At 54.9% G+C, this 69,908-nt stretch overlaps 8 protein-coding genes across 8 annotated transcripts in view; all 8 read right to left on the bottom strand.

Annotated features, from left to right (window-relative positions):
- LOC308177997 (protocadherin alpha-2-like) overlaps positions 1–678 on the bottom strand; it is an 8,430-nt gene extending 7,752 nt beyond the window's left edge. Inside the window, exon 1 of the mRNA XM_080555958.1 lies at positions 1–678. This exon is cut by the window's left edge and continues 7,752 nt beyond it. The gene's annotated coding sequence lies outside the window, so the exon portion shown is untranslated.
- Positions 679–975: 297 nt separating this feature from the next.
- On the bottom strand, positions 976–4,132 carry LOC308177983 (protocadherin alpha-2-like). The gene has a single exon (XM_080555940.1). The coding sequence runs from the start codon at positions 4,122–4,124 to the stop codon at positions 1,104–1,106; it is 3,021 nt and encodes a 1,006-aa protein (XP_080412066.1). The 5' UTR covers positions 4,125–4,132; the 3' UTR covers positions 976–1,103.
- Positions 4,133–4,200: 68 nt separating this feature from the next.
- LOC308177996 (protocadherin alpha-3-like) lies at positions 4,201–15,194 on the bottom strand. The gene has a single exon (XM_080555957.1). The coding sequence runs from the start codon at positions 12,461–12,463 to the stop codon at positions 9,959–9,961; it is 2,505 nt and encodes an 834-aa protein (XP_080412083.1). The 5' UTR covers positions 12,464–15,194; the 3' UTR covers positions 4,201–9,958.
- A 1,659-nt stretch (positions 15,195–16,853) lies between these two features.
- Positions 16,854–26,008, bottom strand: LOC308177991 (protocadherin alpha-2-like). The gene is given in 2 exon segments (XM_080555952.1): positions 16,854–17,780; positions 17,782–26,008. Coding segments are annotated over 2 exon segments (2,574 nt in total). The 5' UTR covers positions 20,277–26,008; the 3' UTR covers positions 16,854–17,701.
- Positions 26,009–26,064: 56 nt separating this feature from the next.
- LOC308177999 (protocadherin alpha-2-like) lies at positions 26,065–35,299 on the bottom strand. The gene has a single exon (XM_080555960.1). It carries the CDS (start codon positions 29,099–29,101, stop codon positions 26,603–26,605), a length of 2,499 nt encoding a protein of 832 aa, XP_080412086.1. The 5' UTR covers positions 29,102–35,299; the 3' UTR covers positions 26,065–26,602.
- Positions 35,300–35,454: 155 nt separating this feature from the next.
- On the bottom strand, positions 35,455–39,312 carry LOC308177995 (protocadherin alpha-2-like). Its single transcript, XM_080555956.1, has one exon. It carries the CDS (start codon positions 38,098–38,100, stop codon positions 35,593–35,595), a length of 2,508 nt encoding a protein of 835 aa, XP_080412082.1. The 5' UTR covers positions 38,101–39,312; the 3' UTR covers positions 35,455–35,592.
- Positions 39,313–44,214: 4,902 nt separating this feature from the next.
- LOC308178000 (protocadherin alpha-2-like) lies at positions 44,215–52,384 on the bottom strand. Its single transcript, XM_080555961.1, has one exon. The coding sequence runs from the start codon at positions 46,842–46,844 to the stop codon at positions 44,349–44,351; it is 2,496 nt and encodes an 831-aa protein (XP_080412087.1). The 5' UTR covers positions 46,845–52,384; the 3' UTR covers positions 44,215–44,348.
- A 676-nt stretch (positions 52,385–53,060) lies between these two features.
- LOC308177994 (protocadherin alpha-6-like) lies at positions 53,061–63,683 on the bottom strand. Its single transcript, XM_080555955.1, has 2 exons — positions 61,597–63,683; positions 53,061–60,466 (listed from the first exon to the last, which is right to left on the bottom strand). Exon 2 carries the CDS (start codon positions 55,595–55,597, stop codon positions 53,075–53,077), a length of 2,523 nt encoding a protein of 840 aa, XP_080412081.1. The 5' UTR covers positions 55,598–60,466; positions 61,597–63,683; the 3' UTR covers positions 53,061–53,074.
- Positions 63,684–69,908: the final 6,225 nt, after the last annotated feature.

Genomic DNA, 69,908 nt, shown 5'->3' with positions numbered 1-69,908 from the left:
TGGCCGCATTCACCTCCACCTGATTACATGTTTTCCCTTCCCACCCCATGGATCACATCAGATTTCACAGACCCTTCCCATCAATCACAGCTACAAAAATGCAAAATATTCCAATGATACCAAATGCACAATGTCTCGCAGGCTCTTTGTAATAACTTCTAAGCAGGGCTGTGTGTTACATGCCACTTCCCTAACAAGGAATACAAGTCCACAGTCAGAAAAGCCCAAAGACCCAAGTGTCACCTTCGTCATTGCTTCTTGACAGGACAGTAAAAACACACAAAGATAAAGTTCTCAACAAGAACAAAAACAATACACAAAAAATCGACACCAGCAGGCTCGGCATTCAGCTACTTAAATGGCTTTCAATAGTGCCTGCTGCACAGTCACCACCACATCGACTCTTCCTGGCCTGCAGTCCTTCAACAGTCTCAAGCAGAAATGCTTCAAACCAGTAACCAACAGGACTTGCAGAGACCATGTTGTGACAGATCTAATGAAAATAGGCACTGACTTCATTCTCTATGAGAAAAACTCAGATACTGAACAGCTAGCCTCAATAAGATGTTCGAAAGCAGGAGATGAGGAGATCTTGGAGACACAAATACAGAGATGCCAATGCCATCATCAGCTGATTACAGACAGTAGCACAATAATAGGACCAGGCATACATGGCCACAACTAGAACAAGTTGAACAGACACCAACGGTGCTCACCTGCACCATGTCCCTTTGTAACAGTGTGTGAGAAGAAATAAGACATCAATATTCAGGTACCATAGGTATCAGACATAACGCATGAAGAGATGACTTCACAGCTGACCCTGTACAGCACAAGTGGTTTCTAGAAGGGCCCTGTCCTGGCAGCAGGAGCGGGGCTCCGAGCACAACAGCCCTTGGCAGGACCCGCGCTGGGGCACAGACACAGGCCACAGCGCTGTCGGAACTCGCAGCTCGAGCACCTGACGAGCACCGAGCGGCCGCGGGCCGGGGGTTGCGCCCGGCTGCCACAACCCCCTCGAGGGGGCAGGCGGGAGCAGGAACGAGGAAGGAGCAGAAGAGAGCGAGGAAAAGATTTTAAAGGGCAAGGAAAAGGGAGAAAGATTAAAGGGCAAGAGGAGGGCGAGTGGCACTGACCGTGTCCAGGAGAGCGGGCGGCTCCTGCGGCGGCTCCTTCGGCGCGGGGCCGGGCGGCGGCGGGCAGTTGGGGCTGAAAACCATCAGGTCGCTCTTGCCCGCGCCGTCCGCCACGCACAGGCTCCGGCTCTGGCGCTGCGAGTACGACCAGCTGCCCACCTCGCTGGCGCACACCAGCGTCGCCGGCCCGGGCCCCGCCAGCACGGCCGCCCGCGGCGCCCAGCGCGACGCCCCGTACAGCACCACCGCCAGCAGGAACAGGCTCGACACCGCGCAGATGGCCACCACCAGCCACACGTTCGTCGCCGACGCCGCCGCCGCCGCCGCCGCGCCGCCCTCCGCGCCCGCCGCCGGCCGCAGCCCCGCCCCCGCCGACACCGCCCCCGCCGCCGCCAGCGCCGCCTCGGCGCCCTCCACCAGCGACACGCTCAGCGTGGCCGTGGCCGAGCGCGACGGCTCCCCGTGGTCCCGCACCACGATCAGCAGCCTCTGCCGCGGGCCGTCCGCCTCCTCCAGCGCCCGCGCCGTGCTCACCTCGCCGCTGTACAGCCCCACGCGGAACGGGCCCTTGCCCCGCGGCTCCCACAGCTCGTAGCGCAGCCACGCGTTGTAGCCCGAGTCCGCGTCCACCGCGCGGATCTTCGCCACCACCTGCCCCGCCGGCGCCCCCCACGCCGCCCACGCCCACAGCGACCCCGCCGCCGACGACGACGACGACGCCTCGCCCGCAGCCCAGGGCCCCGGCCCGCCGCCGGCAGGCGGGAGCAGCGCCGGCGCGTTGTCGTTCTCGTCCACCACGAAGAGCTGCACCGTGGCGTTGCCGCACAGCGGCGGCTCGCCCGCGTCCACCGCCCGCACCTCGAACTGCAGCACCTGCAGCTCCTCGTAGTCCAGGGGCTGCAGCGCCCACAGCCGCCCGCTCTCCGCGTCCACCGACACGTAGCTCGACGCCGGACGCCACCCCGGCCCCGACCCCGACCCCGCGCCCGCGCCCGCGCCGCCCTCCGCCACCGAGTAGCTCACGCGCCCGTTGCCCGCCTCGTCCGGGTCCCGCGCCCACAGCCGCGCCAGCTCCGCGCCCGCCGCGTTGTTCTCCCGCGCCAGCACCGTGTACACGGCCTGCGCGAACGCCGGCGCGTTGTCGTTCACGTCCGACACCGGCACCCGCAGCCCGCGGCTGGCGCGCAGCGGCGGCGCCCCGCCGTCCTCCGCCCGCACCTCCACCTCGTACTCCGACACCCGCTCCCGGTCCAGCGCCTCCCGCAGCACCAGCGAGTACGAGCCCGCGAACGTCGCCACCAGCCCGAACGGCGACGGCGGCCACACCGCGCACCGCACCCGCCCGTTCGCCCCCGAGTCCCGGTCCGACACGCTCAGCAGCGCCACCACCGTCCCCAACGACGCGTCCTCGGCCACCGGCACCGACAGCGACGTCACCCACACCTCGGGCGCGTTGTCGTTCACGTCCAACACCTCCAGCTCCACGCTGCAGTGTCCTGACAACGGGGGCGTCCCCTTGTCTCTCGCCTCAATGCGAAAGTCAAACACACTGACTTCTTCGAAGTCCAGGGGACCGACGAGTCGGATCTCGCCGGTGTGCGCATTAACGGAAATGAGATCTCTTCCACTCAGGGGAATAAAGTTGCTCGCGCTGTAAGTCACTTCACTGTTACTTCCCTCGTCCGGGTCCGTGGCACACACGCGCGCCAACAGTGTCCCCTCCTCTGCGTTCTCCAGCACCTGCACTTTATACACCGACTGGTTGAACTGGGGCGCGTTGTCGTTCGCATCCAGCACCGACACCACCAGCTCCACCGTGCCCGTCAGCGACGGCCTGCCCCCGTCTCTCGCCGTCAGCAACAGACGGTGCTCGGCCAACGACTCGCGGTCCAGAGATTTCTTTAATACAAGATAAGGAATGATATTCCGTTCATTCTCTTTTTGTAATTCCAGAGCGAAGTGCTCGCTGGGGCTGAGGGTATAGGAGAGCTGCGCGTTGGCTCCGATATCCGCATCCGACGCGCCCTCCAGAGGAAAGCGGGACCCCGGCAACGTCGTTAATTCCGCGATGCTGAGGTTTTTGGTGGCGGCGGGGAAGAGCGGGGCATTGTCGTTGATGTCGGTGACCTCCACCTCCACGTGGAAGACGCGCAGCGGCCGCTCCAGCAGCACCTCCAGGCGCAGGGCGCAGGGCGCGCTCTTCCCGCACAGCTCCTCCCGGTCCAGCCGCGAGCTCACCACCAGCGCCCCGCTCGCCCCGCTCACCTCCACGCTCGCCCGCCGGCCCTGCGCCACCAGCCGCAGCCGCCGCGCCTCCGCCTCGCCCGCCTCCAGGCCCAGGTCCTGCGCCAGCCGACCCACCACCGTGCCGCCCTTGGCTTCCTCCGGCACCGAGTAGCGCACCTGCCCGCCGCCCAGCGCCCAGGCCGCCTGCAGCACCAGCACCCGCACCACGGCCCGCACGCACACCGCCATGGCCGCCGCCGCCGCCCGCGCCCCGCACGGCTCCCGCCGCCGCCGCCGCCGCTCTCCTGCCCGCCCCGCGCCGCTCCCCCCGCGCGCACAGCCGCCCTTCCCGCCGCCCCGGGGCGGAGCCGCCCTCCCGCCGCTCCCGCGCCGTTCCTGAGCCTGCAGCGACACCGTGTGCTCCGCCGCCTCACTCGCGCCCGCCGCCGCCAGCACGGCAGCGACGCCGCCCCCGCCTCGCGGGACGCCCCCGGCACTCGCGGGACGCCCCCGGCACTCGCGGGACGCCCCCGGCACTCGCGGGACACACCACGCCGACGGCGCCGCCACCGAGCCCAGCACAGGCCGAGACAGCAGCGCTAACGAGGGGGCAACAGCCCCGCAGCGCTGCGCTCCAGACGACGCTCCCCGCACACCGACCGGCTCCCAGCCCTGCACGCACCACGCCGACGGACGCTCCTCCTTGCTTGCTTGCTTCCTTCCTTTCTTTCTCGTCTCTCTCCTCCTTTCCTTCTCCTCCATTCTCTGCCTTGCTTGCTTTCCAGCTTGCTTTCTTACTTGCCTACATTCTTCTGGACGTCTACTTTCATTCTTTCTCTTCTTTCACTTCTTTCCTCCTTCCATCTTTGCTTCTTTGCTTCCTGCCCTTCCATTTCCTAAATTTCCCTCTTTTCCTAAATTTCCTATATTTCCTAAATATTCCTAATTCTCCTAAATTTCCTTTTCCTAAATTTCCTTTTCACTTCTTTCATTCTCTCCTTTCCTTCCTTCCCTGGCACTTTTCTCCTTTGTTTCTCTTCCATTCTCTTTCTTGCTTGGTTCTTGCTTGCTTCTTCCTTACTTCTTGCTTGCTTGCATTCTTCTCGATGTCTTCCTTCCTTCCTTCTTTCTTTTTCTTTTTCTTTCTTTCCTTTCTTTCATTCACTCCTTCTATCCATCTGCTTCTCCTCCTCTCCTCTTTACTATTCCTTATCTTCTTCCTCCTATTCATTTTCTCCTCCTTTATCAAAATGCTTTCCAAATGCCTGCACCACTCTTCCAATCAAGCTCAGATATGCTCTGAGGCAAGACCTCTTCTTCCTCTTCATCACCGCCTTCCATTCTGCTCTGTACAGCATCGCACAGCACTCATGAGGACCATGTCCCCCCAGGAACTTCTCTGATGAGCCACTGCACACCACAAGACGTGGATGCCCACTACAAACAGTCTCCAAGACCTCCATACAGCTCAGGTGAGTCACTCACTTTCACAAACTGCAACCTTTCATGACTGTCCTGCTGCCTGCTCACACTGAGGTGGGAAGCAGCAGGAAAGGAACAAGATCAGGCAGCAGGGCTCTGCTGCTCCAAATCTACAGCCATTACACAGGATATGTTCCCTCCACCCAACAAGAACATATTACAGTTATTAGCAAAAATTGTGCATTGCTCTCTTGAACACATCTTATTTGGGCAGGAGCCACTTACCTGTAGGATCAGTGCTTGCTTGTTTAGAAAAAGAAGCATTTCCATGACAGGAGAATTGCTTATAAAGAACAACTTTAATGAAAGTTATCAGAGATTTCTGGGGAAGCTGGATGGAAAAATTTCCTTCAGATGTGGGACACCTCTGAAATCACTGGACACCACACACTGCTCCCATACACTCGTTCACTTTTGGAATGAGCCCTGCTAGAAGAAACCCACCATCTCCACCAACACCAACTATGCAACACCTCCCCACACTGGGGGAAGTCAAGTGCACAAAGATTACACCCACCACATCATGCCTCCTTAGAAATTTCCTCTATTCATTACTCCAGGCAGACACCAGGGGAAGGAACTGTTGCCACTGAGAGAAACTGTTCTGTTGATGTCCACATATTCACCGGAAGGCTCCAAACCTACAGGCATTCCCCAGGCAATGTTGAGTCCATCCAACATAAAGGAAACACAACTAAACACATCTGTCTCTGAAACACATAGTTTTTGCATAGGAACAGCTTACCAGCAGCATCAGTGGTTTCTTGCTCAGAAAAAGGAATAGATTCATGGATGGAGAACTGGTTTAAAAGGGAAAGTCTCATTTAAAGTCTTCAGTGATTTCTAGGGAAGCTGGACTGTACAGAAGACATCAAGCTCAGCAAAAGCTCCTCAGTCATGGGAGAGTGTGAGGTGCTCCATGACACACAGCTATCACACAGGAAGCCATCGTGCAGGAGAGAAGAAAACCAAAGGATCCCATTCCCACTTCAGCAAAACACGAGCTTTGCCAACATCATGAACACGGAGAGCACTTCTTCCTCTCCTCCCCACTTTTTGGTCAATGCCACACTCTGGATTCCACCCAGCATCACCTTTTCCCACACACAAGGCTCATCTCCTACTCAGTATCATCCTGCCCATTGCCAAATGCCCACCCATTCTCTGTGCCGCTCAAAAAATCACTACCACAACACCCGAACGTTGCTCAACCCCACCGACACAATCCAACTCCAAACCCACCTCTGAGCATCACCCTCTGCAGAGCCTCGCCTGCTCCCACCACTGCCAGGCTCTTCCCCCTGCACAAACGGCACTCGCAAGGTTTTGCACTGGCTCTGCAATCTCAGTGTTAAACAGAGAAAGCTGGACTGATGGAAAATGTTTACAGCAGTTCCTGGTGGAGCCACCACTCCTCATGCTCAGGAACACAGGAGTCAAAGGCCATCTGCCAGACTGCTGCAAATCCAGGCCTATGGTACAGAACAGTGAGATGAACGAAAACCAAGTGGGCAGACAAAAACAAAACTCTACACAGAACCTGGGGAGGCCCTGGAACACTGGGCCAGGGATTGACACAAATAGCCTTCCTTGGAGACAGACAGACCTTGACAGGATGAGGCCCTGACCAGCCTCATCTAAATGCAGTGTTCGTCCTGCTCTCAGCAAGGGAACCATGGATGTCCACGTGTCACCTTCAGCATGAGGTTCCTTAAGGTCCTCGGCACTCACTTCCACTGCAAAAAGGGAGGTCATCCCAGGAAAACATCAGCTTCCAGCAAGTTGCAAGCAAACACAAGGCAAAATCGCCCTGCTCAAGATCATCCTGGGAACATCCATAATGGCACAATCCTACTCAGTGCCACTGACATGTTCACCTCCACCAGATACCATACTTGCTCACCACAGCCCAAGGCTGACTCCAGCTTTTGCAGAACCTTCTCATCAATGAAAGCATCACAAAGAAAAATACAAACAGAATCACATAGACACTGTCTCCAGCACACCCTCTGCAGCTGACCCTTCCAGTTTTCAGTGCTTCAGCAATCTCAGATGCAAACATTACAGGTGGATTAGGAACACAATTTCTAAAGGTGATGGTGTGATAGCCCAAAAGGCAATGGGTGCTGATTTCAATTTGTTAACGAACACCCCAGATGTTGATGACACAAGTACTCTTACGGATGATGTCAACTTTATGCATGTATGTGTTACTTCTTCTTGCAATGAAGCATTCTGGGGCTTCTGAAGGGGGTGGCTGTGAATGCCAATGGATCACAGCAAGTTGGACACCGCATGTCAAAGCATTCCTCTAGGGGGAAAAATAAGGTCACAGCCAGGCAAAGAGGGAAGTACAATTGTTTCATGTGTCTCCGTGGAACACATTTCTTAGCAATTCAAAAACAACACAAGTGCATATGAATGACTTCCCAGTTGTCCAGTGGTTGTCTGTCAAGAATAAAAAATAGATTCATGGATGCAGAATTGGTTTAAAAGGGACATTCTCATTCAAAGTTATCAGAGATGTCTAGGGAAACTGGACAGAACAGAAATCATCAAGCTTTGCAAAAGCTCCCCAATCATGGAAGAGTGTGTGGTGCTCCCCGCCACACAGCTATCACACGGGAAGTGAGAGGGACACCTGAAAGCCAATGACATTCTCTCAAGGACAACATCCACTCTCAACCAGCACCCACACTCACAGCCAACTGCTCAAGTGTCTGCTCTCTGGCAGCAGCCACAGCTCAGCAGACTATATGCCATCCACCTTAACCAGCATATTTGCAATGTGAAAGAAGTAAAACAACAGAGTGGGATGTTTTCATTACAGGACAGAAGAAAACCAAAGGATCTCATTCCACTTCATTGGACCACAAGGTCTGGATAACACTGAGAATACAGACAGCACTTCTTCCTGTCCCTCCCAAGAATACGAGCAGAGGAAAGATCTCGGGATGTTCTGAGACAACTCAAGCAGAAACATCATTAGTTGGAAAAGCTCAATGTTCAGGCAGACATGATTAAAGGCACCTATGGCAGATGTCTTCACAAGCAGGAACATCACAACAACAGGGAGGGAGGACATGCAGAACTCGACTACACAGGGCCCTCAGGAAGCTCACCCTTCTCCACACGTGCCCTTGATTTCTCCAGTCACTTGTTTGGATGCCTCCCCAGGTGCCATCCTACATAAATCATGCTGCCGTGCTCTCAGCTTACTCAAGCTTCCTCTATATGCAGGATGGGGATACACAGGGAAAACAAGAGGTAAAGCCTCCAAATACACAAAGCAAGGCAGACATTGGGCAGCATGAATAGTACGCTGCCTCTCATCCTCAGAAAGAGCTCACAGCTGAATTTCTGGAATTTCTAGCTTTACTGAATAGGATTAGAGGCAACAGGGAAAGCCTGAACTGCCTTTTCTCCTTTCATGGTAACTTCACTGTGAGAACCAAAGTGGAGCTGCTTACACAACGGACAGAGAAAACCCTCAAGTCCCAGTTGTCACCTTGCATCATGTCGCCTTCACAGGAGAATCAGGCAACAGGACGAAAGACTTTGGGGCATGAAACCACATCTGATATCAGCACACTCTGACCTCCGTAGCCCCAAAGGAAGTGAGTAGTGCCTGCTGAACTCTCACAGGCAGACAACTCTTCATGTCTTGAGCTCCTTCAGCCATCTCATCTCATCTCATCTTCTCCCAGCAGCAGGAGCAATGCTCTGCGCACTCCAGTCCTTTCAAAGCCCCTCTCTGGGGCACAGACATCAAGGGGCATAGAAAAAAAAAGTCCACACTGGTATGGCTTGCAAACAGCAGAGATCTGAAAATGGCAAGGTTATGGATCACATCAGGAAATGGCCAAGTCCCATTTAGTGCCATTGCCACATTCACCTCCACCTGATTACACACCTTCTCCTCTCACCCCAAAGGCTCACTCCACCATTCACAGACCCTTCCCATCAATAACAGCTCCAAAACCTGCAAAACCATGCCAATGGATTCCTACACATGGGGTCTGGCAGATTCTTTGAAAGAAAACAGAACAGTGTGTGACATGCCACTTCCCTGACCAGTAACACCACTCCACAGTCAGAAAAGCCCAAAGGCCCAAGTGTCACCTTCAGCATCTATTCTTGAGTGAACAATTAAAACACAGGAAGACAGAGGTCTCAAAAAAAACAACAGCAAACTGCAGAACAACAACAGCACACTCTGCATTCAGAGTCTTAAAAGGCAGTGAATACTGTCTGGTGGGATTTCACCACCAGACTGACTCCTCATGGCCTGCAGTCCTTCAGCAATCTTGTGCAGAAATGCTACACACCAGTAAACAACAGCATTTATGGAACCCATGTCATGATAGCTCCAATAAACATCCGCATTAATTGTATTCTCTTTGAGAAAAAGCTCAGATACTTAACAGTTAGCATAAGTAAGATGTTCCAAACCAGGAGCTGAGGAGAGCTTGGAGACGCAAACACAGAGATGCAAATGGTAAACTAACACCATCAGCTGATTAAAGACAATAGCCAGAATAGGACAAGGCATACGTGGCCGCAACTAGAAGTCGAACAGGCACCAATGGTGCTCAGCTGCCACACATCCCATTTCAAACCATGGGTGAGAAGGAGCAAGACACCAATATCACTGTGTCATCAGCATCAGATAGATCTACTTTCCAGCATCATGCATGCAGAGAAGATTTCACAGCTAACCCCTCCACCACCACATCTTGACCAAAAGCATGAAGAAAACATTCATCGGCAAGTCTTCAGGTACTCTAGCTACACCAGAGGAAGGGCCCTGTCCCGGCAGCAGGAGGGGGGATCCGAGTACAGCAGCCCTTGGCAGGACTCGCGCTGGGGCACAGACCCAGGCCACATGCAGCTTGAGCACCTGACGAACACCGAGCGGCCACGGGCCCGGGAGCTGCGCCCAGCTGCCAAACCCGCTTCGAGGGGGCAGGAGGAAGCGGGGGTGGGGTGGGGAGGTCGGGGGGAGGACGGAAACGGGGACCTAGAAGGTAAGGGAGAGGAAGAGGGCAAGATTAAAGAGCGAGGACACGGGCAATGAAGAAGGAAAAGATGAGGGCAAGGAAAAGGGAGAAAGATTAAAGGGCAAGAGGAGGGCGAGTGGCACTGACCGTGTCCAGGAGAGCGGGCGGCTCCTGCGGCGGCTCCTTCGGCGCGGGGCCGGGCGGCGGCGGGCAGTTGGGGCTGAAAACCATCAGGTCGCTCTTGCCCGCGCCGTCCGCCACGCACAGGCTCCGGCTCTGGCGCTGCGAGTACGACCAGCTGCCCACCTCGCTGGCGCACACCAGCGTCGCCGGCCCGGGCCCCGCCAGCACGGCCGCCCGCGGCGCCCAGCGCGACGCCCCGTACAGCACCACCGCCAGCAGGAACAGGCTCGACACCGCGCAGATGGCCACCACCAGCCACACGTTCGTCGCCGACGCCGCCGCCGCCGCCGCCGCGCCGCCCTCCGCGCCCGCCGCCGGCCGCAGCCCCGCCCCCGCCGACACCGCCCCCGCCGCCGCCAGCGCCGCCTCGGCGCCCTCCACCAGCGACACGCTCAGCGTGGCCGTGGCCGAGCGCGACGGCTCCCCGTGGTCCCGCACCACGATCAGCAGCCTCTGCCGCGGGCCGTCCGCCTCCTCCAGCGCCCGCGCCGTGCTCACCTCGCCGCTGTACAGCCCCACGCGGAACGGGCCCTTGCCCCGCGGCTCCCACAGCTCGTAGCGCAGCCACGCGTTGTAGCCCGAGTCCGCGTCCACCGCGCGGATCTTCGCCACCACCTGCCCCGCCGGCGCCCCCCACGCCGCCCACGCCCACAGCGACCCCGCCGACGACGACGCCGACGACGCCTCGCCCGCAGCCCAGGGCCCCGGCCCGCCGCCGGCAGGCGGGAGCAGCGCCGGCGCGTTGTCGTTCTCGTCCACCACGAAGAGCTGCACCGTGGCGTTGCCGCACAGCGGCGGCTCGCCCGCGTCCACCGCCCGCACCTCGAACTGCAGCACCTGCAGCTCCTCGTAGTCCAGGGGCTGCAGCGCCCACAGCCGCCCGCTCTCCGCGTCCACCGACACGTAGCTCGACGCCGGACGCCACCCCGGCCCCGACCCCGACCCCGACCCCGCGCCCGCGCCGCCCTCCGCCACCGAGTAGCTCACGCGCCCGTTGCCCGCCTCGTCCGGATCCCGCGCCCACAGCCGCGCCAGCTCCGCGCCCGCCGCGTTGTTCTCCCGCGCCAGCACCGTGTACACGGCCTGCGCGAACGCCGGCGCGTTGTCGTTCACGTCCGACACCGGCACCCGCAGCCCGCGGCTGGCGCGCAGCGGCGGCGCCCCGCCGTCCTCCGCCCGCACCTCCACCTCGTACTCCGACACCCGCTCCCGGTCCAGCGCCTCCCGCAGCACCAGCGAGTACGAGCCCGCGAACGTCGCCACCAGCCCGAACGGCGACGGCGGCCACACCGCGCACCGCACCCGCCCGTTCGCCCCCGAGTCCCGGTCCGACACGCTCAGCAGCGCCACCACCGTCCCCACCGACGCGTCCTCGGCCACCGGCACCGACAGCGACGTCACCCACACCTCGGGCGCGTTGTCGTTCACGTCCAACACCTCCAGCATCACGCTGCAGTGCCCTGATAAAGGCGGAACGCCCTTGTCTCTCGCCGCGATTTGTAACTCGTATAAGCGCACTTCTTCAAAGTCCAGGGGGCCCCGCAGAAGGATCTCCCCTGTCTGCGGATCAATGCTGAAGACATCTCTCTTGGCAGCAGGAACTGAACTGACGATGCTGAAGGAAAATTCGTGATTAATTCCCTCGTCCGGGTCTGTGGCACCCACGTGCGCCACGAGAGTCCCCTCGGCCGCGTTCTCCGGCAGCCGCACTTTATACACCGACTGGTTGAACTGGGGCGCGTTGTCGTTCGCATCCAGCACCGACACCACCAGCTCCACCGTGCCCGTCAGCGACGGCCTGCCCCCGTCTCTCGCCGTCAGCAACAGACGGTGCTCGGCCAGAGACTCGCGGTCCAGACCTTTCGTCAGCACCAGGAACAGCGACTTCATATTTTCATCTGAAGATTTCACGTCCAGAGCGAAGTGCTCGCTGGGGCTGAGGGTATAGGAGAGCTGCGCGTTGGCTCCGATATCCGCATCCGACGCGCCCTCCAGCGGGAAACGGGAACCCGGAGGCGAGTTTTCCGATAAACTGAGGTTTACCAGAGCGGCGGGGAAGAGCGGGGCATTGTCGTTGATGTCGGTGACCTCCACCTCCACGTGGAAGACGCGCAGCGGCCGCTCCAGCAGCACCTCCAGGCGCAGGGCGCAGGGCGCGCTCTTCCCGCACAGCTCCTCCCGGTCCAGCCGCGAGCTCACCACCAGCGCCCCGCTCGCCCCGCTCACCTCCACGCTCGCCCGCCGGCCCTGCGCCACCAGCCGCAGCCGCCGCGCCTCCGCCTCGCCCGCCTCCAGGCCCAGGTCCTGCGCCAGCCGACCCACCACCGTGCCGCCCTTGGCTTCCTCCGGCACCGAGTAGCGCACCTGCCCGCCGCCCAGCGCCCAGGCCGCCTGCAGCACCAGCACCCGCACCACGGCCCGCACGCACACCGCCATGGCCGCCGCCGCCGCCCGCGCCCCGCACGGCTCCCGCCGCCGCCGCCGCCGCTCTCCTGCCCGCCCCGCGCCGCTCCCCCCGCGCGCACAGCCGCCCTTCCCGCCGCCCCGGGGCGGAGCCGCCCTCCCGCCGCTCCCGCGCCGTTCCTGAGCCTGCAGCGACACCGTGTGCTCCGCCGCCTCACTCGCGCCCGCCGCCGCCAGCACGGCAGCGACGCCGCCCCCGCCTCGCGGGACGCCCCCGGCACTCGCGGGACGCCCCCGGCACTCGCGGGACACACCACGCCGACGGCGCCGCCACCGAGCCCAGCACAGGCCGAGACAGCAGCGCTAACGAGGGGGCAACAGCCCCGCAGCGCTGCGCTCCACACGACGCTCCCCGCACACCGACCGGCTCCCAGCCCTGCACGCACCACGCCGACGGACGCTCCTCTTCCTCACTTGCTTGTTTTTCCTGTCTTCCTCCTACTTTGCTTCTTCTCCATTGTCTGTCTTGGTTGCTTTCTTGCTTCCCTAATTTCTTGTGAACGTCTTCTTTCCTTCTTTCACTAGCATCCAACTTTCATTTCTTTCCTCTATCCGGCTTTGCTTCTTTGCTTCCTTCCTTTCCGTATTTTCCTAAATTTCCTTCCTTTCATTTCTTTCTTGCTTCCTTTCCTTCCTTCCCTGGCTCTTCCCTCCTTTGTTTCTCTTCCACTCTCTGTCTTGCTTGCTTCTTGCTTGCCTGCATTCTTCTCGACTTCTTTCTTCTCTCTTTCTTTCTCTCAGATTATTTCTTCATTTGTTCTCTACCTCTCTTCCAGTTCCTTCTTTCATTCTTTCAGTTCCTTATTTCCTTTTCTCTTACTTATTTCATTCATCCTACAGTTTCTTCATGCTTCCTTCCTTTCCTTCACTCCTTCTATACATCTGCTTCTCCTCCTCTTCTCTTTACTTTTCCTTTTCTTCTACCTCCTCTTCATTTTTTTCCTCCTTTATCAAAATGCTTTCCAAATGCCTGCACCTCTCTTCCAAGCTAGCTCAGACATGCTCTGAGGCAAAACCTCTTCTTTCTCTTCCTTGCCGCCTTCCATTCTGCTCTGTACAGCTTCCCTTAGCACTCATGAGGACCATGTCTCCCCAGGAATTTCTCTGATGAGCCACCGCACACCAGACGACCTGGATGCCCACTTCAAACAGGCTCCAAGACCTCCATATAGCTCATGTGAGTCTTTCACTCATTTTTTTTAACAGAAAAAAATACATACATCTGTCTCTCAAACATTTTTTTTTTTTTTGCATATGAACAACTTACGGGCAGCATCAGTGGTTGCTTGCTCAGAAAAATGAATAGATTCATGCATGGATGTTGTGGTTTAACCCGGCTGGCAGCTAAACACCACACAGCCGTTCGCTCACCCTCCCCCCTCCCTCTCTGGGATGGGGGAGAGAAACGGGAAAGTGAAGCCGGTGAGTTGAGATAAAGACAGTTTATTAAGACAGGAATATAATAATAACAATAATAATAATAATAGTGATAATGATAATGGTATTAATAATAATAATGTGTAAGAAAACAAGTGATGCACAATGCAATTGCTCACCACCCGCTGACCGATGCCCAGCCTATCCCCGAGCAGCCGACCCCCCACCCCGGCCAGCCACCCCTATATATTGTTTAGCATGACGTCAGATGGTATGGAATACCCCTTTGGCCAGTTTGGGTCAGCTGTCCTGGGTCTGTCCCCTCCCAGCTCCTGCTGCACCCCCAGCCTGCTCGCTGGCAGGACAGAGCGAGAAGCCAAAAAGTCCTTGGCCTGGTGTAAACACTGCTCTGCAACAATTAAAACATCAGCATGTTATCAGCGCTCTTCTCATCCTAATCCAAAACATAGCACCCTACCAGCTACTGTGAGGGAAAATTAACTCTGTCCTAACTGGAACCAGGACAATGGAGAACTGGTTTAAAAGGGAAATTCTCATTTAAAGTCTTCAGTGATTTCTAGGGAAGCTGGACTGAACAGAAATCATCGAGCTTAGCAAAAGCTCCTCAGTCATGGGAGAGTGTGAGGTGCTCCATGACACAGCTATCAAACAGGAAGCTGTCACGCAGGAGAGAAGAAAACCAAAGGATCCCATTCCCCTTCATCGAAACACAACCTTTTCCAACATCATAAACACAGACAGCACTTCTTTCCCTTCTCCACACTTCTTGGCCAATGCCACACTCTGGTTGCAACCACTTCCCACACACAAGGCTCATTTCCTGCTCAGTACCACCCTCCCCACAATTGAATGCCCACCACTTCTCTGTGCTGCTCACAAAATCACTGCCACAACACCTGAACAATGTTCCACCCCACCGACACAATCCAGCTCCAAACCCACCTCTGAGCATCACCCTCTGCAGAGCCTCGCCTTCTCCCACAATTGCCAGGCTCTTCCCCAATTCACAAATGGCACTCGCAAGGTTATGCACTGGCTCTGCAATCTCAGTGTTAAACAGAGAAAGCTGGACTGATGGAAAATGTTTACAGCAGCTCCTGGTGGAGCCACCACTCCTCATGCTCAGGAACACAGGAGTCAAAGGCCATCTGCCAGACTGCTGCAAATCCAGGCCTATGGTACAGAACAGTGACATGAACGAAAACCAAGTGGGCAGACAAAAACAAAACTCTACGTAGAACCTGGGGAGGCCCTGGAACACTGGGCCAGGGATTGACACAAATAGCCTTCCTTGGAGACACACAGACCTTGACAGGATGAGGCTCTGACCAGCCTCTTCTAACTGCAGTGTTCGTCCTGCTCTCAGCAAGGGACCATGGATGTCCACGTGTCACCTTCAGCATGAGGTTCCTTAAGGTCCTCGGCACTCACTTCCACTGCAAAAAGGGAGGTCATCCCAGGAAAACATCAGCTTCCAGCAAGTTGCAAGCAAACACAAGGCAAGATCACCCTGCTCAAGATCACCCTGGGAACATACAAAATGGCCCGGTCCTACTCAGTGCCACTGACATGTTCACCTCCACCAGATACCACACTTGCTCGCCACACCCCAAGGCTGACTCCAGCTCTTGCAGAACCTTCCCATGAATGAAAGCACCACAGAGAAGCATACAATCAGTATCACATAGACACTGTCTCCAGCACACCCTCTGCAGCTGACCCTTCCAGGTTTCAGTGCTTCAGCAATCGCAGATGCAAACATTACAGGTGAATGAGCAACACGATTTCTAAAGGTGATGGTGTAACAGCCCAAAAGGCAATGGGTGCTCATTTCATTTTGTGAAAGAACACCCCAGATGTTGACAAGCAAAGCACTCTTATGGATAACATCAACTCTATGCATGCATGTGTTACATCTTCCAATGAAAACTTCTGGGGATTTTGAAGGGGCTGGCTGTGAATGCCAATGTTGAAAGCACGTGAAATCAGGACACCGTATGTCAAACCATTTCTCTGGTCAGGAATGAAAGGCCACAAACAGGCAAAGATGAGAGTACAGTTGTTTCATGTGCCTCAATGGAATGCATTTCTGAGTAATGTCTCAACATCACAACTCCAGCAGCTCTGCAGTTTCAGGCACCTTTCTGGAACCACACATGGCAAGAAGATTTCACAAGGTCCCCAACCAAAAAAAACAACAACCAACCAACCAAAGACATTTTCGTTAGAAAGGTTTCAAGGGCACACTGAATGACAAAGAATAGTGTCTGCAGGACCACCATCACCACCCTTCATGTCTTGAACTCCTTCAGCAATCTCAGGTGTAAATGCTGCACAACAAAAAGAAACAGCATTTGTGGAGCTCATGTCATGACAGCTCGAAGCAAAATCGGTATTGGTTTTATTCTGTCAGAGAAAACCTCAGATACTGAACAACTAGCCTCAGTAAGATGTTCCAAACCAGGAGCTGAGGACCTCTTGGATGCACGCCAACAGAGATGTGAAAATTAAAAAAGAAAAAAAAAAGTAAGAGGATTACACATAAGGGGATTGTAAGTCCATAAAACCAACAGCAGTAGAATACAAGAAGAACGAGTTGAACAAACACCAAAGGTGCTCCCCTATCTCATGTTCCATTACCAGCTCTCTGTGTGAAGGTGCAAGACTCCAACATTGCTGTATTGTGAGCATCAGACACCCCACCAACTGCATCCAGCTGTAATGAGCATGAGCTGGGCACAAGGAAACAATCACACCACATTCACCAGCACTCCAGGGACACAAGCGAGGCCGGTCACCGCAGAATGCATACAACTGGCACAGTCAGATCCTCTGAAGCCATTCTCAAACAAAACACCTTGGTTCGTGCTTCAAACCAGTTTCCTTCTTGCCTTGACCTCTGGCTGTGCTCTTCTACCTCTGTACTCCAAAGCACTCTGGCGGCATACTCATAAAGTGTCACCTTCGTCATTGCTTCTTGACAGGACAATCAAAACACACAAAGTTCTCAACAAGAACAAAAACAAAACAGAGCACAATGACAATAGCAGGCTTGTCATTCAGCTACTTAAAGGGCTTTCAATAGTGCCTGATGGACAGTCACCACCAGACTGACTCTTCCTGTCTTGCAGTCCTTCAACAGTCTCAAGCAGAAATGCTTCAAACCAGTGACCAACAGGACTTGCAGAGACCATGTTGTGACAGCTCTAATGAAAATTGGCTGTGATTTCATTCTCTCTGAGAAAAACTCAGATACTGAACAGCTGCTTTCAATAAGATGTCCCAAAGCAAGAGATGAGGAGATCTTGGAGATAAAATACAACGATGCAAAAGCCACCATCAGCTGATTACAGACAGTAATACGCTGCCTGTACCACAATAATAGGACCAGGCATACATGGCCACAACTAGAACCAGTTGAACAGACACCAACGGTGCTCACCTGCACCATGTCCCTTTGTAACAGTGTGTGAGAAGAAATAAGACATCAATATTCAGGTACCATAGGTATCAGACATAACGCATGAAGAGATGACTTCACAGCTGACCCTGTACAGCATGAGAGGTTTCTAGAAGGGCCCTGACCTGGCAGCAGGAGCGGGGCTCTGAACACAACAGCCCACGACAGGACCCGCGCTGGGGCACAGACCCAGACCACAGCTCTGTCAGCAATCGCAGCTCGAGCACCTGACGAGCACCGAGCGGCCGCGGGCCCGGGGGTTGCGCCCGGCTGCCACAACCCCCTCGAGGGGGCGGCTAGGAGCAGGGGAAGGAGCAGGGACAGGTAAGGTTAGGCAGAGGAAGAGGACAAGACTAAAGAGCGAGGACACAGGCAATGAAGAAGGAAAAGACGAGGGAGAGAAAGCGGGCAAGATTAAGGGGCGAGAGGAGGGCGAGTGGCACTGACCGTGTCCAGGAGAGCGGGCGGCTCCTGCGGCGGCTCCTTCGGCGCGGGGCCGGGCGGCGGCGGGCAGTTGGGGCTGAAAACCATCAGGTCGCTCTTGCCCGCGCCGTCCGCCACGCACAGGCTCCGGCTCTGGCGCTGCGAGTACGACCAGCTGCCCACCTCGCTGGCGCACACCAGCGTCGCCGGCCCGGGCCCCGCCAGCACGGCCGCCCGCGGCGCCCAGCGCGACGCCCCGTACAGCACCACCGCCAGCAGGAACAGGCTCGACACCGCGCAGATGGCCACCACCAGCCACACGTTCGTCGCCGACGCCGCCGCCGCCGCCGCCGCGCCGCCCTCCGCGCCCGCCGCCGGCCGCAGCCCCGCCCCCGCCGACACCGCCCCCGCCGCCGCCAGCGCCGCCTCGGCGCCCTCCACCAGCGACACGCTCAGCGTGGCCGTGGCCGAGCGCGACGGCTCCCCGTGGTCCCGCACCACGATCAGCAGCCTCTGCCGCGGGCCGTCCGCCTCCTCCAGCGCCCGCGCCGTGCTCACCTCGCCGCTGTACAGCCCCACGCGGAACGGGCCCTTGCCCCGCGGCTCCCACAGCTCGTAGCGCAGCCACGCGTTGTAGCCCGAGTCCGCGTCCACCGCGCGGATCTTCGCCACCACCTGCCCCGCCGGCGCCCCCCACGCCGCCCACGCCCACAGCGACCCCGCCGCCGCCGACGACGACGACGCCTCGCCCGCAGCCCAGGGCCCCGGCCCGCCGCCGGCAGGCGGGAGCAGCGCCGGCGCGTTGTCGTTCTCGTCCACCACGAAGAGCTGCACCGTGGCGTTGCCGCACAGCGGCGGCTCGCCCGCGTCCACCGCCCGCACCTCGAACTGCAGCACCTGCAGCTCCTCGTAGTCCAGGGGCTGCAGCGCCCACAGCCGCCCGCTCTCCGCGTCCACCGACACGTAGCTCGACGCCGGACGCCACCCCGGCCCCGACCCCGACCCCGACCCCGCGCCCGCGCCCGCGCCGCCCTCCGCCACCGAGTAGCTCACGCGCCCGTTGCCCGCCTCGTCCGGGTCCCGCGCCCACAGCCGCGCCAGCTCCGCGCCCGCCGCGTTGTTCTCCCGCGCCAGCACCGTGTACACGGCCTGCGCGAACGCCGGCGCGTTGTCGTTCACGTCCGACACCGGCACCCGCAGCCCGCGGCTGGCGCGCAGCGGCGGCGCCCCGCCGTCCTCCGCCCGCACCTCCACCTCGTACTCCGACACCCGCTCCCGGTCCAGCGCCTCCCGCAGCACCAGCGAGTACGAGCCCGCGAACGTCGCCACCAGCCCGAACGGCGACGGCGGCCACACCGCGCACCGCACCCGCCCGTTCGCCCCCGAGTCCCGGTCCGACACGCTCAGCAGCGCCACCACCGTCCCCACCGACGCGTCCTCGGCCACCGGCACCGACAGCTGCGTCACCCACACCTCGGGCGCGTTGTCGTTCACGTCCAACACCTCCAGCTCCACGCTGCAGTGTCCTGACAACGGGGGCGTCCCCTTGTCTCTCGCCTCAATGCGAAAGTCAAACACACTGACTTCTTCGAAGTCCAGGGGACCGACGAGTCGGATCTCGCCGGTGTGCGCATTAACGGAAATGAGATCTCTTCCACTCAGGGGAATAAAGTTGCTCGCGCTGTAAGTCACTTCACTGTTACTTCCCTCGTCCGGGTCCGTGGCACACACGCGCGCCAACAGTGTCCCCTCCTCTGCGTTCTCCAGCACCTGCACTTTATACACCGACTGGTTGAACTGGGGCGCGTTGTCGTTCGCATCCAGCACCGACACCACCAGCTCCACCGTGCCCGTCAGCGACGGCCTGCCCCCGTCTCTCGCCGTCAGCAACAGACGGTGCTCGGCCAACGACTCGCGGTCCAGAGATTTCTTTAATACAAGATAAGGAATGATATTCCGTTCATTCTCTTTTTCTAATTCCAGAGCGAAGTGTTCGCTGGGGCTGAGGGTATAGGAGAGCTGCGCGTTGGCTCCGATATCCGCATCCGACGCGCCCTCCAGCGGAAAGCGGGACCCCGGCATGGTATTTAATTCCGGGATGCTGAGGTTTTTGGTGGCGGCGGGGAAGAGCGGGGCATTGTCGTTGATGTCGGTGACCTCCACCTCCACGTGGAAGACGCGCAGCGGCCGCTCCAGCAGCACCTCCAGGCGCAGGGCGCAGGGCGCGCTCTTCCCGCACAGCTCCTCCCGGTCCAGCCGCGAGCTCACCACCAGCGCCCCGCTCGCCCCGCTCACCTCCACGCTCGCCCGCCGGCCCTGCGCCACCAGCCGCAGCCGCCGCGCCTCCGCCTCGCCCGCCTCCAGGCCCAGGTCCTGCGCCAGCCGACCCACCACCGTGCCGCCCTTGGCTTCCTCCGGCACCGAGTAGCGCACCTGCCCGCCGCCCAGCGCCCAGGCCGCCTGCAGCACCAGCACCCGCACCACGGCCCGCACGCACACCGCCATGGCCGCCGCCGCCGCCCGCGCCCCGCACGGCTCCCGCCGCCGCCGCCGCCGCTCTCCTGCCCGCCCCGCGCCGCTCCCCCCGCGCGCACAGCCGCCCTTCCCGCCGCCCCGGGGCGGAGCCGCCCTCCCGCCGCTCCCGCGCCGTTCCTGAGCCTGCAGCGACACCGTGTGCTCCGCCGCCTCACTCGCGCCCGCCGCCGCCAGCACGGCAGCGACGCCGCCCCCGCCTCGCGGGACGCCCCCGGCACTCGCGGGACGCCCCCGGCACTCGCGGGACACACCACGCCGACGGCGCCGCCACCGAGCCCAGCACAGGCCGAGACAGCAGCGCTAACGAGGGGGCAACAGCCCCGCAGCGCTGCGCTCCAGACGACGCTCCCCGCACACCGACCGGCTCCCAGCCCTGCACGCACCACGGCAATGGATGCTTCTGCTTGCTTGTTTGTTTCCTTCCTTTCTTTCTCGTCTATCTTCTCATTTTCTTCTCCTCCATTCTCTGCCTTGCTTGCTTTCCAGCTTGCTTTCTTACTTGCCTACATTCTTCTGGACGTCTACTTTCATTCTTTCTCTTCTTTCACTTCTTTCCTCCTTCCATCTTTGCTTCTTTGCTTCCTGCCCTTCCATTTCCTAAATTTCCCTCTTTTCCTAAATTTCCTATATTTCCTAAATATTCCTAATTCTCCTAAATTTCCTTTTCCTAAATTTCCTTTTCACTTCTTTCATTCCTTCCTTTCCTTCCTTCCCTGGCACTTTTTTCCTTTGTTTTTCTTCCATTCTCTTTCTTGCTTGGTTCTTGCTTGCTTCTTCCTTACTTCTTGCTTGCTTGCATTCTTCTCGATGTCTTCCTTCCTTCCTTCTTTTTCTTTTTCTTTTTCTTTCTTTCCTTTCTTTCATTCACTCCTTCTATCCATCTGCTTCTCCTCCTCTCCTCTTTACTATTCCTTATCTTCTTCCTCCTATTCATTTTTTCCTCCTTTATCAAAATGCTTTCCAAATGCCTGCACCACTCTTCCAATCAAGCTCAGATATGCTCTGAGGCAAGACCTCTTCTTCCTCTTCATCACTGCCTTCCATTCTGCTCTGTACAGCATCGCACAGCACTCATGAGGACCATGTCCCCCCAGGAACTTCTCTGATGAGCCACTGCACACCACAAGACGTGGATGCCCACTACAAACAGTCTCCAAGACCTCCATACAGCTCAGGTGAGTCACTCACTTTCACAAACTGCAACCTTTCATGACTGTCCTGCTGCCTGCTCACACTGAGGTGGGAAGCAGCAGGAAAGGAACAAGATCAGGCAGCAGGGCTCTGCTGCTCCAAAACTACAGCCATTACACAGGATATGTTCCCTCCACCCAACAAGAACATATTACAGTTATTAGCAAAAATTGTGCATTGCTCTCTTGAACACATCTTATTTGGGCAGGAGCCACTTACCTGTAGGATCAGTGCTTGCTTGTTTAGAAAAAGAAGCATTTCCATGACAGGAGAATTGCTTATAAAGAACAACTTTAATGAAAGTTATCAGAGATTTCTGGGGAAGCTGGATGGAAAAATTTCCTTCAGATGTGGGACACCTCTGAAATCACTGGACACCACACACTGCTCCCATACACTCGTTCACTTTTGGAATGAGCCCTGCTAGAAGAAACCCACCATCTCCACCAACACCAACTATGCAACACCTCCCCACACTGGGGGAAGTCAAGTGCACAAAGATTACACCCACCACATCATGCCTCTTTAGAAATTTCCTCTATTCATTACTCGAGGCAGACACCAGGGGAAGGAACTGTTGCCACTGAGAGAAACTGTTCTGTTGATGTCCACATATTCACCGGAAGGCTCCAAACCTACAGGCATTCCCCAGGCAATGTTGAGTCCATCCAACATAAAGGAAACACAACTAAACACATCTGTCTCTGAAACACATAGTTTTTGCATAGGAACAGCTTACCAGCAGCATCAGTGGTTTCTTGCTCAGAAAAAGGAATAGATTCATGGATGGAGAACTGGTTTAAAAGGGAAAGTCTCATTTAAAGTCTTCAGTGATTTCTAGGGAAGCTGGACTGTACAGAAGACATCAAGCTCAGCAAAAGCTCCTCAGTCATGGGAGAGTGTGAGGTGCTCCATGACACACAGCTATCACACAGGAAGCCATCGTGCAGGAGAGAAGAAAACCAAAGGATCCCATTCCCACTTCAGCAAAACACGAGCTTTGCCAACATCATGAACACGGAGAGCACTTCTTCCCCTCCTCCCCACTTTTTGGTCAATGCCACACTCTGGATTCCACCCAGCATCACCTTTTCCCACACACAAGGCTCATCTCCTACTCAGTATCATCCTGCCCATTGCCAAATGCCCACCCATTCTCTGTGCCGCTCAAAAAATCACTACCACAACACCCGAACGTTGCTCAACCCCACCGACACAATCCAACTCCAAACCCACCTCTGAGCATCACCCTCTGCAGAGCCTCGCCTGCTCCCACCACTGCCAGGCTCTTCCCCCTGCACAAACGGCACTCGCAAGGTTTTGCACTGGCTCTGCAATCTCAGTGTTAAACAGAGAAAGCTGGACTGATGGAAAATGTTTACAGCAGTTCCTGGTGGAGCCACCACTCCTCATGCTCAGGAACACAGGGGTCAAAGGCCATCTGCCAGACTGCTGCAAAGCCAGGCCTATGGTACAGAACAGTGAGATGAACGAAAACCAAGTGGGCAGACAAAAACAAAACTCTACACAGAACCTGGGGAGGCCCTGGAACACTGGGCCAGGGATTGACACAAATAGCCTTCCTTGGAGACAGACAGACCTTGACAGGATGAGGCTCTGACCAGCCTCATCTAAATGCAGTGTTCGTCCTGCTCTCAGCAAGGGAACCATGGATGTCCACGTGTCACCTTCAGCATGAGGTTCCTTAAGGTCCTCGGCACTCACTTCCACTGCAAAAAGGGAGGTCATCCCAGGAAAACATCAGCTTCCAGCAAGTTGCAAGCAAACACAAGGCAAAATCGCCCTGCTCAAGATCATCCTGGGAACATCCATAATGGCACAATCCTACTCAGTGCCACTGACATGTTCACCTCCACCAGATACCATACTTGCTCACCACAGCCCAAGGCTGACTCCAGCTTTTGCAGAACCTTCTCATCAATGAAAGCACCACAAAGAAAAATACAAACAGAATCACATAGACACTGTCTCCAGCACACCCTCTGCAGCTGACCCTTCCAGTTTTCAGTGCTTCAGCAATCTCAGATGCAAACATTACAGGTGGATTAGGAACACAATTTCTAAAGGTGATGGTGTGATAGCCCAAAAGGCAATGGGTGCTGATTTCAATTTGTTAACGAACACCCCAGATGTTGATGACACAAGTACTCTTACGGATGATGTCAACTTTATGCATGTATGTGTTACTTCTTGTTGCAATGAAGCATTCTGGGGCTTCTGAAGGGGGTGGCTGTGAATGCCAATGGATCACAGCAAGTTGGACACCGCATGTCAAAGCATTCCTCTAGGGGGAAAAATAAGGTCACAGCCAGGCAAAGAGGGAAGTACAATTGTTTCATGTGTCTCCGTGGAACACATTTCTTAGCAATTCAAAAACAACACAAGTGCATATGAATGACTTCCCAGTTGTCCAGTGGTTGTCTGTCAAGAAAAAAAAATAGATTCATGGATGCAGAATTGGTTTAAAAGGGACATTCTCATTCAAAGTTATCAGAGATGTCTAGGGAAACTGGACAGAACAGAAATCATCAAGCTTTGCAAAAGCTCCCCAATCATGGAAGAGTGTGTGGTGCTCCCCGCCACACAGCTATCACACGGGAAGTGAGAGGGACACCTGAAAGCCAATGACATTCTCTCAAGGACAACATCCACTCTCAACCAGCACCCACACTCACAGCCAACTGCTCAAGTGTCTGCTCTCTGGCAGCAGCCACAGCTCAGCAGACTATATGCCATCCACCTTAACCAGCATATTTGCAATGTGAAAGAAGTAAAACAACAGAGTGGGATGTTTTCATTACAGGACAGAAGAAAACCAAAGGATCTCATTCCACTTCATTGGACCACAAGGTCTGGATAACACTGAGAATACAGACAGCACTTCTTCCTGTCCCTCCAAAGAATACGAGCAGAGGAAAGATCTCGGGATGTTCTGAGACAACTCAAGCAGAAACATCATTAGTTGGAAAAGCTCAATGTTCAGGCAGACATGATTAAAGGCACCTATGGCAGATGTCTTCACAAGCAGGAACATCACAACAACAGGGAGGGAGGACATGCAGAACTCGACTACACAGGGCCCTCAGGAAGCTCACCCTTCTCCACACGTGCCCTTGATTTCTCCAGTCACTTGTTTGGATGCCTCCCCAGGTGCCATCCTACATAAATCATGCTGCCGTGCTCTCAGCTTACTCAAGCTTCCTCTATATGCAGGATGGGGATACACAGGGAAAACAAGAGGTAAAGCCTCCAAATACACAAAGCAAGGCAGACATTGGGCAGCATGAATAGTACGCTGCCTCTCATCCTCAGAAAGAGCTCACAGCTGAATTTCTGGAATTTCTAGCTTTACTGAATAGGATTAGAGGCAACAGGGAAAGGCTAAACTGCCTTTTCTCCTTTCATGGTAACTTCACTGTGAGAACCAAAGTGGAGCTGCTTACACAACGGACAGAGAAAACCCTCAAGTCCCAGTTGTCACCTTGCATCATGTCGCCTTCACAGGAGAATCAGGCAACAGGATGAAAGACTTTGGGGCATGAAACCACATCTGATATCAGCACACTCTGACCTCCGTAGCCCCAAAGGAAGTGAGTAGTGCCTGCTGAACTCTCACAGGCAGACAACTCTTCATGTCTTGAGCTCCTTCAGCCATCTCATCTCATCTCATCTTCTCCCAGCAGCAGGAGCAATGCTCTGCGCACTCCAGTCCTTTCAAAGCCCCTCTCTGGGGCACAGACATCAAGGGGCATAGAAAAAAAAAGTCCACACTGGTATGGCTTGCAAACAGCAGAGATCTGAAAATGGCAAGGTTATGGATCACATCAGGAAATGGCCAAGTCCCATTTAGTGCCATTGCCACATTCACCTCCACCTGATTACACACCTTCTCCTCTCACCCCAAAGGCTCACTCCACCATTCACAGACCCTTCCCATCAATAACAGCTCCAAAACCTGCAAAACCATGCCAATGGATTCCTACACATGGGGTCTGGCAGATTCTTTGAAAGAAAACAGAACAGTGTGTGACATGCCACTTCCCTGACCAGTAACATCACTCCACAGTCAGAAAAGCCCAAAGGCCCAAGTGTCACCTTCAGCATCTATTCTTGAGTGAACAATTAAAACACAGGAAGACAGAGGTCTCAAAAAAAACAACAGCAAACTGCAGAACAACAACAGCACACTCTGCATTCAGAGTCTTAAAAGGCAGTGAATACTGTCTGGTGGGATTTCACCACCAGACTGACTCCTCATGGCCTGCAGTCCTTCAGCAATCTTGTGCAGAAATGCTACACACCAGTAAACAACAGCATTTATGGAACCCATGTCATGATAGCTCCAATAAACATCCGCATTAATTGTATTCTCTTTGAGAAAAAGCTCAGATACTTAACAGTTAGCATAAGTAAGATGTTCCAAACCAGGAGCTGAGGAGAGCTTGGAGACGCAAACACAGAGATGCAAATGGTAAACTGACACCATCAGCTAATTAAAGACAATAGCCAGAATAGGACAAGGCATACATGGCCGCAACTAGAAGTCGAACAGGCACCAATGGTGCTCAGCTGCCACACATCCCATTTCAAACCATGGGTGAGAAGGAGCAAGACACCAATATCACTGTGTCATCAGCATCAGATAGATCTACTTTCCAGCATCATGCATGCAGAGAAGATTTCACAGCTAACCCCTCCACCACCACATCTTGACCAAAAGCATGAAGAAAACATTCATCGGCAAGTCTTCAGGTACTCTAGCTACACCAGAGGAAGGGCCCTGTCCCGGCAGCAGGAGGGGGGATCCGAGTACAGAGCCCTTGGCAGGACTCGCGCTGGGGCACAGACCCAGGCCACATGCAGCTTGAGCACCTGACGAACACCGAGCAGCCACGGGCCCCGGAGCTGCGCCCAGCTGCCAAACCCGCTTCGAGGGGGCAGGAGGCAGCGGGGGTGGGGTGGGGAGGTCGGGGGGAGGACGGAAACGGGGACCTAGAAGGTAAGGGAGAGGAAGAGGGCAAGATTAAAGAGCGAGGACACGGGCAATGAAGAAGGAAAAGATGAGGGAGAGAAAAAGGGCAGGATTAAGGGGCGAGAGGAGGGCGAGTGGCACTGACCGTGTCCAGGAGAGCGGGCGGCTCCTGCGGCGGCTCCTTCGGCGCGGGGCCGGGCGGCGGCGGGCAGTTGGGGCTGAAAACCATCAGGTCGCTCTTGCCCGCGCCGTCCGCCACGCACAGGCTCCGGCTCTGGCGCTGCGAGTACGACCAGCTGCCCACCTCGCTGGCGCACACCAGCGTCGCCGGCCCGGGCCCCGCCAGCACGGCCGCCCGCGGCGCCCAGCGCGACGCCCCGTACAGCACCACCGCCAGCAGGAACAGGCTCGACACCGCGCAGATGGCCACCACCAGCCACACGTTCGTCGCCGCCGCCGCCGCCGCCGCGCCGCCCTCCGCGCCCGCCGCCGGCCGCAGCCCCGCCCCCGCCGACACCGCCCCCGCCGCCGCCAGCGCCGCCTCGGCGCCCTCCACCAGCGACACGCTCAGCGTGGCCGTGGCCGAGCGCGACGGCTCCCCGTGGTCCCGCACCACGATCAGCAGCCTCTGCCGCGGGCCGTCCGCCTCCTCCAGCGCCCGCGCCGTGCTCACCTCGCCGCTGTACAGCCCCACGCGGAACGGGCCCTTGCCCCGCGGCTCCCACAGCTCGTAGCGCAGCCACGCGTTGTAGCCCGAGTCCGCGTCCACCGCGCGGATCTTCGCCACCACCTGCCCCGCCGGCGCCCCCCACGCCGCCCACGCCCACAGCGACCCCGACGACGACGACGCCGACGACGCCTCGCCCGCAGCCCAGGGCCCCGGCCCGCCGCCGGCAGGCGGGAGCAGCGCCGGCGCGTTGTCGTTCTCGTCCACCACGAAGAGCTGCACCGTGGCGTTGCCGCACAGTGGCGGCTCGCCCGCGTCCACCGCCCGCACCTCGAACTGCAGCACCTGCAGCTCCTCGTAGTCCAGGGGCTGCAGCGCCCACAGCCGCCCGCTCTCCGCGTCCACCGACACGTAGCTCGACGCCGGACGCCACCCCGGCCCCGACCCCGACCCCGACCCCGCGCCCGCGCCGCCCTCCGCCACCGAGTAGCTCACGCGCCCGTTGCCCGCCTCGTCCGGGTCCCGCGCCCACAGCCGCGCCAGCTCCGCGCCCGCCGCGTTGTTCTCCCGCGCCAGCACCGTGTACACGGCCTGCGCGAACGCCGGCGCGTTGTCGTTCACGTCCGACACCGGCACCCGCAGCCCGCGGCTGGCGCGCAGCGGCGGCGCCCCGCCGTCCTCCGCCCGCACCTCCACCTCGTACTCCGACACCCGCTCCCGGTCCAGCGCCTCCCGCAGCACCAGCGAGTACGAGCCCGCGAACGTCGCCACCAGCCCGAACGGCGACGGCGGCCACACCGCGCACCGCACCCGCCCGTTCGCCCCCGAGTCCCGGTCCGACACGCTCAGCAGCGCCACCACCGTCCCCACCGACGCGTCCTCGGCCACCGGCACCGACAGCGACGTCACCCACACCTCGGGCGCGTTGTCGTTCACGTCCAACACCTCCACCACCACCTTGCAGTGCCCCGACAACGGGGGCGTCCCCTTGTCTTGCGCCTTCACGTGTAGCTCGTATAAAGGCACTGTCTCAAAATCTAGTGGTCCCGTCAGTCGGATTTCACCGCTCTTTGCATCAATGCGGAAAACGTCGGAGGCAGATGATGGATTAGAGTTACCAATCTTGTATGTCAGTTCCCGATTCATTCCCTCGTCCGGGTCGGTGGCGCCCACCCGCGCCACCAATGTCCCTTCTGAGGCATCTTCAGACAAACGCGCGTTGTACACCGACTGGTTGAACTGGGGCGCGTTGTCGTTCACATCCAGCACCAACACCACCAGCTCCACCGTGCCCGTCAGCGACGGCCTGCCCCCGTCACTCGCCGTCAGCAACAGACGGTGCTCGGCCAGCGACTCGCGGTCCAGAGATTTCTTTAATACAAGAAAAAGGGATTTACTGCGTAAGTCACTATTTTCTTCCTCTATTCCGAAGTGCTCGCTGGGGCTGAGGGTATAGGAGAGCTGCGCGTTGGCTCCGATATCCGCATCTGACGCGCCCTCCAGCGGGAAACGGGAACCGGGAGGCGAGTTTTCCGATAAACTGAGGTTTACCAGAGCGGCGGGGAAGAGCGGGGCATTGTCGTTGATGTCGGTGACCTCCACCTCCACGTGGAAGACGCGCAGCGGCCGCTCCAGCAGCACCTCCAGGCGCAGGGCGCAGGGCGCGCTCTTCCCGCACAGCTCCTCCCGGTCCAGCCGCGAGCTCACCACCAGCGCCCCGCTCGCCCCGCTCACCTCCACGCTCGCCCGCCGGCCCTGCGCCACCAGCCGCAGCCGCCGCGCCTCCGCCTCGCCCGCCTCCAGGCCCAGGTCCTGCGCCAGCCGACCCACCACCGTGCCGCCCTTGGCTTCCTCCGGCACCGAGTAGCGCACCTGCCCGCCGCCCAGCGCCCAGGCCGCCTGCAGCACCAGCACCCGCACCACGGCCCGCACGCACACCGCCATGGCCGCCGCCGCCGCCCGCGCCCCGCACGGCTCCCGCCGCCGCCGCCGCCGCTCTCCTGCCCGCCCCGCGCCGCTCCCCCCGCGCGCACAGCCGCCCTTCCCGCCGCCCCGGGGCGGAGCCGCCCTCCCGCCGCTCCCGCGCCGTTCCTGAGCCTGCAGCGACACCGTGTGCTCCGCCGCCTCACTCGCGCCCGCCGCCGCCAGCACGGCAGCGACGCCGCCCCCGCCTCGCGGGACGCCCCCGGCACTCGCGGGACGCCCCCGGCACTCGCGGGACACACCACGCCGACGGCGCCGCCACCGAGCCCAGCACAGGCCGAGACAGCAGCGCTAACGAGGGGGCAACAGCCCCGCAGCGCTGCGCTCCACACGACGCTCTCCGCACACCGACCGGCTCCCAGCCCTGCACGCACCACGCCGACGGACGCTCCTCCTTGCTTGCTTGCTTCCTTCCTTTCTTTCTCGTCTCTCTCCTCCTTTCCTTCTCCTCCATTCTCTGCCTTGCTTGCTTTCCAGCTTGCTTTCTTACTTGCCTACATTCTTCTGGACGTCTACTTTCATTCTTTCTCTTCTTTCACTTCTTTCCTCCTTCCATCTTTGCTTCTTTGCTTCCTTCCCTTCCATTTCCTAAATTTCCTTCTTTTCCTAAATTTCCTATATTTTCTAAATATTCCTAATTTTCCTAAATTTACTTTTCACTTCTTTCATTCCTTCCTTTCCTTCCTTCCCTGGCGCTTTTCTCCTTTGTTTCTCTTCCATTCTCTTTCTTGCTTGGTTCTTGCTTGCTTCTTCCTTGCTTCTTGCTTGCTTGCATTCTTCTTGATGTCTTCTTTCTTTCTTTCTTTCTTTCCTTCCTTCCTTCCTTCCTTCATCTTTCTCTTAGATTTCTTCATTTGTTCTCTACCTGTCTTCCTGTTTCTTGTTTTGTCCTTTCAGCGCCTTCTTTCCTTTTCTTTTATTTCTTTCATACTTTTAGTTCCTTCTTACCTTTTCTCTTACTACTTTGATTCATCATACATGTTTCTTCATGTTTCCTTTCTTTCATTCACTCCTTCTATCCATCTGCTTCTCTTCCTCTCCTCTTTACTATTCCTGATCTTCCTCCTCTTCTTTTTTTTTCCTCCTTTATCACAATGCTTTTCAAATGCCTGCACCACTCTTCCAATCAAGCTCAGACATGCTCTGAGGCAAGAACTCTTCTTCCTCGTCGTCACCGCCTTCCATTCTGCTCTGTACAGCATCCCTTAGCACTCATGAGGACCATGTCCCCCCAGGAATTTCTCTGATGAGCCACTGCACACCAGAGGACGTGGATGCCCACTGCCAACAGTCTCCAAGACCTCCATACAGCTCAGGTGAGTCTTTCACTCACTTTCACAAACTGCAACCTTTCATGACTGTCCTGCTGCCTGCTCACACCGAGGTGGGAAGCAACAGGAAAGGAACAAGATCAGGCAGCAGGGCTCTGCTGCTCCAAAACTACAGCCATTACCCAGGATACATTCCCTCCACCCAACAAGAACATATTACAGTTATTAGCAAAAATTGTGCATTGCTCTCTTGAACACATCTTATTTGGGCAGGAGCCACTTACCTGTAGGATCAGTGCTTGCTTGTTTAGAAAAAGAAGCATTTCCATGACAGGAGAATTGCTTATAAAGAACAATTTCAATGAAAGTTTTCAGAGATTTCTGGGGAAGCTGGATAGAAAAATTTCCTTCAGATGTGGGACACCTCTGAAATCAGTGGACACCACGCACTGCTCCCATACACTCATTCACTTTTTGGAATGAGCCCTGCTAGAAAAAACCCACCATCTCCACCAACACCAGCTATGCTAGTACAAAGACTGGGAGGAAGGCAAGTGCACAAAGATTACACCTACACCATCATGTCTCCTCAGAAATTTCCTCTATTTCTGACACCAGGCAGAGACCAGGGGAAGGAACTGTTGCCACTGGGAGAAACTGCTCTCCCCATTGGCGTCCACATATTACCCAGAAGGCTCCAAACCTACAGGCATTCCCCAGGCAATGTTCAGTCCATCCAACATAAAGGGAACACAACTAAACAGCAAAAAATACATACACCTGTCTCTCAAACACATACTTTTCGCATATGAACAACTTACCAGCAGCATCAGCGGTTGCATGCTCAGAAAAAGTAACAGATTCATGGATGGATAACTGGTTTCAAAGAGAAATTTTCATTTAAAATCTTCCGTGATTTCTAGGGAAGCTGGGCTGAAGAGAAATCATCAAGATTAGCAAAAGCTCCCCAGTCACGGGAGAGTGTGATGTACTCCCTGACACACAGCTATCACACAGGAAGCCATCATACCGGAGAAAAAAAAAAAAAAAAAAAACAAAGGCTCCCATTCCAGCTCATTGAAACACAAGATTTGCCAACAGCGTAAACATGGAGAGCACTTCTTCCCCTCCTCCCCACTTCTTGGCAAAGGCCACACTCTGGCTTCCACCCAGCATCTCCATTTCCCACAAAAAAAGGTTCTTTTCCTACACAACACCATCCTGTCCATTGCAAAATGCTCACTCCTTCTCCGTGCCGTTCACAAAATCACTGCCACAACACCTGAACAATGTTCCACCCCACAGACAGCATCCAGCTCCAAACCCACCTCTGAGCATCACCCTCTGCAGAACCTCGCCTTCTCCCACCACCGCCAGGCTCTTCCCCCTGCACAAATGGCACTCTCAAGGCTTTGCACTGGCTCTGCAATCTCAGAGTGAAATGGAGAAAGCTGGACCGATGGACAACATTTACAGCAGCTTCTGATGGAGCAGCCACTCCTCATGCTCAGGAACACAGGAGTCAAAGGCCATCTGCCAGACTGCTGCAAATCCAGGCCTATGGTACAGAACAGTGAGATGAACGAAAACCAAGTGGCCAAACAAAAACAAAACTCCACACATAACCTGGGGAGGCCCTGGAATACCAGCCCAAAGAGTGATGCAAATAGTCTTCCTTGGAGACAGACATAACTTGACAGGCTGAAGCCCTGATCAGCTTCATCGAAATGCAGTGTTCATCCTGCTCTCAGCAAGGGAACCACGGATGTCCACGTGTCACCTTCAACACAAGCTACCTTAAGGTCCCCGGCATTCACTTCCACTGCAAAAAGGGAGGTCATCCCAGGAAAACATCAGCTTCCAACAAGTTGCCAGCAAACACAAGATCGCCCTGCTCAAGATCACCAGATCACCATAGGAACATCAGGAATGGCCCAGTCCTACTCAGCGCCACTGACATGTTCACCTCCAGCAGATACCACACTTGCTCGCCACACCCCAAGGCTGATTCCAACTCTTGCAGAACCTTCCCATCAATGAAAGCACCACAAAGAAACATACAAACAGAATCACATAGACACTGTCTCCAGCACACTCTGCATTTGACCATTCCAGTTTTCTGTGCTTCATTAATCTCAGATGCAAACATTACAGGGGGATGAGCAACACGATTTCTAAAGGTGATGGTGTGACAGCCCAAAAGGCAAAAGGTGCTCATTTCATTTTGTGAAAGAACACCCCAGATGTTGACAAGCAAAGCACTCTTATGGATAACATCAACTCTATTCATGCATGTGTTACATCTTCCAATGAAACATTCTGGGGATTTTGAAGGGGCTGGCTGTGAATGCCAATGTTGAAAGCACATGAAATCAGGACACCGTATGTCAAACCATCTCTCTGGTCAGGAACAAAAGGCCACAATCAGGCAAAGATGAGAGTACAGTTGTTTCATGTGCCTCAATGGAATGCATTTCTGAGTAATGTCTCAACATCACAACACCAGCAGCTCTACAGTCTCAGGCATCCTTCTGGAACCACACATGGCAAGAAGATTTCACAAGGTCTCCAAACAAAAAAAACAACAACCAACCAACCAAAGACATTTTCCTTAGAAAGGTTTCAAGGGCACACTGAATGACAAAGAATAGTGCCTGCAGGATCACCATCACCACCCTTCATGTCTTGAACTCCTTCAGCAATCTCAGGTGTAAATGCTGCACAACAAAAAGAAACAGCATTTGTGGAGCTCATGTCATGACAGCTCGAAGCAAAATCGGTATTGGTTTTATTCTGTCAGAGAAAACCTCAGATACTGAACAACTAGCCTCAGTAAGATGTTCCAAACCAGGAGCTGAGGACCTCTTGGATGCACGCCAACAGAGATGTGAAAATTAAAAAAGAAAAAAAATAATAATACGGGGATTACACATAAGGGGATTGTAAGTCCATAAAACCAACAGCAATGGAATACAAGAAGAACGAGTTGAACAAACACCAAAGGTACTCCCCTATCTCATGTTCCATTACCAGCTCTCTGTGTGAAGGTGCAAAACTCCAACATTGCTGTATCGTGAGCATCAGACACCCCACCAACTGCACCCAGCTGTAATGAACATGAGCTGGGCACAAGGAAACAATCACACCACATTTACCAGCACTCCAAGGACACAAGCGAGGCCGGTCACCGCAGAATGCATACAACTGGCACAGTCAGATCTTCTGAAGTCATCCACAAACAGAACACCCTGACTGATGCACAAAACCAGTTTCTTTCTTGCCCTGACCTCTGGCTGTGCTCTTCTACCTCTGTATTGCAAAGCAGTAAGTGGCATACTCATAAAGGGAAAAAGTATAACATGGTTTCAGATGCATCTTCCCCTTTACAAACTACTTTCTGGTGGTAAAGAGAGTGAAAAAGTCGGTATATTTTCAAAGAGCATAAAAAGAGATGGGGGACACAAGCATGGCTTGTAGAGAGCGGAGACATGGTGATCACAAGCAACTGCAACTCTACACAGAATCCATGCAACAGCAGCATAGGGAGGGAGTCAAAATACCTTCCCCTGACATATTCTGACCCGCACAAGACATGCCCTCTGCAACCTCATCTAACGCAACTCCAGCCCTCCACACGAGGACAACACATCCCTGCCTCAAGGGAAATCACCCACTCCACTTCCTGGTCCACTTCTCTGCGATGCCTGAAGCTTTTCCTTCTCATCCAACATGTCCCAGAGGAGAAAGAGAAATTCACAACTAATGAAAGGCAATATACACACTAGGCGTATACCTCAAATGACATGCAGACCATTTCAACACCACATACTGTCTCAAGTTAAGGAAGAGCTTCAAATCCTGTCTCTTGGAGTCTACGAAAGGGTCTTCCACAGCAACACTCTTGGACGATTCTTCCTTAGGCTTTGCTTTAGACACCCATGATCCACCATTCTGGGACGTGTGTTCTTAACACAAGTACGCATCTCTCCATCCTGTGTTATGACATGCAATGCAGACTTGATTTCCTTTTCAAGTTCATGGTTCACATCAGGAAATTACCAGGTCCCATTCACTGCCATTGCCACATTCATCTCTACCTGATTACATTTTTTCCCTTCCCACCCCCATGGATCACTTCAGATTTCACAGACCCTTCCCATCAATCACAGCTACAAAAATGCAAAATATTCCAATGATACCAAATGCACAATGTCTCGCAGACTCTTTGTAATAACGTCTAAGCAGGGCTGTGTGTGACATGCCACTTCCCTAACAAGGAATACAAATCCACAGTCAGAAAAGCCCAAAGACCCAAGTGTCACCTTCGTCATTGCTTCTTGACAGGACAATCAAAACACACAAAGACAAAGTTCTCAACAAGAACAAAAACAATATACAAAAAATCGACACCAGCAGGCTCGGCATTCAGCTACTTAAATGGCTTTCAATAGTGCCTGCTGCACAGTCACCACCACATCGACTCTTCCTGGCCTGCAGTCCTTCAACATTCTCGAGCAGAAATGCTTCAAACCAGTGACCAACAGGACTTGCAGAGACCATGTTGTGACAGATCTAATGAAAACAGGCACTGATTTCATTCTCTATGAGAAAAACTCAGATACTGAACAGCTAGCCTCAATAAGATGTTCGAAAGCAGGAGATGAGGAGATCTTGGAGACACAAATACAGAGATGCCAATGCCATCATCAGCTGATTACAGACAGTAGCACAGTAATAGGACCAGGCATACATGGCCACAACTAGAACAAGTTGAACAGACACCAACGGTGCTCACCTGCACCATGTCCCTTTGTAACAGTGTGTGAGAAGGAAAGACATCAATATTCAGGTACCATAGGTATCAGACATAACGCATGAAGAGATGACTTCACAGCTGACCCTGTACAGCACAAGAGGTTTCTAGAAGGGCCCTGTCCTGGCAGCAGGAGCGGGGCTCCGAGCACAACAGCCCTTGGCAGGACCCGCGCTGGGGCACAGACCCAGGCCACAGCGCTGTCGGAAGTCGCAGCTCGAGCACCTGACGAGCACCGAGCGGCCGCGGGCCTGGGGGTTGCGCCCGGCTGCCACAACCCCCTCGAGGGGGCAGGCGGGAGCAGGAACGAGGAAGGAGCAGAAGAGAGCGAGGAAAAGATTTTAAAGGGCAAGGAAAAGGGAGAAAGATTAAAGGGCAAGAGGAGGGCGAGTGGCACTGACCGTGTCCAGGAGAGCGGGCGGCTCCTGCGGCGGCTCCTTCGGCGCGGGGCCGGGCGGCGGCGGGCAGTTGGGGCTGAAAACCATCAGGTCGCTCTTGCCCGCGCCGTCCGCCACGCACAGGCTCCGGCTCTGGCGCTGCGAGTACGACCAGCTGCCCACCTCGCTGGCGCACACCAGCGTCGCCGGCCCGGGCCCCGCCAGCACGGCCGCCCGCGGCGCCCAGCGCGACGCCCCGTACAGCACCACCGCCAGCAGGAACAGGCTCGACACCGCGCAGATGGCCACCACCAGCCACACGTTCGTCGCCGACGCCGCCGCCGCCGCCGCCGCGCCGCCCTCCGCGCCCGCCGCCGGCCGCAGCCCCGCCCCCGCCGACACCGCCCCCGCCGCCGCCAGCGCCGCCTCGGCGCCCTCCACCAGCGACACGCTCAGCGTGGCCGTGGCCGAGCGCGACGGCTCCCCGTGGTCCCGCACCACGATCAGCAGCCTCTGCCGCGGGCCGTCCGCCTCCTCCAGCGCCCGCGCCGTGCTCACCTCGCCGCTGTACAGCCCCACGCGGAACGGGCCCTTGCCCCGCGGCTCCCACAGCTCGTAGCGCAGCCACGCGTTGTAGCCCGAGTCCGCGTCCACCGCGCGGATCTTCGCCACCACCTGCCCCGCCGGCGCCCCCCACGCCGCCCACGCCCACAGCGACCCCGCCGACGACGACGACGACGACGCCTCGCCCGCAGCCCAGGGCCCCGGCCCGCCGCCGGCAGGCGGGAGCAGCGCCGGCGCGTTGTCGTTCTCGTCCACCACGAAGAGCTGCACCGTGGCGTTGCCGCACAGCGGCGGCTCGCCCGCGTCCACCGCCCGCACCTCGAACTGCAGCACCTGCAGCTCCTCGTAGTCCAGGGGCTGCAGCGCCCACAGCCGCCCGCTCTCCGCGTCCACCGACACGTAGCTCGACGCCGGACGCCACCCCGGCCCCGACCCCGACCCCGCGCCCGCGCCCGCGCCGCCCTCCGCCACCGAGTAGCTCACGCGCCCGTTGCCCGCCTCGTCCGGGTCCCGCGCCCACAGCCGCGCCAGCTCCGCGCCCGCCGCGTTGTTCTCCCGCGCCAGCACCGTGTACACGGCCTGCGCGAACGCCGGCGCGTTGTCGTTCACGTCCGACACCGGCACCCGCAGCCCGCGGCTGGCGCGCAGCGGCGGCGCCCCGCCGTCCTCCGCCCGCACCTCCACCTCGTACTCCGACACCCGCTCCCGGTCCAGCGCCTCCCGCAGCACCAGCGAGTACGAGCCCGCGAACGTCGCCACCAGCCCGAACGGCGACGGCGGCCACACCGCGCACCGCACCCGCCCGTTCGCCCCCGAGTCCCGGTCCGACACGCTCAGCAGCGCCACCACCGTCCCCACCGACGCGTCCTCGGCCACCGGCACCGACAGCGACGTCACCCACACCTCGGGCGCGTTGTCGTTCACGTCCAACACCTCCACCACCACCTCGCAGTGCCCCGACAACGGAGGAACGCCCTTGTCTCTCGCCGCGATTTGTAACTCGTATAAGCGCACTTCTTCAAAGTCCAGGGGGCCCCGCAGAAGGATCTCCCCCGTCTGCGGATCAATGCTGAAGACATCTCTCTTGGCAGCAGGAACTGAACTGACGATGCTGAAGGAAAATTCGTGATTAATTCCCTCGTCCGGGTCTGTGGCACCCACGTGTGCCACGAGAGTCCCCTCCGCCGAGTTTTCTGGCAGCCGCACTTTATACACCGACTGGTTGAACTGGGGCGCGTTGTCATTCGCATCCAGCACCGACACCACCAGCTCCACCGTGCCCGTCAGCGACGGCCTGCCCCCGTCACTCGCCGTCAGCAACAGACGGTGCTCGGCCAGAGACTCGCGGTCCAGACCTTTCGTCAGCACCAGGAACAGCGACTTCCTACCATCATCTGAAGATTTCACGTCCAGAGCGAAGTGCTCGCTGGGGCTGAGAGTATAGGAGAGCTGCGCGTTGGCTCCGATATCCGCATCCGACGCGCCCTCCAGCGGAAAGCGGGACCCCGGCAACGTCGTTAATTCCGCGATGCTGAGGTTTTTGGTGGCGGCGGGGAAGAGCGGGGCATTGTCGTTGATGTCGGTGACCTCCACCTCCACGTGGAAGACGCGCAGCGGCCGCTCCAGCAGCACCTCCAGGCGCAGGGCGCAGGGCGCGCTCTTCCCGCACAGCTCCTCCCGGTCCAGCCGCGAGCTCACCACCAGCGCCCCGCTCGCCCCGCTCACCTCCACGCTCGCCCGCCGGCCCTGCGCCACCAGCCGCAGCCGCCGCGCCTCCGCCTCGCCCGCCTCCAGGCCCAGGTCCTGCGCCAGCCGACCCACCACCGTGCCGCCCTTGGCTTCCTCCGGCACCGAGTAGCGCACCTGCCCGCCGCCCAGCGCCCAGGCCGCCTGCAGCACCAGCACCCGCACCACGGCCCGCACGCACACCGCCATGGCCGCCGCCGCCGCCCGCGCCCCGCACGGCTCCCGCCGCCGCCGCCGCCGCTCTCCTGCCCGCCCCGCGCCGCTCCCCCCGCGCGCACAGCCGCCCTTCCCGCCGCCCCGGGGCGGAGCCGCCCTCCCGCCGCTCCCGCGCCGTTCCTGAGCCTGCAGCGACACCGTGTGCTCCGCCGCCTCACTCGCGCCCGCCGCCGCCAGCACGGCAGCGACGCCGCCCCCGCCTCGCGGGACGCCCCCGGCACTCGCGGGACGCCCCCGGCACTCGCGGGACACACCACGCCGACGGCGCCGCCACCGAGCCCAGCACAGGCCGAGACAGCAGCGCTAACGAGGGGGCAACAGCCCCGCAGCGCTGCGCTCCACACGACGCTCCCCGCACACCGACCGGCTCCCAGCCCTGCACGCACCACGCCGACGGACGCTCCTCTTCCTCACTTGCTTGTTTTTCCTGTCTTCCTCCTACTTTGCTTCTTCTCCATTGTCTGTCTTGGTTGCTTTCTTGCTTCCCTAATTTCTTGTGAACGTCTTCTTTCCTTCTTTCACTAGCATCCAACTTTCATTTCTTTCCTCTATCCGGCTTTGCTTCTTTGCTTCCTTCCTTTCCGTATTTTCCTAAATTTCCTTCCTTTCATTTCTTTCTTGCTTCCTTTCCTTCCTTCCCTGGCTCTTCCCTCCTTTGTTTCTCTTCCACTCTCTGTCTTGCTTGCTTCTTGCTTGCCTGCATTCTTCTCGACTTCTTTCTTCTCTCTTTCTTTCTCAGATTATTTCTTCATTTGTTCTCTACCTCTCTTCCAGTTCCTTCATTCTTTCAGTTCCTTATTTCCTTTTCTCTTACTTATTTCATTCATCCTACAGTTTCTTCATGCTTCCTTCCTTTCCTTCACTCCTTCTATACATCTGCTTCTCCTCCTCTTCTCTTTACTTTTCCTTTTCTTCTACCTCCTCTTCATTTTTTTCCTCCTTTATCAAAATGCTTTCCAAATGCCTGCACCTCTCTTCCAAGCTAGCTCAGACATGCTCTGAGGCAAAACCTCTTCTTTCTCTTCCTTGCCGCCTTCCATTCTGCTCTGTACAGCTTCCCTTAGCACTCATGAGGACCATGTCTCCCCAGGAATTTCTCTGATGAGCCACCGCACACCAGACGACCTGGATGCCCACTTCAAACAGGCTCCAAGACCTCCATATAGCTCAGGTGAGTCTTTCACTCATTTTTTTTAACAGAAAAAAATACATACATCTGTCTCTCAAACATTTTTTTTTTTTGAATATGAACAACTTACGGGCAGCATCAGTGGTTGCTTGCTCAGAAAAATGAATAGATTCATGCATGGATGTTGTGGTTTAACCCGGCTGGCAGCTAAACACCACACAGCCGTTCGCTCACCCTCCCCCCTCCCTCTCTGGGATGGGGGAGAGAAACGGGAAAGTGAAGCCGGTGAGTTGAGATAAAGACAGTTTATTAAGACAGGAATATAATAATAACAATAACAATAATAATAATAATAGTGATAATGATAATGGTATTAATAATAATAATGTGTAAGAAAACAAGTGATGCACAATGCAATTGCTCACCACCCGCTGACCGATGCCCAGCCTATCCCCGAGCAGCCGACCCCCCACCCCGGCCAGCCACCCCTATATATTGTTTAGCATGACGTCAGATGGTATGGAATACCCCTTTGGCCAGTTTGGGTCAGCTGTCCTGGGTCTGTCCCCTCCCAGCTCCTGCTGCACCCCCAGCCTGCTCGCTGGCAGGACAGAGCGAGAAGCCAAAAAGTCCTTGGCCTGGTGTAAACACTGCTCTGCAACAATTAAAACATCAGCATGTTATCAGCGCTCTTCTCATCCTAATCCAAAACATAGCACCCTACCAGCTACTATGAGGGAAAATTAACTCTGTCCTAACTGGAACCAGGACAATGGAGAACTGGTTTAAAAGGGAAATTCTCATTTAAAGTCTTCAGTGATTTCTAGGGAAGCTGGACTGAACAGAAATCATCGAGCTTAGCAAAAGCTCCTCAGACGTGGGAGAGTGTGAGGTGCTCCATGACACACAGCTATCACACAGGAAGCCATCATGCAGGACAGAATAAAACCAAAGGATCCCATTCCCCTTCATCGAAACACAACCTTTTCCAACATCATAAACACAGACAGCACTTCTTTCCCTTCTCCACACTTCTTGGCCAATGCCACACTCCGGTTGCAACCACTTCCCACACACAAGGCTCATTTCCTGCTCAGTACCACCCTCCCCACAATCGAATGCCCACCACTTCTCTGTGCTGCTCACAAAATCACTGCCACAACACCTGAACAATGTTCCACCCCACCGACACAATCCAGCTCCAAACCCACCTCTGAGCATCACCCTCTGCAGAGCCTCGCCTTCTCCCACAATTGCCAGGCTCTTCCCCAATTCACAAACGGCACTCGCAAGGTTATGCACTGGCTCTGCAATCTCAGTGTTAAACAGAGAAAGCTGGACCGATGGAAAATGTTTACAGCAGCTCCTGGTGGAGCCACCACTCCTCATGCTCAGGAACACAGGAGTCAAAGGCCATCTGCCAGACTGCTGCAAATCCAGGACCATGGTACAGAAGAGTGAGATGAACGAAAACCAAGTGGGCAGACAAAAACAAAACTCTACACAGAACCTGGGGAGGCCCTAGAACACTGGGCCAGGGATTGACACAAATAGCCTTCCTTGGAGACACACAGACCTTGACAGGATGAGGCCCTGACCAGCCTCTTCTAACTGCAGTGTTCGTCCTGCTCTCAGCAAGGGAACCATGGATGTCCACGTGTCACCTTCAGCATGAGGTTCCTTAAGGTCCTCGGCACTCACTTCCACTGCAAAAAGGGAGGTCATCCCAGGAAAACATCAGCTTCCAGCAAGTTGCAAGCAAACACAAGGCAAGATCACCCTGCCCAAGATCACCCTGGGAACATACAAAATGGCCCGGTCCTACTCAGTGCCACTGACATGTTCACCTCCACCAGATACCACACTTGCTCGCCACACCCCAAGGCTGACTCCAGCTCTTGCAGAACCTTCCCATGAATAAAAGCACCACAGAGAAGCATACAAACAGAATCACATAGACACTGTCTCCAGCACATCCTCTGCAGCTGACCCTTCCAGTTTTCAGTGCTTCAGCAATCGCAGATGCAAACATTACAGGGGGATGAGCAACACGATTTCTAAAGGTGATGGTGTAACAGCCCAAAAGGCAATGGGTGCTCATTTCATTTTGTGAAAGAACACCCCAGATGTTGACAAGCAAAGCACTCTTATGGATAACATCAACTCTATGCATGCATGTGTTACATCTTCCAATGAAAACTTCTGGGGATTTTGAAGGGGCTGGCTGTGAATGCCAATGTTGAAAGCACGTGAAATCAGGACACCGTATGTCAAACCATTTCTCTGGTCAGGAATGAAAGGCCACAAACAGGCAAAGATGAGAGTACAGTTGTATCATGTGCCTCAATGGAATGCATTTCTGAGTAATGTCTCAACATCACAACTCCAGCAGCTCTGCAGTTTCAGGCACCTTTCTGGAACCACACATGGCAAGAAGATTTCACAAGGTCCCCAACCAAAAAAAACAACAACCAACCAACCAAAGACATTTTCGTTAGAAAGGTTTCAAGGGCACACTGAATGACAAAGAATAGTGTCTGCAGGACCACCATCACCACCCTTCATGTCTTGAACTCCTTCAGCAATCTCAGGTGTAAATGCTGCACAACAAAAAGAAACAGCATTTGTGGAGCTCATGTCATGAAAGCTCGAAGCAAAATCGGTATTGGTTTTATTCTGTCAGAGAAAACCTCAGATACTGAACAACTAGCCTCAGTAAGATGTTCCAAACCAGGAGCTGAGGACCTCTTGGATGCACGCCAACAGAGATGTGAAAATTAAAAAAGAAAAAAAAAAGTAAGAGGATTACACATAAGGCGATTGTAAGTCCATAAAACCAACAGCAGTAGAATACAAGAAGAACGAGTTGAACAAACACCAAAGGTGCTCCCCTATCTCATGTTCCATTACCAGCTCTCTGTGTGAAGGTGCAAGACTCCAACATTGCTGTATCGTGAGCATCAGACACCCCACCAACTGCATCCAGCTGTAATGAGCATGAGCTGGGCACAAGGAAACAATCACACCACATTCACCAGCACTCCAGGGACACAAGCGAGGCCGGTCACCGCAGAATGCATACAACTGGCACAGTCAGATCCTCTGAAGCCATTCTCAAACAAAACACCTTGGTTCGTGCTTCAAACCAGTTTCCTTCTTGCCTTGACCTCTGGCTGTGCTCTTCTACCTCTGTACTCCAAAGCACTCTAGCGGCATACTCATAAAGGGAAAAGTATAACATGATTTCAGATGCATCTTCCCCTTTACAAACAACTTTCTGGTGGTAAAGAGAGTGAAAAAGTTGGTATACTTTCAATGCGCATAGAAAAAGACAGGGGACACAAGCATGGCTTGTAGAGAGCGGAGACATGGTGATCACAAGCAACTGCAACTCTACACAGAATCCATGCAACAGCAGGAAAGGGAGGGAGTCAAAATGCCTTCCTTTCACATATTCTGACCTGCACAAGACATGCCCTCTGCAACCTGATCTAATGCAGTTCCAGCCCTCCACACAAGGACAACACATCCCTGCCTCGAGGGAAATCACCCCGTCCACTTCCTGGTCCACTGCTCTGTGATGCCTGAAGTTTTTCCTTCTCATTCAACATGTCCCAGAGGAGAAAGAGAGATTCACAACTGATGAAAGGCATTATGCCTCAAATGACATCCAGACCATTTCAACACCACATATTGTCTCAAGTTAAGGAAGACCTTCAAATCACGTCTCTTGGAGCCTGGGAAAGGGTCTTCCACAGCAATACTCTGGGACGATACTTCCTCAGGCTTTGCTTTAGACACCCATGATGCACCATTCTGGGACATGTGTTCTTAACACAAGTACGCGTCTCTTCTTCTTCGGTTACGGCATGCAATGCAGATCCTTTACAAGTTCATCGCTCACATCAGGAAATGGCCAGGTCCCATTCACTGCCATTGCCACATTCAACTCCACCTGATTACATGATTTCCCTTCCCACCCCAAGGATCACTCCAGCTTTCACAGACCCTTCCCATCAATGACAGCTACAAAAAATGAAAAATATTCCAATGGTACTAAATCCACCATGTCTGGCAGACTCTTTGTAACAACTTCTAAGCAGGGCTCTGTGTGACATGCCACTTCCCTGACAAGGAATACAAGTCAACAGTCAGAAAAGCCTAAAGACCTAAGTGTCACCTTCGTCATTGCTTCTTGACAGGACAATCAAAACACACAAAGTTCTCAACAAGAACAAAAACAAAACAGAGCACAATGACAATAGCAGGCTTGTCATTCAGCTACTTAAAGGGCTTTCAATAGTGCCTGATGGACAGTCACCACCAGACTGACTCTTCCTGTCTTGCAGTCCTTCAACAGTCTCAAGCAGAAATGCTTCAAACCAGTGACCAACAGGACTTGCAGAGACCATGTTGTGACAGCTCTAATGAAAATTGGCTGTGATTTCATTCTCTCTGAGAAAAACTCAGATACTGAACAGCTGCTTTCAATAAGATGTCCCAAAGCAAGAGATGAGGAGATCTTGGAGATAAAATACAACGATGCAAAAGCCACCATCAGCTGATTACAGACAGTAATACGCTGCCTGTACCACAATAATAGGACCAGGCATACATGGCCACAACTAGAACAAGTTGAACAGACACCAACGGTGCTCACCTGCACCATGTCCCTTTGTAACAGTGTGTGTGAAGAAATAAGACGTCAATATTCAGGTACCATAGGTATCAGACATAACGCATGAAGAGATGACTTCACAGCTGACCCTGTACAGCACGAGAGGTTTCTAGAAAGGCCCTGTCCTGGCAGCAGGAGCGGGGCTCTGAACACAACAGCCAACGACAGGACCCGCGCTGGGGCACAGACCCAGACCACAGCTCTGTCAGCAATCGCAGCTCGAGCACCTGACGAGCACCGAGCGGCCGCGGGCCTGGGGGTTGCGCCCGGCTGCCACAACCACTTCGAGATAGCAGCTGGGAGCGGGGGCAGGAGCGGGGACAGGTAAGGTTAGGCAGAGGAAGAGGACAAGACTGAAGAGCGAGGACACGGGCAATGAAGAGGGAGAAGACGAGGGAGAGAAAGCGGGCAAGATTAAGGGGCGAGAGGAGGGCGAGTGGCACTGACCGTGTCCAGGAGAGCGGGCGGCTCCTGCGGCGGCTCCTTCGGCGCGGGGCCGGGCGGCGGCGGGCAGTTGGGGCTGAAAACCATCAGGTCGCTCTTGCCCGCGCCGTCCGCCACGCACAGGCTCCGGCTCTGGCGCTGCGAGTACGACCAGCTGCCCACCTCGCTGGCGCACACCAGCGTCGCCGGCCCGGGCCCCGCCAGCACGGCCGCCCGCGGCGCCCAGCGCGACGCCCCGTACAGCACCACCGCCAGCAGGAACAGGCTCGACACCGCGCAGATGGCCACCACCAGCCACACGTTCGTCGCCGACGCCGCCGCCGCCGCCGCCGCGCCGCCCTCCGCGCCCGCCGCCGGCCGCAGCCCCGCCCCCGCCGACACCGCCCCCGCCGCCGCCAGCGCCGCCTCGGCGCCCTCCACCAGCGACACGCTCAGCGTGGCCGTGGCCGAGCGCGACGGCTCCCCGTGGTCCCGCACCACGATCAGCAGCCTCTGCCGCGGGCCGTCCGCCTCCTCCAGCGCCCGCGCCGTGCTCACCTCGCCGCTGTACAGCCCCACGCGGAACGGGCCCTTGCCCCGCGGCTCCCACAGCTCGTAGCGCAGCCACGCGTTGTAGCCCGAGTCCGCGTCCACCGCGCGGATCTTCGCCACCACCTGCCCCGCCGGCGCCCCCCACGCCGCCCACGCCCACAGCGACCCCGCCGACGACGACGACGACGACGCCTCGCCCGCAGCCCAGGGCCCCGGCCCGCCGCCGGCAGGCGGGAGCAGCGCCGGCGCGTTGTCGTTCTCGTCCACCACGAAGAGCTGCACCGTGGCGTTGCCGCACAGCGGCGGCTCGCCCGCGTCCACCGCCCGCACCTCGAACTGCAGCACCTGCAGCTCCTCGTAGTCCAGGGGCTGCAGCGCCCACAGCCGCCCGCTCTCCGCGTCCACCGACACGTAGCTCGACGCCGGACGCCACCCCGGCCCCGACCCCGCGCCCGCGCCGCCCTCCGCCACCGAGTAGCTCACGCGCCCGTTGCCCGCCTCGTCCGGGTCCCGCGCCCACAGCCGCGCCAGCTCCGCGCCCGCCGCGTTGTTCTCCCGCGCCAGCACCGTGTACACGGCCTGCGCGAACGCCGGCGCGTTGTCGTTCACGTCCGACACCGGCACCCGCAGCCCGCGGCTGGCGCGCAGCGGCGGCGCCCCGCCGTCCTCCGCCCGCACCTCCACCTCGTACTCCGACACCCGCTCCCGGTCCAGCGCCTCCCGCAGCACCAGCGAGTACGAGCCCGCGAACGTCGCCACCAGCCCGAACGGCGACGGCGGCCACACCGCGCACCGCACCCGCCCGTTCGCCCCCGAGTCCCGGTCCGACACGCTCAGCAGCGCCACCACCGTCCCCACCGACGCATCCTCGGCCACCGGCACCGACAGCGACGTCACCCACACCTCGGGCGCGTTGTCGTTCACGTCCAACACCTCCACCACCACCTCGCAGTGCCCCGACAACGGAGGAAAGCCCCTGTCTCTCGCCGCGATTTGTAACTCGTATAAGCGCACTTCTTCAAAGTCCAGGGGGCCCCGCAGACGGATCTCCCCTGTCTGCGGATCAATGCTGAAGACATCTCTCTTGGCAGCAGGAACTGAACTGACGATGCTGAAGGAAAATTCGTGATTAATTCCCTCGTCCGGGTCTGTGGCACCCACGTGTGCCACGAGAGTCCCCTCCGCCGAGTTTTCTGGCAGCCGCACTTTATACACCGACTGGTTGAACTGGGGCGCGTTGTCATTCGCATCCAGCACCGACACCACCAGCTCCACCGTGCCCGTCAGCGACGGCCTGCCCCCGTCACTCGCCGTCAGCACCAGACGGTGCTCGGCCAGAGACTCGCGGTCCAGACCTTTCGTCAGCACCAGGAACAGCGACTTCCTACCATCATCTGAAGATTTCACGTCCAGAGCGAAGTGCTCGCTGGGGCTGAGGGTATAGGAGAGCTGCGCGTTAGCTCCGATATCCGCATCCGACGCGCCCTCCAGCGGAAAGCGGGACCCCGGCAACGTCGTTAATTCCGCGATGCTGAGGTTTTTGGTGGCGGCGGGGAAGAGCGGGGCATTGTCGTTGATGTCGGTGACCTCCACCTCCACGTGGAAGACGCGCAGCGGCCGCTCCAGCAGCACCTCCAGGCGCAGGGCGCAGGGCGCGCTCTTCCCGCACAGCTCCTCCCGGTCCAGCCGCGAGCTCACCACCAGCGCCCCGCTCGCCCCGCTCACCTCCACGCTCGCCCGCCGGCCCTGCGCCACCAGCCGCAGCCGCCGCGCCTCCGCCTCGCCCGCCTCCAGGCCCAGGTCCTGCGCCAGCCGACCCACCACCGTGCCGCCCTTGGCTTCCTCCGGCACCGAGTAGCGCACCTGCCCGCCGCCCAGCGCCCAGGCCGCCTGCAGCACCAGCACCCGCACCACGGCCCGCACGCACACCGCCATGGCCGCCGCCGCCGCCCGCGCCCCGCACGGCTCCCGCCGCCGCCGCCGCCGCTCTCCTGCCCGCCCCGCGCCGCTCCCCCCGCGCGCACAGCCGCCCTTCCCGCCGCCCCGGGGCGGAGCCGCCCTCCCGCCGCTCCCGCGCCGTTCCTGAGCCTGCAGCGACACCGTGTGCTCCGCCGCCTCACTCGCGCCCGCCGCCGCCAGCACGGCAGCGACGCCGCCCCCGCCTCGCGGGACGCCCCCGGCACTCGCGGGACGCCCCCGGCACTCGCGGGACACACCACGGCGACGGCGCCGCCACCGAGCCCAGCACAGGCCGAGACAGCAGCGCTAACGAGGGGGCAACAGCCCCGCAGCGCTGCGCTCCAGACGACGCTCCCCGCACACCGACCGGCTCCCAGCCCTGCACGCACCACGCCGACGGACGCTCCTCTTCCTCACTTGCTTGTTTTTCCAATCTTCCTCCTACTTTGCTTCTACTCCATTCTCTGTCTTGCTTGCTTTCTTGCTTCCCTAGTTTCTTCTGAACGTCTTCTTGCCTTCCTTCACTACTAACCAACTTTTGTTTCTTTCCTCCTTCTGTCTTTGCTTCTTTGCTTCCTTCCTTTCCGTATTTTCCTAAATTTCCTTCCTTTCATTTCTTTCTTGCTTCCTTTCCTTCCTTCCCTGGCTCTTTCCTTCTTTGTTTCTCTTCCACTCTCTGTCTTGCTTGCTTCTTGCTAGCCTGCATTCTTCTCGACTTCTTTCTTCTCTCTTTCTTTCTCAGATTATTTCTTCATTTGTTCTCTACCTCTCTTCCAGTTCCTTCATTCTTTCAGTTCCTTATTTCCTTTTCTCTTACTTATTTCATTCATCCTACAGTTTCTTCATGCTTCCTTCCTTTCCTTCACTCCTTCTATACATCTGCTTCTCTTCCTCTTCTCTTTACTTTTCCTTTTCTTCTACCTCCTCTTCTTTTTTTTCCTCCTTTATCAAAATGCTTTCCAAATGCCTGCACCTCTCTTCCAAGCTAGCTCAGACATGCTCTGAGGCAAAACCTCTTCTTCCTCTTCCTTGCCGCCTTCCATTCTGCTCTGTACAGCTTCCCTTAGCACTCATGAGGACCATGTCTCCCCAGGAATTTCTCTGATGAGCCACCGCACACCAGACGACCTGGATGCCCACTTCAAACAGGCTCCAAGACCTCCATATAGCTCAGGTGAGTCTTTCACTCATTTTTTTTAACAGAAAAAAATACATACATCTGTCTCTCAAACATTTTTTTTTTTTGCATATGAACAACTTACGGGCAGCATCAGTGGTTGCTTGCTCAGAAAAATGAATAGATTCATGCATGGATGTTGTGGTTTAACCCGGCTGGCAGCTAAACACCACACAGCCGTTCGCTCACCCTCCCCCCTCCCTCTCTGGGATGGGGGAGAGAAACGGGAAAGTGAAGCCGGTGAGTTGAGATAAAGACAGTTTATTAAGACAGGAATATAATAATAACAATAACAATAATAATAATAATAGTGATAATGATAATGGTATTAATAATAATAATGTGTAAGAAAACAAGTGATGCACAATGCAATTGCTCACCACCCGCTGACCGATGCCCAGCCTATCCCCGAGCAGCCGACCCCCCACCCCGGCCAGCCACCCCTATATATTGTTTAGCATGACGTCAGATGGTATGGAATACCCCTTTGGCCAGTTTGGGTCAGCTGTCCTGGGTCTGTCCCCTCCCAGCTCCTGCTGCACCCCCAGCCTGCTCGCTGGCAGGACAGAGCGAGAAGCCAAAAAGTCCTTGGCCTGGTGTAAACACTGCTCTGCAACAATTAAAACATCAGCATGTTATCAGCGCTCTTCTCATCCTAATCCAAAACATAGCACCCTACCAGCTACTATGAGGGAAAATTAACTCTGTCCTAACTGGAACCAGGACAATGGAGAACTGGTTTAAAAGGGAAATTCTCATTTAAAGTCTTCAGTGATTTCTAGGGAAGCTGGACTGAACAGAAATCATCGAGCTTAGCAAAAGCTCCTCAGACGTGGGAGAGTGTGAGGTGCTCCATGACACACAGCTATCACACAGGAAGCCATCATGCAGGACAGAAGAAAACCAAAGGATCCCATTCCCCTTCATCGAAACACAACCTTTTCCAACATCATAAACACAGACAGCACTTCTTTCCCTTCTCCACACTTCTTGGCCAATGCCACACTCCGGTTGCAACCACTTCCCACACACAAGGCTCATTTCCTGCTCAGTACCACCCTCCCCACAATCGAATGCCCACCACTTCTCTGTGCTGCTCACAAAATCACTGCCACAACACCTGAACAATGTTCCACCCCACCGACACAATCCAGCTCCAAACCCACCTCTGAGCATCACCCTCTGCAGAGCCTCGCCTTCTCCCACAATTGCCAGGCTCTTCCCCAATTCACAAACGGCACTCGCAAGGTTATGCACTGGCTCTGCAATCTCAGTGTTAAACAGAGAAAGCTGGACCGATGGAAAATGTTTACAGCAGCTCCTGGTGGAGCCACCACTCCTCATGCTCAGGAACACAGGAGTCAAAGGCCATCTGCCAGACTGCTGCAAATCCAGGACCATGGTACAGAAGAGTGAGATGAACGAAAACCAAGTGGGCAGAAAAAAAAATACTCTACGTAGAACCTGGGGAGGCCCTGGAACACTGGGCCAGGGATTGACACAAATAGCCTTCCTTGGAGACACACAGACCTTGACAGGATGAGGCCCTGACCAGCCTCTTCTAACTGCAGTGTTCCTCCTGCTCTCAGCAAGGGAACCATGGATGTCCACGTGTCACCTTCAGCATGAGGTTCCTTAAGGTCCTCGGCACTCACTTCCACTGCAAAAAGGGAGGTCATCCCAGGAAAACATCAGCTTCCAGCAAGTTGCAAGCAAACACAAGGCAAGATCACCCTGCTCAAGATCACCCTGGGAACATACAAAATGGCCCGGTCCTACTCAGTGCCACTGACATGTTCACCTCCACCAGATACCACACTTGCTCGCCACACCCCAAGGCTGACTCCAGCTCTTGCAGAACCTTCCCATGAATGAAAGCACCACAGAGAAGCATACAAACAGAATCACATAGACACTGTCTCCAGCACATCCTCTGCAGCTGACCCTTCCAGTTTTCAGTGCTTCAGCAATCTCAGATGCAAACATTACAGGGGGATGAGCAACACGATTTCTAAAGGTGATTGTGTAACAGCCCAAAAGGCAATGGGTGCTCATTTCATTTTGTGAAAGAACACCCCAGATGTTGACAAGCAAAGCACTCTTATGGATAACATCAACTCTATGCATGCATGTGTTACATCTTCCAATGAAAACTTCTGGGGATTTTGAAGGGGCTGGCTGTGATTGCCAATGTTGAAAGCACGTGAAATCAGGACACCGTATGTCAAACCATTTCTCTGGTCAGGAATGAAAGGCCACAAACAGGCAAAGATGAGAGTACAGTTGTTTCATGTGCCTCAATGGAATGCATTTCTGAGTAATGTCTCAACATCACAACTCCAGCAGCTCTGCAGTTTCAGGCACCTTTCTGGAACCACACATGGCAAGAAGATTTCACAAGGTCCCCAACCAAAAAAAACAACAACCAACCAACCAAAGACATTTTCCTTAGAAAGGTTTCAAGGGCACACTGAATGACAAAGAATAGTGTCTGCAGGACCACCATCACCACCCTTCATGTCTTGAACTCCTTCAGCAATCTCAGGTGTAAATGCTGCACAACAAAAAGAAACAGCATTTGTGGAGCTCATGTCATGACAGCTCGAAGCAAAATCGGTATTGGTTTTATTCTGTCAGAGAAAACCTCAGATACTGAACAACTAGCCTCAGTAAGATGTTCCAGACCAGGAGCTGAGGACCTCTTGGATGCACGCCAACAGAGATGTGAAAATTAAAAAAGAAAAAAAAAAGTAAGAGGATTACACATAAGGGGATTGTAAGTCCATAAAACCAACAGCAGTAGAATACAAGAAGAACGAGTTGAACAAACACCAAAGGTACTCCCCTATCTCATGTTCCATTACCAGCTCTCTGTGTGAAGGTGCAAGACTCCAACATTGCTGTATTGTGAGCATCAGACACCCCACCAACTGCATCCAGCTGTAATGAGCATGAGCTGGGCACAAGGAAACAATCACACCACATTCACCAGCACTCCAGGGACACAAGCGAGGCCGGTCACCGCAGAATGCATACAACTGGCACAGTCAGATCCTCTGAAGCCATTCTCAAACAAAACACCTTGGTTCATGCTTCAAACCAGTTTCCTTCTTGCCTTGACCTCTGGCTGTGCTCTTCTACCTCTGTACTCCAAAGCACTCTAGCGGCATACTCATAAAGGGAAAAGTATAACATGATTTCAGATGCATCTTCCCCTTTACAAACTACTTTCTGGTGGTAAAGAGAGTGAAAAAGTTGGTATACTTTCAATGCGCATAGAAAAAGACAGGGGACACAAGCATGGCTTGCAGAGAGCGGAGACATGGTGATCACAAGCAACTGCAACTCTACACGGAAGCCATGCAACAGCAGGATAGGGAGGGAGTCAAAATACCTTCCCCTGACATATTCTGACCCGCACAAGACATGACCTCTGCAACCTGATCTAATGCAGTTCCAGCCCTCCACACAAGGACAACACATCCCTGCCTCGAGGGAAATCACCCCGTCCACTTCCTGGTCCACTGCTCTGTGATGCCTGAAGTTTTTCCTTCTCATTCAACATGTCCCAGAGGAGAAAGAGAGATTCACAACTGATGAAAGGCATTATGCCTCAAATGACATCCAGACCATTTCAACACCACATATTGTCTCAAGTTAAGGAAGACCTTCAAATCACGTCTCTTGGAGCCTGGGAAAGGGTCTTCCACAGCAATACTCTGGGACGATACTTCCTCAGGCTTTGCTTTAGACACCCATGATCCACCATTCTGGGACATGTGTTCTTAACACAAGTATGCGTCTCTTCTTCTTCGGTTATGGCATGCAATGCAGATCCTTTACAAGTTCATCGCTCACATCAGGAAATGGCCAGGTCCCATTCACTGCCATTGCCACATTCAACTCCACCTGATTACATGATTTCCCTTCCCACCCCAAGGATCACTCCAGCTTTCACAGACCCTTCCCATCAATGACAGCTACAAAAAATGAAAAATATTCCAATGGTACTAAATCCACCATGTCTGGCAGACTCTTTGTAACAACTTCTAAGCAGGGCTCTGTGTGACATGCCACTTCCCTGACAAGGAATACAAGTCAACAGTCAGAAAAGCCTAAAGACCTAAGTGTCACCTTCGTCATTTCTTCTTGACAGGACAATCAAAACATACAAAGTTCTCAACAAGAACAAAAACAAAACAGAGCACAATGACAATAGCAGGCTTGTCATTCAGCTACTTAAAGGGCTTTCAATAGTGCCTGATGGACAGTCACCACCAGACTGACTCTTCCTGTCTTGCAGTCCTTCAACAGTCTCAAGCAGAAATGCTTCAAACCAGTGACCAACAGGACTTGCAGAGACCACGTTGTGACAGATCTAATGAAAATTGGCTGTGATTTCATTCTCTCTGAGAAAAACTCAGATACTGAACAGCTGCTTTCAATAAGATGTCCCAAAGCAAGAGATGAGGAGATCTTGGAGATAAAATACAACGATGCAAAAGCTACCATCAGCTGATTACAGACAGTAATACGCTGCCTGTACCACAATAATAGGACCAGGCATACATGGCCACAACTAGAACAAGTTGAACAGACACCAACGGTGCTCACCTGCACCATGTCCCTTTGTAACAGTGTGTGTGAAGAAATAAGACATCAATATTCAGGTACCATAGGTATCAGACATAACGCATGAAGAGATGACTTCACAGCTGACCCTGTACAGCATGAGAGGTTTCTAGAAGGGCCCTGTCCTGGCAGCAGGAGCGGGGCTCCGAGCACAACAGCCCTTGGCAGGACCCGCGCTGGGGCACAGACCCAGACCACAGCTCTGTCAGCAATCGCAGCTCGAGCACCTGATGAGCACCGAGCGGCCACGGGCCTGGGGGTTGCGCCCGGCTGCCACAACCCCCTCGAGGCAGCAGCTGGGAGCGGGGGCAGGAGCGGGGACAGGTAAGGTTAGGCAGAGGAAGAGGACAAGACTAAAGAGCGAGGACACGGGCAATGGGAGAGAAAGCGGGCAAGATTAAGGGGCGAGAGGAGGGCGAGTGGCACTGACCGTGTCCAGGAGAGCGGGCGGCTCCTGCGGCGGCTCCTTCGGCGCGGGGCCGGGCGGCGGCGGGCAGTTGGGGCTGAAAACCATCAGGTCGCTCTTGCCCGCGCCGTCCGCCACGCACAGGCTCCGGCTCTGGCGCTGCGAGTACGACCAGCTGCCCACCTCGCTGGCGCACACCAGCGTCGCCGGCCCGGGCCCCGCCAGCACGGCCGCCCGCGGCGCCCAGCGCGACGCCCCGTACAGCACCACCGCCAGCAGGAACAGGCTCGACACCGCGCAGATGGCCACCACCAGCCACACGTTCGTCGCCGACGCCGCCGCCGCCGCCGCCGCGCCGCCCTCCGCGCCCGCCGCCGGCCGCAGCCCCGCCCCCGCCGACACCGCCCCCGCCGCCGCCAGCGCCGCCTCGGCGCCCTCCACCAGCGACACGCTCAGCGTGGCCGTGGCCGAGCGCGACGGCTCCCCGTGGTCCCGCACCACGATCAGCAGCCTCTGCCGCGGGCCGTCCGCCTCCTCCAGCGCCCGCGCCGTGCTCACCTCGCCGCTGTACAGCCCCACGCGGAACGGGCCCTTGCCCCGCGGCTCCCACAGCTCGTAGCGCAGCCACGCGTTGTAGCCCGAGTCCGCGTCCACCGCGCGGATCTTCGCCACCACCTGCCCCGCCGGCGCCCCCCACGCCGCCCACGCCCACAGCGACCCCGCCGCCGCCGACGACGACGCCTCGCCCGCAGCCCAGGGCCCCGGCCCGCCGCCGGCAGGCGGGAGCAGCGCCGGCGCGTTGTCGTTCTCGTCCACCACGAAGAGCTGCACCGTGGCGTTGCCGCACAGCGGCGGCTCGCCCGCGTCCACCGCCCGCACCTCGAACTGCAGCACCTGCAGCTCCTCGTAGTCCAGGGGCTGCAGCGCCCACAGCCGCCCGCTCTCCGCGTCCACCGACACGTAGCTCGACGCCGGACGCCACCCCGACCCCGACCCCGACCCCGACCCCGCGCCCGCGCCGCCCTCCGCCACCGAGTAGCTCACGCGCCCGTTGCCCGCCTCGTCCGGGTCCCGCGCCCACAGCCGCGCCAGCTCCGCGCCCGCCGCGTTGTTCTCCCGCGCCAGCACCGTGTACACGGCCTGCGCGAACGCCGGCGCGTTGTCGTTCACGTCCGACACCGGCACCCGCAGCCCGCGGCTGGCGCGCAGCGGCGGCGCCCCGCCGTCCTCCGCCCGCACCTCCACCTCGTACTCCGACACCCGCTCCCGGTCCAGCGCCTCCCGCAGCACCAGCGAGTACGAGCCCGCGAACGTCGCCACCAGCCCGAACGGCGACGGCGGCCACACCGCGCACCGCACCCGCCCGTTCGCCCCCGAGTCCCGGTCCGACACGCTCAGCAGCGCCACCACCGTCCCCACCGACGCGTCCTCGGCCACCGGCACCGACAGCGACGTCACCCACACCTCGGGCGCGTTGTCGTTCACGTCCAGCACCTCCACAACCACCTTGCAGTGACCCGACAGGGGTGGGTTTCCCATGTCCTTTGCATCCACTTGTATGCGATACACCCCAACGTCCTCAAAATCTAAGGAACCTCTCAGATAAATCTCTCCACTCGTTTTGTGAATTCCAAACACGTCTCTTCCATCCTGAGGAAAGAAGCTGTGAAGAGAATAAGAGATGTTCCTATTGCTGCCCTCATCTAAATCCGTGGCATTTACTCTGAGCACAAAAGTGCCCATTTCAGTATTTTCCGGCAGCCGCACTTTATACACCGACTGGTTGAACTGGGGCGCGTTGTCGTTCGCATCCAGCACCGACACCACCAGCTCCACCGTGCCTGTCAGCGACGGCCTGCCCCCGTCTCTCGCCGTCAGCACCAGACGGTGCTCGGCCAGAGACTCGCGGTCCAGACCTTTCGTCAGCACCAGGAATAACGACTCGGTATCATCCTCCGTTTTCTGCAAATCCAGAGCGAAGTGCTCGCTGGGGCTGAGGGTATAGGAGAGCTGCGCGTTAGCTCCGATATCCGCATCCGACGCGCCCTCCAGCGGAAAGCGGGACCCCGGCAACGTCGTTAATTCCGCGATGCTGAGGTTTTTGGTGGCGGCGGGGAAGAGCGGGGCATTGTCGTTGATGTCGGTGACCTCCACCTCCACGTGGAAGACGCGCAGCGGCCGCTCCAGCAGCACCTCCAGGCGCAGGGCGCAGGGCGCGCTCTTCCCGCACAGCTCCTCCCGGTCCAGCCGCGAGCTCACCACCAGCGCCCCGCTCGCCCCGCTCACCTCCACGCTCGCCCGCCGGCCCTGCGCCACCAGCCGCAGCCGCCGCGCCTCCGCCTCGCCCGCCTCCAGGCCCAGGTCCTGCGCCAGCCGACCCACCACCGTGCCGCCCTTGGCTTCCTCCGGCACCGAGTAGCGCACCTGCCCGCCGCCCAGCGCCCAGGCCGCCTGCAGCACCAGCACCCGCACCACGGGCCCCCACCTCAGCCGTGTAGGTCCGCAAACGCCCATTGCTGTCACCGATTTCTTCTCTCCACCATGTAGGTACAGATGCGTATATTGAGAGGTTCTGGCTGCGCTCGGTATTAGGAGCCTCTTTCAATGGCTGCGCGTCCTACTCCTTGCGGCTCTTTCTGTCATCTGAGTTATTTCTCACGGGTACCGGAAGGTGTTCCCCTCTTCCTCCCCCGTTTTCATCATGCGTTTATTAGGTCAGAGCGGCATCATGTGGCAGTCTGTAGGTATTGCCTCTTACCGTGCTCTGCATATCGCCCTTGATTAGCTCCGATTTCGCCATTTTCCATTCCACGCACTTCTATGGGAGGTTGTTGCCGAGTACTTACCTGCAACGCTTTTCACTGTTCTAGTTCAGGAGAAGTGCATATAGTTTTTTTTTAAAATGTGACACCAACTAATCATTCACAGTTCTTTTCCAAGTGAAACTATCATGCCCTGAAATGTACTGAATATATCTGACAGCTCCCAAAATCAGCGTGATCGGTGTTCCTGTTAGAAACCTTGAGGTCTAAATGAAGTGTTTCTGAAAACATGCTCTATTCACATGCCGTTCTATTCATACCTTACAACCAAATAATTCTAAACCTCTCTTGTAGACAAAACACCCGGGAATCGGGTTCTCAGACTGATCGTGTAACTCTTACAAGGACTGTGTGCAGGGACGAAGTCGAAACAGGGAAACAGATCCCCTTCTTCCACTCGCGGTCACTGGGTCCTCTCCACGGCTTCTTTCAGTGGGAACAGGGCGGTTTTGCGACAGCTCCTTCCCGGGGGAGGTTCCCTGTTACCCGCCCGCCCTGCTGACAGTGCAGGGTCGTAGTAACTTTGCTGTGAAACGCTCAAAGGAAAGGAGTCACGAAGTGAGAGCAAACTCTCACAAGCGCCAGTTCCAAACCTCTCAGAGTGGAGACCATGGGAAGGCGGAGGGGAGAGGAGACAAGCACATTACGCGTGGATGCTGCAGTCCCTTGGGAGAAAGCGGAAGAGTCGTGTTACCGGCGAGATCCTTCCTTCAGACGAGACAGGGCTGAGATTTTCTGCTTTTAAGGGTATCTTCGCTGTTCGTGCTCGCCATCTTCTGCAGGCACGCCGGCGGGGCGGGATTCTGCCACCGGTGGCTCAGTGTTATCCCTCAGTGTTACCCTCTCCCAGTCCCCGGCAAAGCCGGGTGCACTGCACTGAGAGGATTCTCGACCACCCTCTGAAGCTCCAGGGCAAAGCCCACCACCTGCCTACACAGCTCTTCTCTGCCCACCTTTGCATCCGCCGTCACCTGCCCGGCGCACCGGCAGCAGCCGCGCTAAAGCCGGGAGCAAGTCGCCGCCTTATCCCTGCAGATCCCGCACATAGAACTTGGTTCAGGAGCACTGACCACGGCCGTGCCGGCTGACCTCGCTGCTCTCCGGCTTCTCGCCGGTTCATGCGGAAATCCTCCGCTGAAGGTAGTCAGGCTTTCTAGGAACAGCAATCATGTCTCGAGTCCAGATCCGTATCTAGTCCTTGATGCCCGCTGTATTTGGTTTATGCCGTCTTGACTTTATCCTGTTGTAACTCAGAACGCAAAAGATGAACGCTTCTTCCTCCTGCGTCTTTGCACCTTTACTGCTTTTTTTTTTTTTTTTTTTTTTTTTAATCCCGGCCCACGACAGGCTCATCGGCCCGAAGAAGTCATTCAGAGACACCACGTTTCCTGTTCCAAATCCTTCCAAATGGAGCACAGTGGATTTTCAGCCCCCGAAGAAGAAGCGTGGTCTTTCCCTCCGGCGCTGCTCCCCAGCGGAGCAGCCCAGGGAGAACGGTAATCGTGACCTCTGGCAGACACTGCCGCAGCCGGGACTGCGACTTCCTAAGCCCACGGACACGTTCCTGCCACACCCGGAATGTAACACAGCACGTTTTGTCCTTTTTTTTTCCCATTCTTTAAATCTAGGGATTTTCTGCGGCTCACTCTGTTATTACCACAGACGGAAACAAAACCTATCCCGTCCAGTGTAAAAGCGTTTTGTTGACTTTTCCAGGCGCAGGCAGATGGTTCCTCTGTTATCAAACAGAGGAATTCCACAAGTAAGAATGTACAAGGCACGATTTTGCAAAATTAATCCAGAGGCACGTTCCCGACTGCTGAATTTCCTGGAAAATAAGATCTAAATGTAGGGTTGGTTTTTGGTTTGTTTGTTTGTTTCAGTTTCGTGTAGCAAAAGGAAGTAAGGGTTTGGGTGGAGATCAGCGTCTTGACTCGTGCATAGAAAGAGATGCTGGGACGGATCTTCTGTCAACAAAGCCACCAAGATCATTCCAGGTGAATCCAGGACGAGATGTGTTTAAGCAGGATATATATTTTTTTTCCTGCTTACCCGCTTGCTAAATTCATCCACTTACCTGGAATAAGTAGATCGCCTCTGGACAAATAGTTTCATGCCATATTCATAGGGATGAGAACATACTACTGTTGTCGGCAAAAACAGAATTAGTTTACTTTCAAGTATCTTAGAGCTGTGGTAAGGTCTAAATTAAGACTGCTTTAAAAAATGTAGTAGGATGTTTTAATCGGTAAGACAATTGCTAAAGAGAAAACACGCATTACTACCAAGGACAGAGGACACGGTGTCCCTTCTCCTGTGTTACGAGTAGTTGTCTGCATCATTTCTATATAATTTCCATATCCACCAAACAGCTCGAATAAATGATCCCACAATGCCGGAGATCTGAGCTTTGCTAAGGATAAAGATGTTTCTGGAAGCAAAGAAAAAAACTATCCAAGATAACCTACAAGTTGGAAGAGATTCGTGCTTACTCAAATCCAGCCCACGTGGGATTCTCACTTTCTGATTAAATCCAGCTTCTGCAGAGGGTAAAGCAAATCCTCAAGCATTGTAGCATTGCATTGTAAACACAGATGCACAACTAACTTGCCTTTTACACCACCTGTATCTGTAATGTGAAGCCACCAAGTTCATAGGGAGAAGCTGAGAAGATTCTGCAAAAAAAACACCCGAGCTGGTGGAGTTTCTAATGTCTAATGGCTTAGTTTCCCTCCTCCGACGCTGGTGAGTGCGCCCTGTGCCTCGGACTGAGCATAAGGCGAGGAGTGTTGCTCGCCCTGAGGCCACGACGGCTGACAGAGGGTTTGGGCGTTGATCTCCGAGCCTCCTGCATTAGACAGAAGGGGTGACTGCCTCGCTAAAGGGGTGTGAAATAACCAGGAGTCTCGGCCTCCCAAATTCAGTTTATCCATCTTCAGAGATCACGGAGTGAGAGCTGGATTTTTAGAAGAGCAAGTACAGCCCAACGGCAGGGATTTGGAGCAGCTCCGACTGGCTGGGAGGTTCGCCTCCGCCTGTCAGTGGAGACAGAGTCAGGACAGACTTTTCGAGGGAGATTTGAAGAGCCCTGTGGCGGTCCCCGCTGAACTCAAAGCGTGACTTTAGTTACGCTTTGAGGCAAGAGATGGAGAATCGGAGCAGGGAGAAAAGCCGCAGCTCCGGCAGTCGGTGCCGCGACCCAGGACATTTTCCATCACCGAGATGGAAAGGGCCGAGCAGCAGCTCCGGACCAGCCGGCACAGGGTGACTGTCCCCATCGACGGGGATCCGGGACGAAGAGCCTGTCGCCTCCTGAAGGGCCGGTGAACAAAGAAATTTTTGATTTCCGTGTGTATGTCAACTGGCGATGGTCTGTGTCGGTTGGAAGTGATGTTGATCTGTATAAAATGTTAGGATTCCAAACGTGAGCTAATTAGCCTCGTGGGTCGGTCTGGAAAACGATGAGGAGCAGCCAAGTAGCACTGAAGAAAGCGCTCACAGCCGCATCCCGCGGAGCGGGTCCCTCACGCCTCTTTGACACAGCCTGGAGTTTCGAGCACAGCCCAGAAAAGCGGAGATCGGGTTTCAAAGCCTTCCCGAGACCGAAAACGTTTAAATCCAGAAGTGCCCTAAGCACGGAGAAAGGAACCATCCGGCGGCCTGGGGACCCGCCGGCCCCTCTGCGGCGGGCGCTGAGCGGGCGCTCGGGGGCCGGAGGCACCGCGGGCTTTGCTCCGCGCTTCGCCTTCAGCAACCAGGATCCCAGAGCGGGGAACGGGCGACAAATCCGCCCCCTTCCGCCTTCAGGACCCTGGCAGAGTCGGAGCCTTCCTCACCCGGCGGTTTTAGGGAAGCTGCTGGCGACGTCCATTGCTTTGTGCCCGGCCGCCGGGTGGTCGCTGCCGGCGCTCAGCCTGTCACTCGCGCGGTGACAGGACGTGTCGCAGGGCCGGGCAAAAGCCTTCCGCTGGCGCCCTGATGCCGGCCCCGGCACCGAGCGATGGTCCCGGCCGGAGAGCTGGGGGAAAATCCGCCTCTTCTAAACCCTCCCTCCTCGGCGGGGTCGGCCCCCCTCCCCGGCTGGGATCCGCAGCGTTTGCAGGGGAGCAGGCGAAAATCCGCTGTTTTCTTCCTCTCCGCCCTTCCTCCAGCACAGGAAATCTCCCGGCAGCGCCGCGGTGGCTTCTAGCGGGCGACAGCGACACCGTGAGCACCAAGTGGCGCCGGGCAGGCGGCGGAGGCTGGCGGCGGCCGTGCCTTGGTCCGAGCGCTGGAGCCCGGCAAGGGTTTGGCTTCGCATGGCCAGCCGCAGCTCTTTCCCTGCATCTCTCTTGTCGCTGGAGGCTTTGTCCACAGCTCGCCTTTGTTTAGGATAGCGCTGCTCCGAGTGCCGTAATGGAAGCCAGCGTTTGTCACGTGCCAGTATTTTAGGGATGCGCTGCGCAGCCACGGGCTCTTGCTCCAGGGGAAGGCCCCCCCTCCCGTGTCACAGCCCACCTCCTCAGGACGACCGCGGCGATGCAGACACATCCTTCAGCGATTATCATTTTGGCTCCTCAACCTGTGGAGACAGCTCATGCAATAACCTCTCCGCTCCCCAGCCTTCTGCAAACCACATCGTTTGTAGCAGCACCTCGCGAGTCCCCACATACCCCGGTGCAAACGGGCACGGGGACCCGGCGGTGGGCTGGACGTCGGCTGCTGGCGCAGAATAAAACGTGGAGAATAATATCTAATAATATCTAATGAAACGTGGAGAATAATATCTAAGGGGGCAATTAGCCGTGGCCCAAGGAAAGCAGTGCGGGGAGCAGGCACCCCGGGGTGCTCAGCCCGCGCCCTCCGCCACGTCCCCGCTTGGGGACCTGCGGCCCCGCCAGCTCCGCTGCCCCGGGGGCGGCGGCAAGGTGCGGGAGGCAGCCCCGGAGCGCGGCCGGCCGACCCCGCCGAGTTCATTCCCCAGATCCCATCAGCGCTGCAGCTCGGGAGCAGATGGTTCCCTCCGCCCCGGGTTCACCTCGGACAGATTGCATACAATTTATTAATAACCCAGCAGATGCTCGGGCACTTTCCAGCCCGGATTATATTTCCTGATTGCTCAAATCCCGGCGCGGGGGAGCTGCTCGTTTATCTCCCGCCGCTGCCGTCTGTGCCGCACCAGCACCGGCCGGTTTGTTCCCCGCCTCGCCGGTGGCCGGCAGGGAGCGACTCCCGGTAAACCAACGGGGCTGGGGTTCGTGCCCGTTACTCCCCAGGGTTTCGCTAACCGGGTTGCAGAGACAGGATTCCCCCCCTCCCGGAGCTGTTTTCCAAGCCATGGGGATGGCTTTATCAAGGGGAAATTAAAGCAGCCCACCAAGAAAAACAATACAGTCCCCGTGCCCCCCCCTTGGGCGGGGGCAGTGAGACAGGCAGCAGCGGGGGCTGCTGACCTCATCTCCGCCAGGCAGAGGGTCTCAAGACAGGAGGGGGATGCGGGTTGAGGGGCTGCTTGCACCTCGTGAGACCCCTCCCAGAGCTAGACAAGATGCTCTGAGCCATCACGGCCCTTTCAGCAATGCTACTTTCAATTTTAATGTGTAAAATGGGTTTTTCTTTGGTCTGCAGAGAGAAGCACAAAAGCAGCAGGTTGTTTATACTACTGAATAAACTAAATGCAGGTCTCTGAGGGATCTTACACAAACCACTTACCTTGGAAAGTAATCCCATGGGGAAGTGAGCTACAGAGAAATGCGTGGTTAATGTTTTACATCTTCAGAGCAGCATCCAAGTTGCTGGCACATCACCAGTTAGCATTAGGTATCACAGGTGGTTACAATTTGGAATGCAGAAATCCATTCTAAGGTATAAGTAGCAGGGCATTTGGGGCTGAATTTCAGTGGAGCATGGTATAGGGGTTAATCCTAAAAGCTTAAACTAATCTTAAAGTTGAAGGCTACGTGAGAGTTTGTAGGGAAAGAACATTTATTATCGGAATGCATGCCACAGTGTAGCTTTAAAATAAATATAGGAAGCACAGAAATCTTTTCTGCTCAGTGGCAGCTGTGCTCAATAAAAGGCATTTCACTTCCTGTGAATGCAGGTAAGAGACACTCTCAGCAGTAACAGCAGAAGAATATTAAAGTCTGTTACATTTTTCATAGCTCCTGACATTTGCAGTATAATTCCACTTCCTTGCCTTCACCATGCTCCCTCTGCCCAAAATACTTTGTGCAGGGATGCATTTTCTTCACTTCAACCTTTTTAAGTGCAGTGAGAGAATTAAGCAATTACAGGGGAAAAAAAAAAAAAAGAAAAAAAAAAAGAATTCTTTCCTCCTTGCTCTACAGCAATAGAGAACAATTGGACAAGATGATGCCAGCTGGGCTTGTTACGGAAAGGAAAATTGGGGTGCAAAAGCTGGGGGTGTTGTGTTAAGATGGTCAATGAGGATAAGGAGGAACTCTCAGAGAGTGAGGTATTTGCAATTTCAGGAGGAAGCCATAGAAGGCCTTGCACCCTGCAACTTCAGTTCCTATCTATAGGTTCCCCTAGTACTACACATCCCCCCAAAAGTCCACCCAAAAGGGAGTGGAGGGAAATTTCAACACTGGTAAAGGGTTCCCAGTGGGTATTTTATCCAGTTTCCCTCATATTTTCTCCATCTTTCTGCCGTCTTTCTGTAACAACAACTGCAAATATTCTCCCAGTTCAGAAATTCTCATAGGCTGTTCATTTAGACAAATCTCTCACCACAACTATATTTTTCTTTCACTCTTCTTTTCTGTGCAGATGCTCTGCAAGCCATGAGCACCATCTCCTTTTTCCTCTCACAGACTTCCCAAATACCTATGTCCTCACTGAGTTTCCTAGACCAGGTCACAACATAAAGCACAAAATGAGCAAAACCAACAACAGCAACAAAAATGTTGTCTGGGTTGATAACAGAAGTTCTTCTATCATGCACCATTTCAAGCCTTTGACAAATTGTCACCAGTGAGTAAATACTTTTAAATGACATTTAAAAGGAATGCATAATGATGTGATCTCTTATTACATGAATTTTTCACTCTTGACCTCTTCAGTGCTGAATTTGGAAAGTGGGAAATATGAGACATAGCCAAAATAATGAAAATTACAAAGTAGAACCTAGTAACAAAACAAACAAACAAACAAACAAAAACAAAGTGTGAAGGATTCCCTTTCTGCTTCTTTTTTTTTTTAATCATAATATGGTGGTTTTACTTGGGTGGGCAGCTGAGCTCCACCACAACCGTTCTCTCACTCCCCCTCCTCAAAGGGAAAGGGGGAGAAAATACGATGCAAAGGGCTCAAGGGTTGAGATAAGGACAGGGAGATCACTCAACAATTATCGTGACAGGCAAAGCAGACTCAGAGGGAGATAATAAAATTTATTATAAAAAAAATTATTATAAAAAATAAAATTTATTACCTATTACTAACAAGCTAGAGAAGTGAGAAACAAAGGAAAGAAACCCAAAACACCTTCCCCCCATCCACTCTGAGTGGCACAGGGGAACGGGGGAATGGGGGTTGTGGTCTATCTATAGCACTTGGTCTCCACTGCTCCTTCTTGGTCACTCTCTGCCCCTGCTCCATGTGGGGTCCCTCCCACAGGATGCCGTCCTTCCCGAACTGATCCTGTGTGGGCTTCCCACAGGCAGCAGCTCTTCAAGAACTGCTCCAATATGGGTCCATACCATGGGGTCCATCTATCACGAGCACACTGCTCCAACCTGGGTCCCCCACAGGCAGCAGCTCCTGCCAGGTCACCGACTCCTGCGTGGGATCTTCTCCACAGGCTACAGGTCCAGCCTGGGGCCTGCTCCTGCTTCTTCCCTTCCCTTCCCTTCCCTTCCCTTCCCTTCCCTTCCCTTCCCTTCCCTTCCCTTCCCTTCCCTTCCCTTCCCTTCCCTTCCCTTCCCTTCCCTTCCCTTCCCTTCCCTTCCCTTCCCTTCCCTTCCCTTCCCTTCCCTTCCCTTCCCTTCCCTTCCCTTCCCTTCCCTTCCCTTCCCTTCCCTTCCCTTCCCTTCCCTTCCCTTCCCTTCCCTTCCCTTCCCTTCCCTTCCCTTCCCTTCCCTTCCCTTCCCTTCCCTTCCCTTCCCTTCCCTTCCCTTCCCTTCCCTTCCCTTCCCTTCCCTTCCCTTCCCTTCCCTTCCCTTCCCTTCCCTTCCCTTCCCTTCCCTTTCTCACAGAGGAGCAAACAGCATCACTTACTGGCTTGGCTCTGGCCAGCAGCAGGGCCCTTATCTATCATGGAGCAGCTTCTTGATTCTTCTCACAGAAGCCACCCCTATGGTCCCCAGATTCCAAAAACCTTGCCACGTAAACCCATTTCATTCCACCCCTCGCCTCTGTGAAAAGCATATTTAAGAATAATCACAATATACTCTTTCATCACAATCATCACAGTCTTCACAAAGTTCACTTACATCAAAAAGAAAAAGAATTCCCCACACCAAAATAAACATAACGTGATCACAACACTGACAAAGTGGACAATTTACACACACTCCACCCCTTGTCCCTTCACCACACTAGTATGAAACATATTCCTCATAATTACTACTTTCTTGAATTCTTCACAACTGCTACATTCATAAAAAACCTCCAGTCCATGTTTTGCCTGTTACTTCTCTCAACTGTCATCCTCATCTCTGCGCCCACCTGAGTAAAACCACCACGCATAATCGCCTTGAGAGTGAAAGGATCAGCCATCACCTCAGGACAGACATATCCCAATAAAGACCAAATGGAAGTGTGCTCAGAAGCTCAGCCTGCTTGTACATGCAAAAGAGTCATTTGGGAACTTCAGCTCTGACAGGAGTAAGGGCACGTGGAAGTGTCTGGGGAAAAGAGAAAGCGAAGGGGAAGCAGGGTTCATGGGCCAGCTGTTTGGAGTAGGGAAAAAGCTTCCTTGCCTGCAGACTCTCCTGTTCATGCAGACTTCTACACAGGTACCAGCAGTGCAGGGTCACGCCCTGGTGTTGCCCTTGTGCAGTTTGGCAGGAAGGCACAAGCCTCCCATCGCACGCTTTGGTCTCTAAGGTACAAATATGGTACCTTAGCCCCTGCCCGCGTGGCAGGCAGAAAGGCTTGGATGATCAGCAATTCCAGGGACTTGTGCCATTCGAAAAGCTGCTGGGAATGGCTTGTCCTCTTCCACCTCTCCTGGGTCACACTACACTCCGAGCTATGTTCTGCTCTTCTCTGTGTGTTATAATTCCCAAACTCCCAGTGCTTAAGCTTAAGTAACTGATGTTGGATATTGTCACAGAACAACATTTGCTCAAACAGTACCAAGATTACAATGTTGCCTGATATTTGAGGGAAGAGGCCCAAAAACCAGGGTGGTCATCACAGCCCAGCTGGTGTGAGACAAGTAGCAAGGCATGGTTAGGACAGGGTACATCCAGGGCTCCTGGAGAGCTTGGCTGCAAATGGGAAAAGCAGAGACTGGTTTATCTGACTGCTCCACAGCATTGCACTGGGATATATGTTGCAAGCAAATCACATGCAAATATGGAAATCTCTGTATTGTCTGAGTTTTTGCTGCAGCCACAATGACACCTCCATCACTATAGGGTGAAGAAAAGTGAAAAGCTGACCATTTGTGATCACAGAATCACAGAATGGAGTTGGGAAGTGATGGCTGGGCATCACCTGCTCCAATCCCCTCTGCTTCAAGCTGGCTGCCCAGGTCTGGGTCTAATCAGTGATCTGACTCTACTTGTTGGTTGTTGGTTTCCTCGGGATCAGCTTTCAGCATCAGAAACATGAAAAAAGGTGTTTGTTTGGAGGGTTTTCCTTTGTTTGTTTGCTTTGTTAAAGATATGCCTACATCATTCTTTTTGTGTACGTGAAATATTTTTTTGTGTACATGAGTTTAAAAATGTTCTGTCTTTGTCAGCCCTGCTATTCTCCACTCATCTTTAAGGCAACAACCAGCTGTATGTGTGCCAACAGATTTTACTGAATAATAAAGCAGCAAGCAATCCAGTTAAGCCAATGAACGAGAGTCTCGTAATCCCAACCTAGAAAACACTGAAAGCTGCTTCTGGATTGATATGTAATTTGCCACCAAAATAAATAAACAAATCAAGCTTTAAGCACCATAGCATTCATCAGGGAAACAAAAGCCAGGGCAGATTAGCAGCCTCCTCAGTTGGAACTAGGAAAAAAAATAGGTAACTGAAGCCAGGTTCACAGTCTCAACCCTTGTAACAAATGCAAACAGCAAGGTCCATTATATTTTGCATATGCAGGATACCAGAGGCTGCGAATTTCCACCAGCCAGCCCTCCTCGGTTCCATGTGCAGCTCAGACACCTGTCCCTGGTCTCTAATTTTTCTTTGCCTTCCTCAATCTTTTGTTTTCTGTTGGGCAGCACTGCATCCAGGCCTGCCCCACATGCAAACACACTTCTGAGATCTGCTCTTTCTGGCTTGGAAAGATGTAGCTTGAGGGTTTCTGTGACTGCTTTATCTGTGCCCAGGGGCACTGGACAATGCTGTTCTCCCAGTTTTTTGCTAATACAAGATGCTTCTCAGGCTTAGGCTGCTGCCTTGTTTACCACTTCTTGGCTTTTCCACTGAATCCCAGAAAGAGGCCAGACACACAATCCTAATGAAAAGCTCGGCATGTAAAGGGAGAATTTATATTTTACTTCCTGCATTTGCTATTGGTTTTACAAGCGATTGCTCATCAGAAACCAATTACTCCAGAAAGGCTTGGGTTTGGGTCCCCACTGATGCTAGCAGGATGAATAGCCTCATTTACAATCTCTCAACTGGAAAACAAAAAGTAATGATAATAAAAAAAAAAAAAAGCCCTTTCTAATTCTCTGTGCCCCTGTTGTAATTCACAAGAAAATTAAACTAATAACTCTCTCTGTGAGTGTGTTATGTAGATGTCAGGAGTCAGGGATAAATGGATGGAGCTATCCCAGGCAGAGTCCCCAGGGAAGGAACCTCAGAGCAGGCAACTCTTATGCCTTGCAAGGCTCAGAGCTTCTCCAGCAATGTAATCTATGTGGAAAGGAGGTTGTCTGTTTGTTTGTTGTTTGTTTGCTTTAATCTTTTTAACTTGAATTCCACCTGCAGGCAGCAGAAAACTTTAGTGATGCTTTGCTGTGCTCATTTCTCACTCCATTTCCATTTACTATCTGCGCAGGGAGGTCTTTTTGCAAAGAAACTTCTCCATGCCAGCAGAATCGACCCTTTCACAAGTGGCTCTCAGAGTGCTCTTCCCTCCTCATTCCTGCAGCAGACACTGCTTCCCCTTCCTAGAGGGAAGACATGAAGGTCTCCATCATGTTCCCAGACTGTCCCACCCCACAATTCTGATCCCAGATTTTAATTTATTTTTAATCTTTGTAAAGAATGCATAGCTAACACAAAGCCTGTAACTTGCCCCTGCTTGTTTCCAAGGTAGGAGGAGCAAAAGTGAATTTCTGGCTCCTCCCTTGCAAGACTGGAAGCATCTTGCTGGTCAGCAGTGATGCCCAGCACAGAGCTCCCTGTGGCGTGGCTCAGGGTGAGGGTCATCAGACCGTGCCCTCCCCAGGCCTCCGTTCTGGTCACCAGCAAGTATCACGAGTGGTGACACTCCTGGGCTGTAAGTCACTGAACTGGTGAAGGAAAGTTGTGAAACCACAGAATACACACAAGGAGCTGAACCCCACCTCAGGGAGATGTTCAGACAGCACCGTGCTGCTCAGGAGATGGTCAGCAGACTCAAGCACAGCAGGTAGGATGGGTCTGTCCTGACTGGGTGCTGGTGGTGGGGTGCAGTAGGGGAGTGACATGTGAGTGGCACAGTTTCACCAGGGATTTAGCAGGTTGCAGGAGTCTTCATGGATTCACATGATTACTGAAGCTGAAAGGGATGTCTGGCAGCCTTTAAGTCAGCCTCCTGCTCAAAGCAGAGTCAGGTTTGATCCAGCCTCACTAGGAAACAACAGCAGCTATAAAACTTGAGCCAAAAGAAAGGAGAGGCAGGAAAGTGGGGATGAATGTGGACCCAGCAGTGAAGGGAGGATGAAGCTGAAGGCTGTCCAGACATCAGAGGAACATTACAGTCACGGTGAATGTCATCTGACAGGCACTGATGGCATCAAATGGCTCATTCCATGTGGCATAACCAGCCAAGAGAGCTCCTGGGGAACGTGGAAAAAGGATTCAGGGCTGGCTGAAGAGCTCTAGATACTGGGGCAACTCTCAGAGTGTTTTGCAGAGGGAAATTAAAGAGAAGAAAGGAGGTTTAGGAAAGCAAACTGAATATAACATTGCATCTCCTGGCACCAGAAAAACTAAGCTTTATCTTTAGCAACTGATTCCAGGATTGCATTCCTGAAGTTTGGTTTTCTAGGGGAGACTCAAAGCAAATAGCAGATCTGTTCCTCTGGTCTCTGCTAAAATGTTGGTGACAGACAGGTGCTGCACACGCAGGGCTTTATCTCCACTTCTGAGAAATGATGGTAAAGGAAGAGCAAGGAAGAGACTGGGGACAAGTGGGATCCTAGGGATGAGATTCAGCCCCAGATCAAACTCTGCATGTTTGGATGACTGAAAGTATGTGTATTCAAGTGAGCTGGGTAGAGGTGTTCCATCTGCACAGGGGAAATTTGGAGATTTAGTCAATACAGACTGAACAACTGAAGAGCAAGAGCTGCAATAAACTGGATGAAAAAGAAGAACGTCTCTTGACAAAAGAAATAAATCCTAGGGTCCTTGAAATTTTGGAAACCAAACCAAAACAAAACTTTTCTTTTAGCTAAAATACCAAGAAATAATGGGCATGAGAATTAAAAGGAGACTCATGAAATTATAAATTGATGTGGGCTCAGAAAAAGGTGGGATAGTCCCAAGGATAAGTCACAGGCTTCTAGGGAACTGCAGAAGATGTGGAAATGGTGTGCAGGGAGCACAGAACAAAAGCAGTGGCCTGGGACAGGCTGGCAATGGTGCAGCCCCGACTGCATCAAGTGACCTGTCTGGAAATACCTCAGTAACAGGAGGGAGCAGAGCCTTCATCCTTGTGGTGAAGGAAGGCTGCAAACTGCGACACTCCTGAACCTGCTGGGGCACTACAGCACTGAGCACTGCAGGAGCAAGAGGGGGCCACTTCATGGCAAAGTTTGCTTTGTTAACACCATTAACTCAACTTAACCCAATTAGCAGTTAGGGCAACCCCCCCGAAACCTGCAGAAAGAAATTTAAATGTCTCTGTGATGCTAGAGTCTAAACTAACCTCTGAATTGCAGATAAACTTGGGCTGAAACAAATCCCCCTAGAGATATCCGCTTTACTGTTTGCACCAAAGTGAACTCCAGTGCTTTTTAGGGGAAAATTTGGATACAGACATCCAATGATTCATTGCAGCAGAACAGAACCAATTTAGAGAGCTCATCTTTTCTCTGGGTTCACATAGCTATTTAAACCCCACTCTCCTATTTCACATGCAGCCTTCAGTTACAGACTCTCTACATCTTGGCCTATCTGAAATCCTGCTAATACTCATTACGTTTTTCTTGATTGACGGTTGCTTTTTCTTCTTCTCTTTCCTTTGTATAAACAGGATTTATTTTCTGTGCAGGCAAAATGTATGATAAGACATTTCTGGAGCTATTTGATGACATTTCTGTTGTAGACATTACTGGAATGAACAGATTTGATGTGAAGACCTTAGAGACCCTTCTGAGAATCTTTGCTCTCACTTCATTTCTTCCAATGCATTTTTTTTCACCAGTTGTTGTAGGTATTCCTAGCAATGAATTAAAATAAATATCTCATCACAATTGCCTCCAGATCCTCTTGATGTATTTCTGATGGTTGACTGCACAAATGTTTTATTTTTCAATCCGTTTAACATGAACATGTTTACCCTGCTTCCTGGCACTGGAGAAACACTTTGAATTCCAAATGCTGAAATAAAAATTGCTGCTATTGTTTAAAACATGCAAAAATGTATCATTTATTCAAATGTAAGATTTGTAAATCATT

The sequence above is a fragment of the Anser brachyrhynchus genome (genome assembly GCF_964034855.1).
Source record: "Anser brachyrhynchus genome assembly, chromosome: 14".
Classification (NCBI taxonomy): Eukaryota; Metazoa; Chordata; class Aves; order Anseriformes; family Anatidae; genus Anser; species Anser brachyrhynchus.
Note: the sequence above shows the minus strand (reverse complement) of the source record. Positions and strands in the feature narration are given on the sequence as shown.

What these genes read in the sequence shown, in the direction of transcription:
- LOC308177983 (XM_080555940.1), bottom strand. Translation starts at nt 4,124, where the DNA reads ATGGAGGAGAAGGAAAGGAGGAGAGAGACGAGAAAGAAAGGAAGGAAG.
- LOC308177996 (XM_080555957.1), bottom strand. Translation starts at nt 12,463, where the DNA reads ATGGCGGTGTGCGTGCGGGCCGTGGTGCGGGTGCTGGTGCTGCAGGCG.
- LOC308177999 (XM_080555960.1), bottom strand. Translation starts at nt 29,101, where the DNA reads ATGGCGGTGTGCGTGCGGGCCGTGGTGCGGGTGCTGGTGCTGCAGGCG.
- LOC308177995 (XM_080555956.1), bottom strand. Translation starts at nt 38,100, where the DNA reads ATGGCGGTGTGCGTGCGGGCCGTGGTGCGGGTGCTGGTGCTGCAGGCG.
- LOC308178000 (XM_080555961.1), bottom strand. Translation starts at nt 46,844, where the DNA reads ATGGCGGTGTGCGTGCGGGCCGTGGTGCGGGTGCTGGTGCTGCAGGCG.
- LOC308177994 (XM_080555955.1), bottom strand. Translation starts at nt 55,597, where the DNA reads ATGGGCGTTTGCGGACCTACACGGCTGAGGTGGGGGCCCGTGGTGCGG.